This window comes from Elaeis guineensis, chromosome 4, assembly GCF_000442705.2.
Source record: "Elaeis guineensis isolate ETL-2024a chromosome 4, EG11, whole genome shotgun sequence".
Taxonomy (NCBI): Eukaryota; Viridiplantae; Streptophyta; class Magnoliopsida; order Arecales; family Arecaceae; genus Elaeis; species Elaeis guineensis.
In genome coordinates this window covers 15,835,615-15,907,703 of record NC_025996.2, presented here as the reverse complement: position 1 = coordinate 15,907,703, position 72,089 = coordinate 15,835,615, and the positions used below count along the sequence as shown (strand labels likewise).

General features: G+C 38.2%; 3 protein-coding genes and 1 pseudogene across 3 annotated transcripts; 2 read left to right on the top strand and 2 right to left on the bottom strand.

Moving 5' to 3' along the window:
* Window positions 1-13,198: 13,198 nt before the first annotated feature.
* Window positions 13,199-14,116, bottom strand: LOC140857259 (uncharacterized). Its single transcript, XM_073256024.1, has 2 exons — window positions 13,860-14,116; window positions 13,199-13,706 (listed from the first exon to the last, which is right to left on the bottom strand). Exons 1-2 carry the CDS (start codon window positions 14,114-14,116, stop codon window positions 13,199-13,201), a joined length of 765 nt encoding a protein of 254 aa, XP_073112125.1.
* Window positions 14,117-15,753: 1,637 nt separating this feature from the next.
* On the top strand, window positions 15,754-23,703 carry LOC105043688 (uncharacterized). The gene is made up of 5 exons (XM_010921347.3): window positions 15,754-16,012; window positions 16,199-16,337; window positions 21,750-21,976; window positions 22,675-22,932; window positions 23,245-23,703. The coding sequence occupies exons 1-5, from the start codon at window positions 15,779-15,781 to the stop codon at window positions 23,554-23,556; spliced, it is 1,170 nt and encodes a 389-aa protein (XP_010919649.1). The 5' UTR covers window positions 15,754-15,778; the 3' UTR covers window positions 23,557-23,703.
* Window positions 23,704-32,103: 8,400 nt separating this feature from the next.
* On the bottom strand, window positions 32,104-33,959 carry LOC105043689 (expansin-B18). Its single transcript, XM_010921348.4, has 4 exons — window positions 33,721-33,959; window positions 33,089-33,201; window positions 32,682-32,875; window positions 32,104-32,587 (listed from the first exon to the last, which is right to left on the bottom strand). Exons 1-4 carry the CDS (start codon window positions 33,878-33,880, stop codon window positions 32,263-32,265), a joined length of 792 nt encoding a protein of 263 aa, XP_010919650.1. The 5' UTR covers window positions 33,881-33,959; the 3' UTR covers window positions 32,104-32,262.
* A 7,667-nt stretch (window positions 33,960-41,626) lies between these two features.
* Window positions 41,627-63,438, top strand: LOC105043692 (uncharacterized; annotated as a pseudogene).
* Window positions 63,439-72,089: the final 8,651 nt, after the last annotated feature.

The following is a 72,089-nucleotide window of genomic DNA, read 5'->3' as shown; positions in this document are numbered from 1 at the left end:
CACTTTTTTATAGACTCTTCTTCGGAAGTTGCCCTCCAGTCTTTCGATTGCCCAAAATCATATTGATAACTTCCGCCATTGGTTGATTGTTGATTATTTTCTCAGGTTGTGGCTGAGATTGTCAGTCGGTAGGAGGTTGAGTTGCACGATCTCGTCGAAATTTTTTAAGATAGTCTTGTTGAATCAGGACTTTTATTTCATCTCTGAGTTGAATACATTATTCGATATCGTGATCATGATCATGATGAAATCGACAGTACTTCTTGTTGTTGTGACTTTTTGATGATACTTTCATTGGTGGAGGATGATGAAGGTACTTCTCTCTCTCAATCTCTATTAGGATCTACGTATGGAGAGCAGAAAGAGGAGTATAGGAGTCATACTTACTACCGTAATTATTTAGTTTTGGACTCCGTCGGTAGGGTGAAGCTCCCTTATTGATCGTTGGCTGATTTGGTTCAATCGGAGCTTCACTTTTCTTCTGTTTTTTTTCTAACCTTTTCTTTCTGTTTGACGTCGGTCAGAGGCACCTTCATCTGTGGAATATACTTATATGCGCGCTTCAAAAATTCAGCATAAGTTCGAAGAAGAGTTTTATCTTGGGAGTAAGTGAATCTGGATCCCTTCAGACCTCTTTTCATGGTCGAGATGATCATATTTTCGTTGAGGTCTCTGACCTCAAGTGTGGCTATGTTAAAATGGGTCACAAAGTCTCTTAGCGTCTCTGCTTCACCTTATTTGATAGAAAAGAGACTGTCTGATGTTTGCGGTATTTTTCAGCTGATGCTAAAGTGGACCACGAATGAATGTTTAAACTACTCAAAAAAATTTATGCTCTCCAGTTGGAATCCAGAATATCAGGCTCGAGCAGCCTTTCGAATGGTAGCCAAAAAATCAATGCATAGGAGGACATCGGTGGCCCCTTAGATCATCATGAGAGCCTTGTAGCTTTTCAGATAATCAATCGGATCGACGGAGCCATCATATGGCTCAATTTGTGGCATCTTGAATCAAGATGAGATCGGCTCATTCAAGATATGCTGAGAGAGAGGTTGAGAAATTTGGAAGCCAAAGTCATTGGAGGACCTTCGGCCATCCCCTTAGAGTCGGACGAGTTGGTGGTCAATCTTCTTAAATTTATGTTCGTAATCATCGAGTTATCGTTGCTGGAAAAATGCAGGGGTAGAGTTTCTTAAAAAACAAGAAGCAAGCTTCAACGCTCCCCAAGACAATAGAGCCATCATTGTGGGGAGGGTAAAGAGCATCCAATGCAAAGCGACCTTTCATTCCCTTGTTTCGTCGTGGCACACCCTTCCCACAAGCACCCCCCAGCAAAGGGGAGACCAGAAAATGCCTTTCATTTTTCCCCCTTCAGTGGCCCTTGCCACCTTCCTTAATAAGCCCTCGAGCCTCCTTTGCACCACCTTCCTCATAGAAGCCGCTGAGTTGACCTCAAAGGCTGAATTCTATGGTAGAGAAGGCTTTAATAAGAATTTCGCCATGAGAGATCTTATTAAGTATTGCAAAAGAAGGGGCCTACTAATAGAACTGGGCGGGGAGGCGATACTGGTTATCAGGTCAGAGAGACGCCAGGCCCGTAAGCTAGCCCCCTTAAAAACTTATGACTTATCAATAAGGATTTGTTACGCACGATATGCTGACGACTTACTACTGGGAATCGTGGGTGCTGTAGAGCTTCTCATAGAAATACAAAAATATATCACCTACTTCAATCAATTCGGCCTGAACCTTTGGGTAGGCTCTGCAGGATCAACAACCATAGCTGCACGGATTATGGTAGAATTCTCCAATATGGCCATTGAGGATCGAGAAGTGGAAGGTGAACACAGCCTCTTTCCCTTCTTGATGCTATCTTCATGGGAAGGAGAAGGAGATTGTCGTGAATGGTGGGCGGTGCGGTGAGAATGTCTAGAAGGTGGTGGCTCGACACGGTGAGAATGTTGAGACGATCGTCATTTCAAAGATGGAGAGAGAGATCGATGTGGAGCATGATGACTATACCTGGATGGCACTGAAGCGCTGCCTGCTCCTACGCTAGCGGTTGCTGCTGCTGTATTTGTTGTTGTTGGAGGCTGTGCACTATCTCCGTCAACACTTTCATTTACTGCATTAAAGCAGCGATTTGGATGTCCGTAGTGACTACAAGATGTGAAGAACTGGGTCTGCCATTTGAGATAGAGGAGGGGGTCTTCCCGACGAGAAGATTGCCTTACGGAGCCTGTGGAGTTATTTTGAGCTCTTATTTTTGTCATAATTTTTTTTTATTAATTTCACTTTTTCCTTCTTGACGTGCCAATCTGTTGTGGCCAATCCTCTATTGTGCCTAACTCCGACGAAGAGCAACCTGCAAAAGAAATCCATAGATCGAAATTGTATCTGACGGAGACCCTCCGATGCTTAAGTCAGTGAGGAGTGGTGAATAGCAGATAGAATATTCAAAGTGGTAGAGTGTTAGCCTAGAAGAACCTTATCAATGCTGTTCATTTACCTCCCTTTTATAGATGAGTTGTTAGTAACCGTTTGTAACAGTTAGGCATATGGGTCTCACTTATTTTGGTATTATGTGATCGTGGGATGGACAGTTAATGCCCATTAATGATCATGGTATATGGCCATTATGCACTTTCTATGCTGATGATTTCTAATATACCAACTTTATGTCGGTAGTCAGAGTGCGCTGACTGTATGTCGGTAATTGCTGAAATTCGAATGACCATCGGTTGGAGACTCTGGCATACCGACTGGCCATCGATTTTGAAGTCGGTAGAGTCACTATAGTTGAATTGTATCTGCCAAGAAAGTTGGTTGAGAGTTGCCGACTGTCAGTCGGCTTACCGATTGATGGTCGGCATTCTGTACCTATTACATCGATTAAAAGCCAGATAGTGTGTTATAATTGAACTGGAACTCATCCTGTAGTGTAATTTTGATGGTCCATCATTTGCAACTGACAGATGGCGAGTTGGCTGACTATGAATCGGAGAAGCAGATTGAATTACTCCAACAGTATATATGATTTTTCTTTCTGATTGTACTTGGATGGAGCAATCTCCTGAGGGGTAGTAGAACCTCTAAACAAATTTATTGCTGTAACATAAAGAAAGAATGATGGCGGGTAATAAGGAGAGATCAAAAATAAGGCAAGAAAACTTACTAGGATAATTAGTTTATGCCTTCCAAATGCATAAAAATTAATGTGGCGCAACTTTTTTCACCATTATGGTATTGGCATTGCTCATAGGAAATGATATTTGAAGCTAATTATTTATGTAAATAAGCTGATTAAGTACGTACGAAGTCTTTATGTTTGACATGCTTTTAATTTTTTCGTGCGCGCGTGTTCATGTGTTTTCGGATGGCTGGTACAACTTATTTATTTTTGACATGTTTTAAATTTACATGTGTATGAATGTATATGCATGTGTCTCTGGATATATGGCTTCATGGAATTATCATTAATTTATGGATGGAAGTCTGCCTTGAGTCTGCATCACGAGAGAATGGAATCCTGAAGCATGTTCTGTTTTTGTTTAAGGACTGAAATAGGTTCTGCCCTACTTTCCTTCTTATCCCTGCTTTAATATATTTTGCCTCCTCTCTCCTCTCTTTTTCTATTTCCTTTTTCTTCATTTAATGTGTACTGCTTGCGGTCACTTGTGTATTTCTCCTTTCATTTTGTCTAATGAAACCAATCAGGTGACGCCTAATCTTTCACTCAAAAGATAAAAATAAAAAAACAATGAGAGTGTTCACAAACAAATTCCATGGAACTTTTTGCATTCATCTAGTCATGCATGATTATTTTTGTCATTACTCAAATATGACAATTTAATTACTGGGTGGTTTCATATTTTTATTTTAAATCTTTTTGCTGCATATATACTATATATTGAAAACAAGTTAAAACTCTGTTCTTTCATAAGTTGTAATGAATTCAATAAATCAGTTCTAGAGTTACATAAACATATTATTCTAAATTCAGTAACCAAGACATATAATGTTGCAGCTGAAGATCTGAAGTCTCTGGAACGGTTTGTTAATACAATTATCTAGCTGCCTAATCTGACATAGTAATCAAAGTTATATGGATTATACTCAAACAGGTAATATCATAAATCATGTCATCTCTCCCAGAAAAAAAACTTATATGTCGTGGTTGTCTTCTTAAATGTAACGTATTTGACTATTAAATTGTTCACAAAATGTACGGATCATTTTATTGCTGCCACCTTCTACTCACTTAAAACGGCAAGTCATTCTGTTACTACAGATCTTTTACCTCATTATTGCCTTTGAAAGTGATATGGATCACAATGACATACTTAAAATTTGTCACTAGTTTTGATGCTTCCATTCTTATACTCCTGAAATGTATTTATTTGCTAGCATTGTATTTTCTTGTGTCCGTACATGGAACATAAGAACTTCTTTAACTTGTTAATTCGTTGTTCAAAAGAAATGCTTAGTTTTCAGAGAGACTACCAAGCAATTTGAGAAGTTTCAAGCTGTTAGGATTTGACGCCTCGAGATTCAGCCCACATTGAGCCCACAGCGAGGTTTGCGGTGAAAAATGGAGTCCAACAAGACCAAGATCACCTGAAACGGAGCTCGGATGGAGGAGATACGAGCTTTTGAAGTCGGCACGAGAATCGAGGTGGCGGAGGACCGTCGGCGACTGGCGGGGGCGGCCCAGGCCTGCAGCCCAGGCGGGCGCGCGGCCCAGGCGCGTGCAGGCCCGCGCGCAGGTGCGGCCCAGGCCCCCGCGCGCGGGCCGGCCCAGGCCCTGCTGGCCCTTTGCCCCGGTCCACCGTGGACCGGGTGGTCCACAACGGGGCCTGTGGACCGCGTGGGCATTTCCCACGCGTTTCTCACGGTCCACGGTACTATTCCGTGGATCGGAGCACAATCGGAGGGGCCAGGTGATTTCCGATGACGATCCGACGGTTCAGGAGGCTGATTTGGCTTGTTTAGGACTCTTAAACCTAATCTAATTAGGTTTAAACTCTGTTTAACCCTTTAAAAGGGCTCTGTGACGAACAGAGAGAGTGTGGTTGGGTTTTCTCGCCGCCGTACGAACTAGAGGAGAGAGAGAGAAGTGAGACTGCTATGAGAGAAGGAGCAGGAGGCTCCTGGACAGCGGTCGCCAGGCTCTTCAGGGGTTCAGGGGGGTCTCCAAGAGAGAGAGAGCTTTTGTGAGGGGAACTTCAGGTGAGAGAGAATTGGGTGTACAAGGGTTGAGGGTGAGGTCTCCTCTTGTAAATTTTTTTTTCATAGTGAAGTTTGCATGCCCCGTGGAGGCGAGCCCTTTTGTGGCTGATCCACGTATTTTGATTATTTTTTTTTTGTTTTGTTTCTTCTTTCTTCCTGCTGCATCGCGTGGTACTGAAAAGATCTTGGGAGGTGGTGTCCTGGCCAGACATCCACCCAACAAGTGGTATCAGAGCAAGGCGGTACAAGGATGCAGATTGCATCGGTGGTGAGCAAGACTGAAGATGGAGAAGATAGGAACAATCAAGATGGAGATCAATAAGTTCGATGGTAAGAGCAATTTCTTCTTATGGCAGGCAAGGGTGAAGGACGTGCTCATCCAACAGGGGTTGATCGATGCTCTCTTGTGCGATGAGAAGCCGACCACCATGGAGGTGCAGGATTGAAAACAGCTACAGATGCAGGCGGTGAGTACCATCCGTATGTACCTGACGGATGAGGTGGTGATCCATGTGCTGAGCGAGACTTTTCCGACGATACTGTGGTCGAAGCTCGAGGAGTTGTACATGGCGAAGTCTCTCACCAACACTCTTTTCCTCTGGAGGCAGTTTTACCAACTGCGGATGACTGAGGGACAGAGCGTGCAGGAGCATCTGAGCCACTTCCAGAAGATCCTCACCGACCTTCTCAGCATTGGCGAGAACGTTGAGGAGAAGACCAGGGCGCTGGTTTTGCTGGCGTCGCTTCCCCCTTCGTACGAGTCCTTGATGACTGCTCTTCTAGTGGAGAAGAGCACTATCAAGATGGACGAGATCACCGCGGCGATACTCCAGAACGAGGTTCTCAGGAGGGAGAACCCAGCTTCGAGCTCAGGTGGCGGTAGCTCAGCTTTGGTGGCTTCTGGAGGAGCAGGAGGCGGTAGACGGAGCGACAGGAGATCGCATCGAGGGCGGTCTAAGTCCAAGAGGGACTTGAGCAAAACCAGGTGTTACCGGTGTGAGGAGTTGTGGCATCTAGCTAGAGATTGCCCTCAACTCAAAAATCGGACGGTGGCTGCTGTAGCGACGGCCGGCAGCGATTCAGATGGAGATGTCCTGGAGATATCTGACGAGGTATCTACTTCTTCCCAGCAGTGGATATTAGATTCTGCATGCCCCTATCATGTGTGTTGCAGAGAGGAGCAGTTTGACTCCCTGGAGAACAGTGAGGGCACTGTATATCTGCCGGATGGATCGAGCTGTACGATCAGAGGCATTAGGATGGTCAGCTGGAGGACACATGACAGTGCAGTGAGGAGATTAGGGGAGGTCCGATATATATCCGATTTCAGGCAGAATCTTATCTCACTTAGCAGACTGGATTCGAGAGGCTACAGGACGGTAGCTGGTGGAGGAATCCTGAGGGTGCTACGCGGCAATAGGATTGTGCTGAAGGGGAAGAAGGAGAGCAGAGGACATTATTACCTGGTAGGGAGCTCAGTGCAAGGTGGAGCTTCGGGAGCCAGGTGGAGCCCAGAGCAAGGTGGAGCTCCAGGAGGCGAATCGGGCATGAGACAGGAGACTCGGGAGGATGAGAGGCGACGTCGCAAGGTGAGATTCCTATTGCCGCAGGATGATGCCCCGAGCAGGTCTCAGGTCAGGAGGAGCACAGCATACGACGGAGATGGGATCGAGCAGCCTGGCTCGACTCCCATGTTTGCCAATCCATGATCAGCAGGCGATTGCCCCAGGGCATGGGGGCGCGGAGATCCAGAAGCTCTCGAAGTTTGGAAGAGGTCGAATATCGAGTCGAGGTGGAGATTGTTAGGATTTGATGCCTTGAGATTCAGCCCACATTGAGCCCACAGCAAGGTTCGCGACGAAAAATGGAGTCCAACGAGATCAAGATCACCTGAAACGGAGCTCGGATGGAGGAGATACGAGCTTTTGAAGTCGGCACGAGAATCGAAGTGGCGGAGGACTGCCGGCGACCGGCGACGGGCGGCAGCGGCGCGGCCGCAGGCGGCGGCGCGCGGGATGCGCGACCCAGGCCCGCGCGGGACGCGCGACCCAGGCCCGCGGCCCAGGCGGGCGTGCGGCCCAGGCGCGCGCAGGCTCGCGCGCAGGCGTGGCCCAGGCTCGCGCGTGCGGGCCGGCCCAATCCCTGCCGGCCCTGCTGGCCCTTTGCCCCGGTCCACCGTGGACCGGGTGGTCCACGACGGGGCCTGTGGACCGCATGGGCGTTTCCTACGCATTTCTCGCGGTCCACGACACTATTCCGTGGACCGGAGTGCAATCGGAGGGCCCAGGTGATTTTCGGTGATGATCCAACGGTTCAGGAGGCTGATTTGGCTTGTTTAGGACTCTTAAACCTAATCTAATTAGGTTTAAACTCTGTTTAACCCTTTAAAAGGGCCCTGTGACGAACAGAGAGAGTGTGGTTGGGTTTTCTCGCTGCCGTACGAACCAGAGGAGAGAGAGAGGCATGAGGCTACTGTGAGAGAAGGAGCAGGAGGCTCCTGGACAGCGGTCGCCAGGCTCTTCAGGAGTTCAGAGGGGTCTCCAAGAGAGAGAGAGCTTTTGTGAGGGGAACTTCAGGTGAGAGAGAATTGGGTGTACAAGGGTTGAGGGTGAGGTCTCCTCTTGTAAAATTTCTTTTTCATAGTGAAGTTTGCATGCCCCGTGGAGGCGAGCCCTTTTGTGGCTGATCCACGTATTTTGATTGTTTTTCTTTTGTTTTATTTCTTCTTTCTTCCTGCTGCATCGCGTGGTACTGAAAAGATCTTGAGAGGTGGTGTCCTGGCCAGACATCCACTCAACACAAGCTTTGTCCCATCTATTTGCTTTGACTTTGTATATCCTTGCTTATCAATCATTCCTTTTAAGTATAAAGCAAACTTTCAAAAATCCTTTCTTCCAATTCTCTTGTACATGATAGTTTAGGTCTCTCTCTCTTGTCTTTACCCTTTGAAAGATATAATTAGTTTTCCCATCCAAAGGCATTGAATAACTTGTTGCAAGAATGATATCTTCTGGTTTAAGTTTCAGAATCTTTAGATTCATATTGCAGAATTGTTTAGTACCTTAATCTTAGGTGATGGTGAATTGATTCTTTGTAAGTTAAAGATTATATTCTAGCTAGTAACTGCAAAAGGTTAGGTAGATTTCTGACAGTAGGCTTTTTATTGTCATTAGAATTTCTTAAATATGTTTTTTAGAGGAATTTTTTGATTCATCAGGAAATTGAGATTGAAATATGAAGGAGAGGCCATTCTACAATAAGGGACTGAACCTGATCATGGAGGATAACAATGTAATGAACAGGGAGAACAAGACAAGAATACTGCAGGGATTGCCTTCAATCGGTTCTCAAGCTGCTAGTCTTAAGGAACTCAGTTATTTAGAGTAATGCTTAGCGAATGACAACTTTCTTTGTCGTTTTAAGAAGACATTTTGGGCTTGTAGCTTTATTAAAGACTTCTACAGCACACCAGTGTTACTGAGACCTGTATATGAATCAGAGGACAAAAGAAATATATAAGAGTAAATCTCACATTGCAATTTATTCTCAAAAGAAGAAATATCACAGTGGAAGCCGAATACTTGGAAACTATAAATCTCTTTCTCTTTTACACCTACTGCTTTCCTAACAGCTCTGGTCTCTAAATCTTCATGCTATTGGAAAAGGCCAATTTTTATCCGTCTTTAGTCTCGGTTTTATGGCTGCAAAAATTTCTACTCTTATTATGTATTAATTGAAGGTTGTTAGAGGTTTCTAACTGGTCTTGTAATATGGTTCTTCATTCTCTCTAATCTCATAATCCTGAAATACATTTCCTTTCTCCTTCACACAATTTTCTTGAATCTTGCCTGTTCCAGGATTCATGTAACTAAATACTCTTTCTAGGAAAAAAAAGCCGAGCAAACTGTTCCAACTTAAGGAAGGTTTAAATATGATGATATATGGATCATTTTGTCAGTTTTTGCTGTACTAAAACGTTGAGAGTTATTTCTTTTTTATTTTTATTTTTATTTTTTATTATTTTTTTAAAGGAAAGAATATGGATTCCACCTCCTTCATTCAGTGAAATGTTAGAGGCTAATTCCCTGGGCATTGGCGATCTGCAGCTAGGCATATTTACTCAAGCATGCAGGTGATTGCCTATAACGACAATGAGCAGATGATTACAGATTCTAATTAATCGTAGGCAAGTATAGTATTAAGAATGTACATTATCTATATCAAGAATATACAGAATATTAAGAATGTACAAGTGGAGAAGATCTCTTCATTGTATTTCACTATGATATGTACATCCATATATAGAGATGAAGAAGAGAGAAACAGGCAGGAAATTGGAGAGATCACGGTATCAATCACGTGATCCTCCCAATTCAAAAACATACCATAGTAATTATAAAATATTCTAGACAATATTCTAGACAATGGACATCCTAATATTCTGTAACATGCATTGTAAAAAATATTTTAGATAATGTACATTCCTAATATTCTGTATATTCCTGATATAGACAATGTACATTCCTAATAGTCCCCCTCAAGTTGGCGCATAGAGATTTCGAATGCCCAACTTGCATAGAATCTCTTGAAAATGATCACAGCCGAGAGCTTTGGTAAAGATATCTGCAAGCTGACAATGTGTAGGAACATATCGTGTAGCAATATCTTGAGATTGTAGTCGCTCTCTGACAAAATGACAATCAATTTCTATATGTTTGGTCCGCTCATGAAACACAGGATTTGCAGCAATGTGTAAAGCTGCTTGATTATCGCAATAAAGGAACATGGGACCATGATGTGAAACACTGAGGTCGGATAAGAGGGCTCGAAGCCATAGTAATTCACTGATAGTGTGTGCCATAGCCTGGTATTCGGCCTCTACAGAGGAACGAGACACTGTTGTCTGCTTCTTAGCACGCCAAAAAATCGGAGCATCTCCTAAGGAAACATAGAAACCTGTAGTAGAGCGCCTTATCATGGGACATCCTGCCCAGTCTGCATCACAATAAGCATATAACTGAAAGGTGTTGACACTTGGAAAAAATATGCCTTGACCTGGAGACCCTTTCAAATATCGCAAAATGCGGAAGACTGCGTCTAAGTGTGGTTGCCGAGGAGATTGCATAAACTGTGTCAGAACATGCACCGAGTATGCAATATCAGGCCTAGTGATGGTCAAATAAATGAGTCGTCCCAGCAATCGACGATATAGACCTGGATCATCAAGTAGTTTTCCATCATCCGCCGTGAGCTTGAGATGTTGCTGCATAGAAAATTTTGTGGGCTTGGTCCCAATCATTTCGGTCTCCTGGAGAATGTCAAGAGTATATTTTTATTGTGATACAAATATGCCCGAAGGTGATCGTGCCACTTCTAATCCAAGAAAATATTTTAAGTTGCCCAGGTCTTTAATGTGAAACTTGTCTTGCAAATATTGTTTCAGTGCCTGACATTTCGAAGGGTTATTCCCTGTAATAATCATATCATCCACATAAATAAGAATGGCAATGAAAGAGTCCTCATCCTGTTTGATGAATAGAGAGTGATCGGCTTTAGATTGAGTACAACCATATTGGAGCAAGGAGTGGGAGAACTTTCCAAACCACTGTCTTGACGCTTGCTTGAGTCCATAAAGAGACTTACGCAACCGACAAACACGTGTATCACTTGGTTTTAGAAATCCTGACGGAGGTGTCATGTATACTTCTTCATGAAGATCGCCATGAAGGAAAGCATTGTTGACGTCCAACTGATGTAACTGCCAATGTTTAGCGGAAGCAATAGCTAAGAGATACCGTACTGTAGTCAATTTAGCCATCGGAGCAAAAGTCTCGGTGTAGTCAAGGCCTTCTATTTGTGTATATCCCTTTACCACTAATCGAGCCTTGTATCGCTCAATAGAACCATTGGCCTTGTATTTAATTTTGTATACCCATCTCGATCCAATGGGTTTCTTTTCGAGTGGTAGATGCTCCAAAGTCCAAGTGCCATTTTGCTGGAGAGCAGTGAGCTCAGCCCCCATTGCTTCTCGCCACTTAGGATCCTTTACGGCTTGAGAAAAGGTTTTAGGTTCTTTATGAGAGGTAATAGCTGAAATAAAAGCTCGATGGGAAGCATTAAGCTTAGAATAAGTGAGGTAGCAAGAAATAAGATAAGGCTTACCTGAGATCACTGAATTGGCGGATGTGTCCGGAGGTCTCCCCACTCTTGGGGCATCGACAATATAGTCCTGTAATCGAACGGGTTGCTTCCTATCTCTGACGGGTCGTGAATTAGGTCCAATGGTCTTAAAAGGTGAAACCTGCTCAGGAGAGATAGTATCGATTGCATCAAGAGTCCTGTTCAAACTTGACATTTGGTTCGAATCAATGGAATTGGTTTGTGTTTGATCTGACTCATGAGAAGGAATAGGGTTTGAAATCTGTCCTTGGGTCTAACTCAAATTAGGTACATGAGGTAAATTATTGGTTGCCAAAGGAAATCCCACATCATAATCAGTCTGATTTGATTATGAAAAAGAAGGTATAATAGAAAAGGAAGGTAATGTTTGAGAATAAGGAAACGTCTTCTCATGAAAGATAACATCACGTGAAGTAAATATTTCATGAGTTTCAAGGTTATATACACGATAACCCTTTTGACCAAGAGGGTATCCAACGAACACACAAGCACGAGAATGAGGTTGAAATTTATCACTGGACGTCTCATGCACATAACAAAGGCTACCAAAAACTCTCAAATGATCATAGGTGGGTGGTTTATGAAATAAGAGTTCGTAGGGACTCTTGCCATTCAATTTTGGTGTAGGTGTTAAGTTAATTAAATAGGCAGCAGTCAAAACACATTCTCTCCAAAATGACACAGGTAAGTTGGTTTGAAATCTTAGAGCACGGGCAATATTTAATAGATGTCGATGTTTACGCTCAACCACCCCATTTTGTTCTAGTATCCCAATATAAGAAGTTTGTGATATAATCCCATGTTCTAGAAGATGTGATTTCAATGGTCCGGTTACAAACTCTTGAGCGTTATCACTACGTATATGTTTAATGTTGGCATCAAAATAATTTTTGACCATAGCATGAAAATTAACAAAGCATTGGTATGCCTCAGATTTTCTTTGTAATAGATAAACCCAAGTAGCCCTTGTGCAATCATCAACAACAGTGAGAAAGAAATGAGCTCCCATGTGTGATGAGGTGCGATATGGTCCCCATATATCAATATGAACTAAATTAAATGGTGAAGCAGATTTATTAATGCTCAAGGAAAAAGGCTTTCTTGTCTGTTTTGCACGATAGCAAATGTCACAACAATTATTTATGGAATCAAAAGAAGTATTTGAAAGAAAAGGAACAAGTTTCAAATGCTTGTAAGAGCAATGTCCTAACCGAGCATGTCAGAGATTAATCGAAATATTGACTTTATTTGTCCGTGTAGGACGTATTGCCAAGCCTTTGAAGTAGTAAAGATCATCTCGGAGTTCACCCAATCCAATCAGCTTCCTCGTGGTAGGGTCCTGTAGAGCACAAAATGTGGGAAAGAAAAGAACAGCACAATTAAGTTCTCGAGCAAGTTTGCTTACTGAAACAAGATTGCAAGTAAAATTAGGAGCATATAAAGTACGGTGCAAGGTAATATCATTGGTCAAAGTAACATCATCATATGAATGTACAGGCATATTGACTCCATTAGGTAAAGTAACTGGGAGTGCATTGTCAAGAGGTTCAATATCATGAAGAAAGGACTTACAAAAGGTTAAGTGTTCGGAAGCACCACTATCAAGGATCCAAGAATGATGAAAAGAATCAAGAGAGGCCTTACCAACAAAATTTACGGCACTTTGAGTCTTATCTTGTCCAAGAAAGAAAATAAGTTGCTGATATTGTATAGGAGAAAGACCCGGTATTGGAGAGATTCTGTCTGTATTCAATGGTGTAGTAGCATTCACGGCAACCCCTCCTTGGTGCTAACTACCGGTCTCGGCTCCATTGCCTCTACCCTTAACTCGATCTTTGGATTGCCATCCAGGTGGATACCCGATTAGCTCGAAGCATCTATCACGGGTATGTCCTGTCTTCTTGCAGTGGTCGCATCGAAAATATTTTTTATTTCTTTCCTTGGAGCCGATCTCTTTATTCGCCCTTTCTATCATGGGCTTAACAGCGAGAGCCGCGGCTTCAGGTTGAGAAATTCGAACAGCGGCGACTTCCTTCTGCTTTTCACTTCGAATCAATAAGGCATATGCCTTATTAACTGTTGGTAATGGCTCCATGGACAGCAGCTGATCTCGCAACGTGTCGTAGGAGTCCTTGAGACCAAAAAGAAACTGATGTAGTCTCTCTTCTTCTTTCTCAACTTGGATCTCTCTAGTGGCTCCACACGAACAAGTCAGCACCTTGGGATAAGCCGTAAGTTTCTCCCACAAACCACGAAGATGGGCATAATAAGCGGTAATAGTCATATCATTGCCTTGCCTGAAACTCCAGATTTGAGTCTTTAACTCATGAATGCGAGGAGCATTGCCTTGAGAATATCTTTCCTCAAGATCGACCCAAATATCTCGAGCACTTTCAAAAAAAGAGATGCTGTCATAGATTTCTGGTACAATAGAGTTGTAGATCCATTACATCATCATTGAATTGCACGTATCCCAGAGAAAATGATCCCGCGATCCATCTATAGGTCGTGCAAGTGTCCCATCAACGAACCGAATTTTTCGTTTGGCTCGAAGAGCAGTGATAATGGCCCTTCGCCATGCAGGATAGTTCGGTCCCTTGAGTAGAGATGTCACAAGGGCATTCCCAGGATTCTCTGAAGGTGAGATGAAATAGGGAGATGCCGGATCATGCGCAGTATTTAAGGTCGATGACGAACCATCCACCATAGATTCGATTGTGGTGCTCTGATCGATTTTATCGGACATGTTGATGAGGACAAGATGTAGCAACTATTTGCCTCCAGCTACGTGCAAGAGGACGCTCCAGCAACAACCTGCTGTAAGCGCTTAATCAAGGAAAAGACTTGGATCAATGGCGACCCTGCTCTGATACCATGTAAAAGAAAAGCCCGAGAGATGCAGGAAAAGGAGGAGAAACATAAAAAAAATCAAGTGGAGAAGATCTCTTCATTGTATTTCACTATGATATATACATCCATATATAGAGATGAAAAAGAGAGAAACAGGCAGGAAATTGGAGAGATCACGGTATCAATCACGTGATCCTCCCAATTCAAAAACATACCATAGTAATTATAAAATATTCTAGACAATATTCTAGACAATGGACATTCCTAATATTCTGTAACATGCCATTGTAAAAAATATTTTAGATAATGTACATTCCTAATATTCTGTATATTCCTGATATAGGCAATGTACATTCTTAATATATAGAGAAGTAGCATGTCCAAAAATGAAAAATTTATACAAGGAAATAAATAAGAAAGAAGATGGAATCTATGAGTAAGCACATGAAGAAAGAACTTATAAATCGTAAACTTAGATCTTTACGAAGAAAAGAAGAGTAAAAAGAGACAAGTTACAACTTCTTTGGAAAATTGAGTCTAGCAAAGATCCACCAGTGCCCGCTCAAAGCAACCTTAACAAGATAGCCCTACGTATGCATCTCAAACCTGTACAATCTAAAAACTAGACGTAACCCACGTAGAGAAAAGTGATGGAATTTACTGCTGAAAACCACTCGATAAGAGGACTAATTGTGGTGCGTATCACATTTCCATGCCCTCCATTGAATATTAATCTACTCTGTTTACCAAAAGCAAAGAATATTAATCTGCTCTCATCCGTTCCCTCTGAAAGTAGTTGCAGTTGCAAGTCGTCATTACTTGCTATCCAATACATTTCTTACTTTTCTACCAAAAAAAAATACATTTCCTACTTGATGAACTCAATCAAATACAATTCTGTAGAAATAGGAGTGTAAAAAATATTATGCACTCTAGAATAATATTCTTTGTAACCGTAAGCATCACAATCATGTTCCCTTAAAATCTCAATTCTATCAAATTTGCACAATAGATATTTCAGTATAAAAAATTATATCCTATATCATATATATTTTATTAAAAAATAATTTTTTATAATCAAATCGATTACGAAAAGAATTATGGTTGGACATACTTCAAAAATATTTATCAAAAAATGAATGATCGTATAAAAAATAAATAAATTTTAAAAATATTTAAATAATTTAAATAAATATTATATAATTATTTTTTTTATATATATTATAATTTTTTTCATGTCCGATTTAATTATAAAATTTTTTTCGAAAAACAGGATCATCTCGTTACCCACTGGACCACGTCCATCTTTTTTTTTTTTTTGGTTGAATGGATGACCCGTGGTGCACTATTTTAGTGATGTAAAATTTTTTTTTTCTTTTACCAAAAAAAAGTCTTTTTTTTCTTTTTTTTTTTTTTTTCTGGATAAAGTTTTATTCAGAATTTTGTCGAAGTCCGGAGCTTCGCGCTACTGCACTAGATGAGCAAGTAATATATGTTTGTTTTCTAGAAACGTCGAGTCATGTCGGATTGGTTGATGGAGACGATGAGCTCGCTCAGGGTCTTTATCAACCTGAAGAACCACTTTCGTTTTGGTCGTAATAGTAGGCTGCCGCCGCTGAAACCCACTCCACTTGGCTACAAGATTCGCCCAATCTTCTCCCCTCTGAAACCCACCATCCGGAACTTGAGAGCCTCGGCGGCAGCGGCGGAGATGGTGAAGGCGATTCGAGTCCACGAGCTCGGTGGCCCCGAGGCAAGCTCTCCTCTCCAAACCCTACCCTTCCTCTCCCGGTCTTTTTTGACTTTTTTTTTTTTTTGTTGAAATTATGTCGTGTTCTGCGGCTCATTCAGTGGAAAATTCTGCTTCTATATTCCGATCGGTGTGTGCGGATTTTTGATGTCTGACTTTTATTTTTCGTTTCTTTTGGTGGGTGAGAAGGTCTTGAAATGGGAGGATGTGGAGATTGGAGAACCCAAGGAGGGGGAGATCCGAGTGAAGAACAAAGCGATCGGTGTCAACTTCATCGACGTGTATTACCGCAAAGGAGTATACAAAGCAGAATTGCCTTTTACTCCAGGTAGATTTTCTTTTGCTCGTCTTTTTTGCAATTCCTGTGATGATAAATGATGGAAAGAGAAAATTTATGGGGCCATTACTGCTATGAATTGTCATGGCCTTTTGATGTGGTACAAGTTTGGCTATAAAGGATGTAGGTCAAGGTGATGTACTTTGAAATATGGTAATTGGTGTTTCAGAAAAAAAGGTGAAGATATCTGGTAATTGGTGTTTCAGAAAAGGTGATGATATCTAAGAAGAAAAGCTCATCCACATGATAATCCAAGGTCACAGAGAAGAGACTCAAGCAACGTTGATTTTGCAACAATGGTAGCTCGGCCCTTATATTCAATCTTGAGCAATCATGGCCTGTGTTTTGGAGCTCTAGGATATGATAGTGGAGAAGGGATGAGCATGGAAAAATAGATAACATGGGACCCAAAAACAATTGCAATACTAGAGTTGCTTGGTTGTGGTGGTTGTAATGTAAATTCTGGACAAGGAAACTTGGTCTCATCAAACTGGATGGGTCTTGATGTGCTTTTCATAGTCAAATCCAAGTATATATATCCATTATGAGTATTAGCTATGCCCAAGAAAAAAATATAGAGCTTCGAACATGATTCTAGTTTGTAAGACATGTAAGGATGGAGCACGAGGAAACAAGCACATCTAAAAACATTCAAAGAGGTATAACTTGGGTTATTTTTAAAGAGCTTCAAGAGAGCCTCTAGGTAGATGACATAATAAGAAATGGTGGTTTCAAATGCTAGGACCTAATAATCATTAGTTATAGAGGCACATGCTAAGAGAGCAAGGCTAGTCTCAATAATCTGTGAATAAACTATTTCTTTGTTTTAGGATAAGCTACTTGGTGGTTGATTAGTTTCAAGTAAATATGTGAGAGTTCAATATTCAACCCGTTTTCACTGATTTTTGACAAGCAATTGGATTTTTTTTTTTTTTAGGGTGGTTCTGTTTCATGCTTAAAAGAGTATAACCATATATGCTTAATCCTCAATAAAACAATTTTAGTAGCAATAATTGTAAAAGGAAGACTTGGAGAAGGTGCCCATAAATTGCTATGAATAAATTCAAGATGAGAAGTAACAAAGATGACAATCAAAAGAGTGATTGATGACTTTTACTTAATTTACATATTTTGCATATGCTTAAATATTTACTCGACATAGTTGGAAGCTACCAACAAGAAATACTTGAAATGTTCATGTTAAACGTGCATATTGGTATGCTCATGAATAAAAAAGCAAATGGAGATGTAGAGGAAGTCATTGAGGAAACATAATTGAGAAAGTCTAGACTATCTCTAGCTTCCTTGCAAATGTGTAGACTATCTCTAGTTTCTTGATCACCACTGAAATTGATTAGGTGAAACCAAAAAAAGTATTAGTCAATGGATAGATACAAGGATTTCGAAAACTTTAGAAACATGTAGAACATCGTTTAAGATAAAAGAACAATAAAAAGTATAAACAAAAGAAGACCTAAAATCAGTGATTGTCAAACTTGTAACATTGCCAATCAAAACCTGATCCATACTTGTATGGTTAGAAGCAATGTTGAGATTGCTTATGTCATTGGTGAGATGCTGAGAGGCGACATAATTTGGGTACCAAGTGGGATCAAAGAAGGTAGAGGATGCAGCCACATAAGCAGAGAGAGCGACATCATCTTTAAGATCAAGCAAACTTCAATAGGAATGCATAGCATTCTGATCACTTATGCTATAGATTTGCTAGGATGAGTTTGGAGTTGGTAGGATGGGAAGAAGAGGTTGTGTAGGATAGATGTAGCAGCCTCGACCATGACCTTACCGTCACATGCTCATGGCCTCCATGACCATGACATGTGGAGTGGATGAAGGGGTTGGAGCGGTAGGGTCAGAGTACTGGTTTTAGTGGTAATATTCACTGAATTGGAAGGAGAGGAACTGAGGAAGAGCCAACTAGTTGTTGCTTAAATAAGATTTGTAGCTTCCATGGAAGGCTGGTGAAGTCACTTACAGAGATGTGCTTGAGACGAGCAGTAATGAGAGATGCAAAGGAAGCATGATCAAGTTTTGAGACCATGAGGGAGAATGACAAAAGATGGGGCCTCAGACTAGAGACAGCAACTGTAGTGAGATTATCACAAGAGCGTTAGCTTTTTGATGGTGTTTAGTCATTGATAAAGAACCCTTCTTAAAATAATCGCAATAGGATAATCACTCTTTTATCTTAAACAAATTTCTATATGTTTCTCAAATTTCTAAAATCTTTTGTTCTGTCCATCTTTTATAATAATTTTTATTTCAAGTTTCATTCTACTTGTTGCCTTATCAAGGAACAATTCCTTTTACCAAACCAGGAACCATTGTTATGGGAACTCCTGAGTCTGGAGTGCACAAAAACTATAGATGACCTTTGCATTCTTCACTCTGCTTTCAATACGACTTTGCATCTTCATATGCTTTTCGTCATGAGTGTACTAGTGTGCATGTTTGACATGAACATCTTAGTCATCCATGTATCAGTGGCAATCTTATTCCTCATCAGCTGCTTCCACGTACGTCGAATATATTGTCAAGTTTATGTGAACCATCTCAGTTAAGTTAAAAATCAGTGATCATCTTTTAGATTGTTATCTTCTGTAACTTCTCCTCTTGAAGTTGTTCTCAATGATTTATAAAATCCTCCATTTTTTTTCTTTTGAGGACTATTGCTCGTACATTTGTTTTTTGCTGATCATTATGGTAGATATATGTGATTATACCCTTATTCATGAATTTGAACCACTTCAATTTTCCAAAAAATTCAGCTACTAGTTTAAAATTATTTTAGTATAAAACAAAACAAATATGTTCTTGTTCAAATTGATGACAGGGTGAATATCATGCTCATCAACCGTGAAGTTTCTTATTCTCAGAAAGAGCAGTATGGTCAGGTTGTGCAGAAGCAATGGTCAGTTTTTGGGATTGTTGTTACTCTCTAGCGTGTGCCTCTATACCCAATAGTTATTGGGTCTCAATGTTTTATTTTTAAATTGTTTACTCACAACACCTCCTCGTTTTGTATCTCCATGTAAACAGCTATTTAAGAACCCCCAAGTATACTTTTTTGAAGGTTTTTGTCCATGCTTGTGTGCTCTAGATCGAACCTTATATGTTTCATAAATTGGAAGCACCAAGGTTCATAGTTTTCTTGGTTATAGACTACCAACTGTACCTACATTTCTTGACACATTGAGTTTGATGAGGGCCCAGTGTTCTCTAGAACTGATATGACACTAAGATAAACAATAACCATGGAAATATAGTTGTTGTTGTGCCTATATCAGCTATTTTGCCATGCTTATTCCTATCCAATTGCTAGCAACAACACCTACTCAATCAGAGCAGCTGCTGCCACCACCACCTTCACTTGACTTAATTAAAAACCCATCATCTAAACCAAAGGATTACGTGCGCAAAGAAAATGCCACTTTGCTAACCTTTAAGGAGTATTCTTTTAAGCAGAATTCTCCAACATTTCAAGAAACTAAAGATTTGGAAGTATTAGGGGGAGGATAGTCAATGTTGTTTATTCTTTTTTGCTACAAGGAGGATAGGAAGGATGATCCAAAGCCAGTTCCCGAGGTATTAATTCACTGTTTACAAGGATCACCAAAGCGAAAAAAGATACATATGTTAAGTGATGATTTGATATATTTAAAAATCTAGAAAATTGGTACATAGATACAATGCACTTGACTCTACTTCTGGATTCAGTCATCTGTAATCTTCAACACTGCACATGCATGATGTTTATGCATATGTCTCTGAACTGCTTTTGAGATGATTCTGTATGCATGGGGAAGCTTATTTAATGTACTTTCCATGGCATGGGCATTCTTGTCATGTTCAAAACATGCTTTGGTCAGAAGCACTTTTCCTATTGCAGACTGGTGGACAAACCGTATGTTACTGCCTTTCTCATGAGCTAATTTCTACCATGACCTATGGAGAGAATTAGTTTCTCATGGCAAAAGGCATCTAGTTTAGGTCAGAGCCTTTCCCATTTTACACCTGCTAAATACACATACACTAACTCCTAGTACTTAAGAGATCCATGATTTATGTGATGCTGGATTTAATTTAGGTTGTTAAATCTTGTAGGGGGGGTGAACGTGGAATTAAGATCACTGAAAACAACTAAGAAAACTTCATATTTATGAACAGTTAAATTTACTCTGACAAGAAAAGAGCACATAAAATGGAACTCACGGTGAAATTAAGCATGCAACAGACTTGTGCTTAAAGAGGTATCGTAGTGCTAGCTTGAGTTTTCTTGGCTTGGGTATACAGATAGGACATATGGGTGTCGCAAAAAGGATTAGTTCCATGTGTCACATAGAGGACTTCATTTGAGGGTTACGTGGTCATTGAAATCACTGTGAAATATCTTTACATGCATGATACAGAATGTTGGGTTAATGGAAAGGGATGCAAGCATAATTTAGATGAGGCTGCTAATCTAGGTAAATTTAGAAGGTCAGAGTTAGAATGTTACAGAACTTGAGGGAGAACTGCCGGAGATGGCTTGGCTTTATCACTGTATATTTGGGAAGATTTGTTTATGGGCTCGTGATTGAGGTTGAAAGGCTAGAATGAGGGGGAACCAGAAGATAATGGTGTTATTTAAACATACATGAAGCTGCTATCCATTTTTACAGGTCTCTACCCAGATAGCATCTAAATTTTTGTTGTTTTCATTTATTATGTTTTGTGCACATGTTGGGGTGTGTGTGCGCGCGTGAGAGAGAGAACCTATACCAAATTTATGCGAAGAATGTTTATAAAAGTCTCCATTTATTGATTGCTTTGTTTTGTTCGATAATTGTTTGTGTTATGATTCATGTTGCAATTAGATTGGCCATCATGGTCTTGGGAAAATTTCCTCTTCCATCTTCTTCTTTCCTCAATTAGCTATAAAAGTACAACTTGCGTTTGAATTGCATATATTATTTGCAGCAAGCTAGCAAATTGTCCATGAGAGTTACTCCCTAAAAGGTTTTTCACTTAAACCAAATTGATTTTCTCCTAATTGTGTTAGGTAGGCAGGCATTTCTCTTAGAGATCCTTGGACTGATTCTGCTTCAATAAACTAATGATAGAGTTTTCTAAGATTTGATATGGTAAGAAATAAAAATGAATGCCAGACATTCTGCCATGTTCTTCATAATTTTGTCATCAAAGGATGGACACGTAATGTTGTTTATCTAAAATATAAAAAAATGACCTAGAAATTGCACTTATTACAAGTTACCATAACTTGGTGCAAGAGTTCAATAGGTAAGTATTGGTATGATATCATGATGGCTTCTTATTTGCCAGTGGTTGCTTTGTTTTCAGTCCCTCTTGGTTATGTTATTGTGATCTCACTGGTTAGATTTTCAGGAAGGGAAGCTGTGGGAGTGGTGACTGCTGTAGGCCCTGGGTTGACTGACAGAAAAGTAGGGGATATTGTTGCTTATGCTGGCAATCCAATGGGTTCTTATGCTGAAGAGCAGATTCTTCCTGCAAGTGTTGCAGTTCCTGTTCCACCTGCAGTTGATTATAAAATAGCGGCATCTGTTCTGCTGAAGGGCATGACTGCTTATGTTCTACTTCACCAATGCTTCAAGGTTGATTCTGTTCATTCTGAGTCTGTAGACATTTTGTAATCTCTTGCATAATTATTTGAGTAGCTCCATTTTCATTGCATGTGCCCTTCTAATGACCTACCATCTTCCTACAAATACATTGTGAGCCAACTTTAAGTGGAGTTATCTGGGGCTCTGCTGTTGCTGGCTCTATGTTCTTAAAAAGATACTACTACTAGCATGACCTTACCATATTTCCCTGCTTATAGAGGGACACAAAACATGTGCACAATAACCCAATACAATCATCATCATCATTTTGTGGATTCTCATAAGCTACATGGCAGTTTACATGCTTCCCCATGGGATACAATTTCAATGAATAGCACTACTAATGTTACTTCTCTAACTGACCACATTGACCTTTTACATGAAATGATATAACATATTCATTCAATTACACTTGTCCTTTATTTGATCTCCCAAAATATGCTACGGATCAATTTCTACTGTAAAGAGTGCTTGGGCTTGATTTGTACGGCACACAATCAATTAAAATCTGAATGGCACTGAATGGCTCTTGTGATGATTATACTTCTCTCCATCAATTTTACTGGTTTTTGTTTTAACCTTTACTGACGCTAACCTGCATAATGTTGATTATATTCTGATTTTAACCATTAGTGATTATATTTGTATACAAAGTAAACTAAAAGGTTCTGATTATATTTGGAATGCAGGTGGAAGCAGGACACACTGTTCTTGTTCATGCTGCAGCGGGTGGTGTTGGTTCCCTACTTTGCCAGTGGGCAAAGGCCCTAGGTGCCACCATCATCGGAACTGTTTCAAGTGAAGAAAAAGCATCTCAAGCGGCCGATGATGGATGTCACCATGTCATAATTTACACAAAAGAGGATTTTGTAGCCAAAGTCAATGAGATAACTTCTGGCAAAGGTGTTAATGTTGTCTATGATTCTGTTGGAAGAGATACATTCCAGGTAGATTGCGCGACTTTTGCTGAAATATTTCTCTTCACAGATATGGTCTGATGAATAATGATTGTATAAAAAGTAGAATCCACTTCATGCCTTTTCTATTTTTACCATCATGGATGATGATTCTCTATCAAAGTTAGGAGAACTGAAATGGCATGTGCTGTTCCGGTTGAGGATAAACTGTCTTGATAAGTAAATTACGTTTCATTTCAAGTAATCTTTCAATAAAATTATGTTTCTTCCTTTATGAGTGGTAAAAGGAAATACACATTGTGATAACAACTGGAACTCATTTGGGACTTCTCTTGTATGCAGGGATCGTTGGCATGCTTGATGTCACGAGGGTATATGGTCAGCTTTGGGCAGTCATCAGGAGGACCAGATCCAGTTCCACTGAGCGACCTTGCTCCGAAATCTCTGTTCCTGACTAGGCCTAGTCTCATGCATTATACTGCTACCCGTGACGAGCTTCTGCAAGCTGCTGGGGAGGTCTTTGCTAATATTGCATCTGGCGTGCTGCGGGTTCGCATCAACCATACCTACCCATTGTCTGACGCAGCACGTGTCCATGCTGACCTTGAAGCAAGGAAAACTTCTGGTTCGATAGTTCTGATACCAGATAGCTAGACGACATGTTACTTCATATCAAGTTGTTGGTGAATAGTTCTGTGAAAAATGTGAATTGCATGGATACTTTTGTTGTATATTGCTTTCAAAGTGAATCCTGTCCTCCACGAACACATGCAATAAAATAATGGTCCACAAGTTTGTCGATGAGAAGTGTTTGATGGCTTTTTTATTACAGGTTTTGAGAAATGGACTCGGACCAAGCGAAAAAAGCAATTATTTGGTTCTTCATCATTTTCCATGCTTAGGTCTGTAATGGATGAGGACGATACCAGAGAAGCTATTTCACGCAATTTCTTAATCCCGGTTGACAGATATGGGAATAGATAGCATTTCAAGACGGTGCAGATGCTCGCTGGGAGATTGCATCATGAAAGCTATTAGCAGATTTGTGAGTGTAGGTCAAAATGGAGTTTGACATCCTAGGTCAGTCCTAACTGCTGCATTGCTGATCCATTTTCATTGTGAAAAGTAGGATTGGAGGCAGAAAGTAGGGGAAACAACCTATCTACGGGAGCATCTTGTTTTGGGCTATCTAAGTCAATGCGGGGTTCAGGTGAACATCGAGGGGCTTAATCCGATTAATGTAATCATAAATTTATGGACGGGCTCGACAATCTGTTTGGTGAAAGTTAGATTTGTCAACGGATCAGATTCGGGTCGGAATCTGAATATTTAGATTCAGATTCGATCTTAGTTACTGGTGTCGGATCCGGATCCGAATATTCGACGGGTCTAGCCTTGAAGTATCAAATCCGGATCCTAATGGATTTCAGATATCCGGATCCGATTTCGAGATCCGAAACTCATATTCAAAGTCTCATAAAAAATACTTAAAAATTATATAATAACTTATAAAATATTTAAAAATTATACAATCATACGATCATACAAATAAAAATATAAAATTTATTCAAATTCAACAAGTAAAGCTCCAACTAAAATATCCAAAACATCCTCAATTTGCTCTACAGGTATGCTTACATTTCATTCAACTTCAACATTAAAATTTTCAATATTTCATATTTTTTAAAATTTAAAATAAATCACATAAAAAAAGATAGCTATAAATTAATCCACAGAATATTATCAATACATTCACAGCAATGAACATTTATCAACAAATTAATCCACATGATATTTACCGATGCTTACCTAGAAAATAGTAGATCAGCGAGGGCGCAGTGGATCAACTGTCTTAATGTCGGGGTCCGACGAGCGGCGGAGACGGAGAGGAAATCGAGATGGAGAAGGTCAGTGGTGGAGAGATCGGATCCCGGAAGTGGGCAGCTGTGGAGAGGGAGGGGCGGCTCGGATGGCTGCAGAGGCGATGTGAGGCAGAGGGAGGGGGCGCTCAGTGACAGAACTGCAAAATGGAGCGACAGAAGGGCAGAGGTGGAGAGGAGAGGAGGGAGGGCTCGGCACCATCAGAAAGCAGATCTCGATGGAGGGATCTCGATGAAGAGGGAGAGCGGGAGACTGAGAGATAGAGAGAGGGAGAGAGGGAGACTGAGAGATGGAGAGAGGGAGAGGATCTCCTTCGTCCACGACTTTGGTGTCGGGGTCCGACCACCGACGAGCAAATCTTATGGCGGAGAGGGAAAGAGGCCACTGAGAGCCGTAGAGCGGGTCCAGCGGGAGAGGAATCGGGAGCAGGAGAGGAGGGAGGGCTCGGCGCCGTCGGAAAGCAGATCTCGATGGAAGGATCTCGACGGAGAAGGAGAGCGGGAGACTGAGAGAGAGAGAGAGAGGGAGAGCGAGAAAGGATATCTTTCGTCCACCACGTTGGTGTCGAAGTCTGGCCACCGGTGAGCGTATCATGTGGTGGAGAGGGAGAAGTAGGACGTCCAGACTTCGGAGGAGCGGGAGAGGAGGGGAGGGAGAGGCCGGAGGCATCGTCAGGACTCGAGAGACCGAGAGACTAAGAGAGAGAGGGAGAGAGAGAGACTGAGAGAGGGATGGGGGTTTTATTATTTTAGGGCTTCAAAGCTTTTAGAAATTCTAAGCCGTTGGGTCTCTGATTTAACAGTTCAAAATAATTATATATATATATATATATATATATATATATATATATATATATATATATATCTAATATTATTCGGGTCTCGAGTCTTTCGGATCTGAATATTAAATATCCAGATCCTATCCGTTTATATGATGGTTTATCGGATCTGAATTTGGATTCGGATAAACGGGTCCAATACTAATACCAGATCCGGATCCATCGGGTAAATACCCACAGATCTCGGGCCTAGACCCGGCCCGTGGACAGCTCCAGTGGAAGTATCACAGTTGCTTGGCTCAAATTCTGACTGATCCAATGGGCAAGTATCAGGCTGGAAAGCTGCTGATAAGACCAGGTCGGCTGGTATAAATGTATGCGCAATGATACGCACAAAAAAAAAAGAAAAAAAATGAGGGAAATATAAAGGTTACGTTGATAGATAGAAGCAGAGAGATAACTTTGCCAATCATTCGGATAAAAATATCTTATTATATTTTTATATTTAAATAATAAATATTTAATATATTATTTTAATTTATGTTATTTTTAATCAAAATAAATATTTATATTAATCAATAATATATTATATGTATAAATAAAAATATTAATTTTATAATAATAATTAATATATTTTTATAGGATTAATAATTTATAGGACTCATAAATATATTTTTACAGAATTTATTAATTATTAATATATTAATATATATAGTAATATTTTATTTATAATATATTATATATGATTAATAAATATATTTTAATAAAATATATTATGAATAGTTTTGGTATTATATAATCAGTCATCTTGGATTCTCGTAGTATACCAAATAGATTACTTATGGATATTCGAGAATCTTTAATCATCAGATCATGACTACCAAATGTTGTAATCTTAGATCACTGGTGATTAAATTAATACAGGATTTAGATTACTGATGATCTTAGATTACTATGGTAATCTTATTTAGATCACCAAACACTATCTAAGGTTTGTTTGGATGTCTAAAATTCTACGAGATTTGTGAGTTGGGCCAAGATAAGCAGTTAAGTCAAGCTAGATTTGATTTATATTTACAAAAACTGAGAGAACTATTGGAGTGGATTAGCGTAAATCTCATAGGAAGAAAAAAAAAAACTTGCCAAGGCCTTTTTTTTTCTTTTTGTGGGATTCGAGCGGGCAGATTATATTGATTTTTTGGATTTTTATAAAAATAGTTCTAATCTAGTCTAATTTAACTGGTTGTCTTGACTAATCCATGATTTTTCATGAGATTTTAGGCCCAGATATTCAAACAAATTCTAATGATGAGGCAGCAAGGAAGAGCTTGGGGTCATCGGAGCCAAAGGGAAACTTATAATCCTCACCATCTCTCCCCTCCTTCCCTGCACCATGCGCCATCACCACCTCCCATGCCCGGAGACCCTGAAAAGGATTTTTGCATACATGCGTCTCATATTGGAAAAAGAAAAACAAAATCTCATTTGTTCTTGGGCTAGAGTAATATGGGTTAACTTCGCCCATCTGAGGACATTGCAAGAATTCGTTGGATGTTAAGACGCCTGCGATGATTAATCATAAACATCAACACATGTGAAAGGTTAACTATAAAATATCCATTTTTCTTCGATGATTTTATTTTTTATTTATTTTATTTATCTTCAAATCACTAAATATTTTTCTTAATGATTTATAATGAATATTAATCCACAATTGCTATATGTATTAAGAAATGCTTCATCTATGATAAGAAGTGCATTATATTAATCCTTTTCAAATGTTAATGTAATCTTAGAAGAAGATTAATTCTCCATGACTATATTTGGAAATTTAGATGGTACTATGAAGGATAAGAATGTTTTCCATTCAATTCGTCTCTTCAAGAAAGTTAGTGTACATTACCCTTTTAGCTACCAATCATTAAGCTTTTTCATTCAACCAAAATTAAGACCTTTTTTTAAAAACAATCTAGATCAATGGTGAAATGCCACCAACTGCCTTCACAGAAATGATTTAGAAATAAAAAAAAGAAAAAAAAAGCTTCCCAACAACTACCAACTCCACGCACGTAGCGCCCGGGCATGATGATTGGTGGCTGGTACACGGGCGCACCTGTCACCATGTACGAATGGATTAGTTTTGTGAACGGGGAATGAAGTGGTACCAAAGAAACATCCTTTAAAAATTATTTGTATTTTAAATTTATAAAAATAATTTTTATAATAAAAATTGGGACCATCTTCCAACCAAAACAGGCTACAACCATTATGCAACAGGCACGCGGGCTAACATCCGGAGGTCATATCTTGCGTGTTTTGTTTAAATTCTTTTATTAACATGATATATTTATTTAATCCAAAAAAAAAGCCATTAACCTTGCAAACTTTAAGACGCAATCTTCTTACGTCGGTTGTACGATGATCTTGTACGCCTCTCTCTGCATAAAACCAAACATAGCAACTATAACTGCAGTTGCAAACAAATAGCTTGATCACTTGGTTACGGGTACAGGTTGTATCTCCGGAAAAATGGTTGGCCTTTTTTTTCACATCTATCGTATTTTATACAGATCTTAGGACATTTTGAATGCTTTCTTTTATCTATATGTATAAGTTTGGTTGTAATCAAGAACTCATAGCTCGACACATGAGATATTATTCATTTTGACCTATGATCCATAGCTCGGAGGCTATATGGACTGTTTTTTGGGCCTCACAATTTCATCCCTTAAAGTGCCTCAGGTGGAAAAGATGGTCCTCTCCAATGACAAGAATATTGGAGTTACACCTGTTGCTTCATAGTAAAAAGATGGTTAGTATTTTTTAGGTGAACCTTGTTATTGCTAAAGTGACGAGCAGTTTGGCTTCAAAGAAAGAGATAGATCCTGGCTGAAGATCAGAAAATCAGATTCTTGCAGACTTCTTGAGGGTGATAGAGAAGGTGATACAGAGTAGGACATCAGATGCTCCTTGCAGTCTCATGATGGCTTTGAAACTCTCCAAAAGTGATCCAAAGGATCAACATAAAAATCGATTCATCAAAGATTTGCCGAGAGAAGAAAGATTGCCAATTTGAATCTCCATCAGTTTGTTTTTAAGATCTTAGATCTTTTATCTAAGATCTTCTTTCAAACTCATCTTTCTACTCGACACGTGAGGTATTGTCCTCTTTGGCCTATGGCCCATAGCTTAGGAATTATATGGGCCATTTTTTGACCTCATGGTTTTGCCCCTTAGAAGGTGCCTCACGTGGGAAGGATGGTCCCTTTCTATATAAGCTAGATTTCCTCTTGACTCCAATCAATGTGGGACTAATGATTTTTTCTTTTACACTATAACATAGCTCCCCGGTGATCCCCTTCCTCGTGTCTATGTACTCCCACATAGTTGTATTTAGGTGAAAGAAATTCCACAGTTCATTGAGGGTGATCTCCGATATTTAGGTGAAAGGAGCCCCATAGTCCATTGAAGGTGATCCTCTTCTTCTAGTACTAATATTGCAGTCAAGGACTCATGGCTCGACACGTGAAGTATTGTCTGTTTTGATCTACGACGTATAGCCCGGAGGCTATATGGGCCGTTTTTGGGTCTCACAGTTTTGTCCCTTAAAAGAAGCCTCACATGGAAAGGATGATTTTCTTCCTATATAAGTTAGATTTCCTCTTGACTCCAATCAATATAAAATTAATGATGTTTTTTCTTCTACACCACAACAAATCTCGTAGTGGCTATTGTGTGATCTAATAGTGCATACCACAAAAATAATGAACCATTCTTCCACACAAAAGATACAACCCAATCACTTGATTACTACATTGTTTTCTCTCTACTTTGCCCCTTGCCAGTGGGCAGATCCCCTTGGTACTGCCACGTACGGCCGTTGGAACATTCTCAAAGCAGTTCAAGCGGCAGAGGATGACCGCGCCATTTCACAATTTACACCAAGGTGGACTCTGGCTAGAATCAACAAGATAATACCAGGCAAATGCGTCGATATGTTCTTCAAGATTCTGTTGAAAAGATAAAATTAAGCTTATGATCGTTTCTGAAATATTCAATAGATGATGCATCCACATCCTTGACCAAGCCTTTATTTTTTGTGATAGAAAAGGAGACTCGCATCATTTTAGGTTCTCATATACATCACTATGGCAGCATTTTTCAGCTAGACTTCATAGCTTTCATGTCCTTCACATGCAGTGTTCCTTGTCATGTTTAATCATCTAATTAAGTGCACATGGTCTGCTTTGGGAAGTCATTATCGGGGAGACCAGATCCGTTTCCGTTAGGTAATCTTGCTGCAAAATCTTTATCCTTGAGCTGTCCGACTATAACATTACACCACTGCTTCGCGTGACGAGCTGCTGGAAGCTGCAAAGGAGGCTTTCGCTAATAATGTGACACCTGGGATGCTACGTGTTTGCATTAAGCACGCATGCTTCTTGTTTGATATTTGCATTTGACTCGGCAAATGAGGATGCATTAGGCCGGAGCGAGTAGTTGGGCAAAGACTAAATGATTGGGATTATCTGTGCTGGTTTTGTAGATTTACAGTAATGATTCCGGCACCTAAGCCTCTCTAATGATGTTTAATTGAAGTAATATACTGGTGGAACAGAAGGCTCGCTCCATGGTTTGTCTTCTCAAGAAGACCAATTGAGAAAAATGAGGTTCATGTGCTTGAGTCGTCATTTTGACAATTTACCGTAATCGTCTTGGAGGTGAAGTCCCAATTCAAGAGATTACAATGTTGGATCCAAGTGTTTTAAAGAAGCAAAAATCAAAATAATTTAAATATTTTTTATTTAATTGAGAAGATATGATAAGATAGTGGCCACCTACAATAAAAATAATTTTTGATGGTAAATTGCTTGTGACATTTCTTATTATATGCCGTTAAATTTTTTTTTTGATATTTTGATAAAATACCACTATCTTTCAATAAATATTTTTTTTATTAGCAGTATTTTAATTATTATAAATATCGCTATAAATTTTTATTTTATGACATATAACTTGAAGTGTCGAAAATCAGAATTGCTATTATGGTATTTAACTAATATACCAATAAATAATATCATAATTTATAAATTTTTAAAAATTATCACTCAATCTTAAATTATTAATTTTTATATAAAACTTAATGTAGTCGTACCAATCTCATACAATATATTATTATATATATATATTCTTAGTATTACTTATTAATGATATGAATGAATATTAATAAGTTAAATAAATTATATATTTTGTATGCTAAATTATAAGTTGTAGTTTGGTGGTTACTAGCTTGTCATTCAAACAACATATTATTGGTTCAAATTTTTTCTTTATTCTAATTTTAGAATATATAGTTTATTTTTAAAAAATTTTATTGATATATAAAAAATATCAATATTAAAATTTTGAAGGTATTTATATATGATAGAATTAAAATTTTAAAGGCAGTAATAAATGTACTAAAATAAAATTTTTATCAATATTTTTTTATAGTTTATTTTTTTAAAATTTTTATTGACATATAAAAATGTCGATATTGAAATTTTAAAGGCATTTACATATGATAGAATTAAAATTTTAAAGATACTTATAAATATCACTAAAATAAAATTTTTATCGATATTTTTTTAAAAATTTTGATAATTAATTACTGACAACATCTTAAGACGGCATATAAAAAAATATCATAAAATTACTATAAAAATACTGATAAAATATTTTCGATATTTTTTATGATCTGTAGCAAGACATTAAAATGCTGCTAATAGCCGGCTTAAAAAATAATGTTTAATATTCAAAGATCTTAGACCACTAGTCCATAAAATGCTTGTAATTGCACAAGTATAATGGAGCACACTGATGCTAGGGTACTTCCTCGTAATTAAACTTTGCTGATTGGTTTAGAATGAATATAAGAGCTCACTAACCAAAGTTCACCATCATAATCCGCCATATTATAGTAATGCGTGAAACCTATACGGCTAAAGCTTCATCAATCAGAATGAGTTGGTCCCAATTTCTTACCATAGTAGATGATGGATTACTTATGTCAGACTGATGGTCAGTTTGACAAGCGCACCTATCTTTGACCAATGAATAAATCAAATGACTAAAAAAAAAAAAATGTTCACTTGCATAGATATACATTGGTAGAGTAGAAGAGGTTTTTTCAAATATGATAGGAGAGTAAAAAGTAGATCATAGAAAAGATAAGTGTGGATCCTCTGCCATGCATCATGCGCACCGTCCATCGTATAAATGGGTATGCTGTGCGATGTATATCATGTACGATCGTGTGCAGCCATCTATTATGCGATAGATGGTATATGTGTATGATGCACCATAGCGTACGGTGCATCACGAGTACCGTAAAAAATTCGTGCTCAAAAGAGATATCTGATCCCGAAAGTCTCGTGCTTATTTATAGTTTTCTTAGCACTTCTTCAGCATACCTTTTCACATGCATGCATAAGGTTACATGCCCTTTCATCCATTTGATAACCATCAAATACCAGCATCCTTTGGTGATACACCTTTTCATATCATGCAAACGGAAACATAATCCATCACCATTCATTAATATTAGATCACACGCGATCATCAAGCTAGAAGCACACTAATAAAACCATACATGGGCATGCTTAGCTACCACATGCACCCTATATATAGTATGGTACGTGGAGAGACACAAATTCTCATAACTAGCTATAGTTAACAAAAGACCGATAGGTGGCTCCTGGCTTCCACCCCGCCGGAATCACGTTGTTGGCCACCAGCTTCTTGCCGGAGTATTGCGACGTCAACTGAATCGACAACGGCCCATGGAGCGTCGATCCAGAGTCGAGCCTCCATACCGCACCCCATGATTGTGCCATGGCACGCCACTCGGCAGAACCATCCTTGAGCTCCACAGCAGACAGGTCTCCGTCACCATCCTCGAACTCCACCACCACTGCCATGTAGTAGGGATTAGAACCAGAGTCCACATGGAAGGTGATCGTCTTGCCTGGATACTCGCATGCAACTCTGAAATATATACAAATTAACAAGGTTAATTTCAGTTCGGTTGGTGATATATAGATGTTACTAGGAATTGGTAGATCTAGTTTGGAATTTGCACCTTGAGTATTGGATTGGGAGGATTCCAGCGTTCCTTAGTTCATCAGCCATGCCCGGCTTGGCCATCGCCCCGAATGCGGTGCCGCTGAGATCGAAATGAGCGGATTCTTTTAAGCATACACCGCCGGGGCATTCGTCGGTGATCACGACCGTCACCGGCTTCCTTGAACATGCCTCGTGAGTGGTGCACATCACCTAAATGTGTTCAAGAAATGTCAATATTTAATAAAGAAATTGAAGTGTTGTTGGTCGTTATTTTGTGGAGTTAACAGGAGAGCAATTAATTGACACGCGAACTATAGTGACGTTAGAAAAAGACTTGGGCAGCCATAGAATTGTATTAAATGTACACCAAGTCAAGTGCACGCGAGAGAATTTGGAGTTAAGACTTTGGAATTAATTGCATACCTGATAGCAAGCACCACAGCCCTTGCCTGACTTGAAGAGAGAAGGACTTCCGGCGGCAATCATGGCAGAAAAGGGGGCTTGATCCACAGCATTGCGATATCCACAAGCTCCCCCTGTTAATTTGACAAGAGCATGCACCTTATCATTCTGATACAATGTAATTGCCGTAAATGCAAAAGATTAACAAATTTTAACCATCTGCTTGGTTGGAGAGACATTTAATTCATCCAATTGCTAATAAGGAAATGATATTTAATGTTTAATGCTTTCAGCCCTCTATTACCATATTGCATGCACAGCGTAGGACGATGCTTCTCCTTTTTACTCGTTGGTCAATTTATGTGCGTATATATACAAACATAATATTATGTGAAAACAGTGGCAAAAAAAATACTGTGTGAAAACAGTGCTCAATTAATTTTAAACATCAACTTCCAAAGATTAGACAAAACTTGGCCAACAAGCAATAAAACCAAAGACCAGGCCAGAATCAGTTTAGCTAAAAGGGTTCATAGAAATCCATGAACCAACACATGCAGCTAGGTAACCTAAAGCATGCATGAACGTATGCATCCATGCACATTTGTTAAACCATTTTTCCAAGTGCATGCACAGCGACACATTAACATTACCATCACTTCCGGCTCCATGGGCACTTCCATACCAAGTTGCTCCGGCCGGCGACCAGTCATGTCCGGCCATCGGCAAAGCAAAGTGTTTGGTATGGAAGCAGAAGCTCAAAGTAAAGAGGCAAGACAAGCTAAGAAAAGTAGCCAGGAGAGAAGTAGCCATTTCTCTATGCTCACTCTCCTGCGACTAGAGGTATTAGGGGACTTGGATATTAGCCGTTGCTGGTGGTTTGATAGCTTACTTGGAAGGTGCTCGGCCATTTATAGGCGAAGAATGTGGCATGTCACACGTTGCCACTTCAACCCCTTGCACCGAATTCAACCGTCACAAACTGTGCACCCACATGGGTTGCCTACTTCTGCCGAGCATTGGAAATATTTAAATGGATAGCAGTTTCTCTTATTTGGGTTTGCCTCTCCCTTGAAACTTGGAAAACCTACCATTGTGATTCCCTTGTGACCGTGGTGTTACCCCAGAAGAGTAAAACGTAAAGAACAAACTAGGAAAACTAATTTTTGGCTCCCCCATATCCATTAGCTCGTGTAGCACACCTTCTACCCGTGTTATGACAACAGTATTTAACTTATAGTAACATAATTTTTGACCATATTGTAATAAGCTAAATATACAAAGGTAAGGAAAACAGTATCCAGATCATAAAAAGGAAAAACAGTATTTAACTTATAGAATAACATAATTTGTGTCCTAAATTAGTCATTTAAGCATTTTTGAGGGGAAAAAAGGGTTGTCAGAGTGTCAAATCAAATAAAAGTAGTGATTCACAAAATAAATGACAAATTTGTCAGAAATACAAGAAAAAAAACCGATATTCAGAATTAACAAAAATAAAATATATAATATTAATAAGATAAAATATATAATATTAATGAACTAAAATAGATAATATTAATAAAATATTTATATATTAGTTATGCGATAATGAACAAGTGAGGGACAAGAAAAGCAAATGTCGGTCAAAAGAAGAAAAACGTACGTATACCACTACTAGTTTGTAATAAGATTTTTTGAACTAGTCATCAATTTTTTTGTGAAATGTGCATAATTTGTAAACAATTGGATGTTTCTTGATTATGCACTCACTAAAGGTAATTCAAAGAACTATTACGTCCATGAAAAAGAGCCAAGAATAATTTTGGATTTTTTCAATAAAATGAATAATGTTGTTACCGTCACAAACCTTTCAATAATTCAATGTTCTGTATCATATATGATAGAAAGGGATTGCATCTAAGACTAAAGGGGAGCCTTTCACTATAATTAAGTTTGTGCATCAATAAACGCCGCAACTCCTACATACCACATGGTCCAACCACCTTTCGTTGTACTTGAAAATTGAGTTTTGGCTCGTCTAGTAAACAGTCAATGTCAACTGCGGCAAAAAGTATTTAGTTGATCAAATTAACTCAAACCTGGGGCTAACCATCCCAGATGAAAATTTATTGCATCCTAAAGACAGTGATACGAATTCAGTGGATAAGCTATTTGTTTTTCTTGTGTCAATCACTGCCTGAAACACGGTATGTTTCAGGAAAAAATTTTTTTTTTTCTTCTCCCCCATATAATCATACTTCACCAGTTATTTTCCGACTACAAGAACCAGCAACATTCCCAAAATCCAGATTAAAGATTTGGAGCAAGTTATGTCGGTGTCGCATTTATCCCCAAAATTTGCTGGTCCAATTGGAGTGAGGGGAGAAGTCATAGTTTAAATTTCCCCCGCAATCAAGGACATCGATTTGTCGGGAGGTGAGCCCTACCTAATATTGTTTAGTGCAAGCTGAAGGATCTTTGAAGGATTGTGCCGTTGATGGTGGTTACTAATCGTTGCCTTTGACAGTTACGTTTCCCGGGAATTTCGCTTGATCAATGACCATCTCACCGGATATTTGATCTCTGCTCCTATTAACGACGTCAAGTCGAACAGTTTAACTCTTAATTAGAGGAAGGTGTGGCTTCACATGCTTTTTTGCATGGGGACAAGGATGCTTCACGTCATTCAAGATCACCTGACAAAGAACACTTACCTGCTAAATCTTTTGTGTCATTTGTTCCAAAATTAAGAGAGAGTTTTAAAACATAAAAGCATCAGCATCAAGAACTAGATAGCTTCACAGATGCCATAAGAAAACATGAAGTTTGTTGATTTATTAAACGAATTGTGCAATGGTAACCCCACCAATTTGCTCCAAAAAATCATTTAGCTATTCTCCAATTTAACCATCATTCTCCATTGTCTCTTCAGTATTCCATATCGATGACTCAACGATGCTCATGGTAAATTTAAGAAAAGGTAAAGGAAAGAAAGCAACATTGGGGCTTCATAATTCATCTTGTATTGTCTTGTTACATTGCTGCCTTCTCTTTCTTTGTTTTTTCCCCTTTTTCTTAGTCCACAGCTTTCCACCGGGTACTCTTTTTTATATTGACACATGTGAGACAGATAGCCAATACTTTATCTTAGAAATAAAAAATCTGAATAAATATAATGTGCAACGCCTCTTATGGTAGATCTATAATTCACTTTGGAGGGCATGCCCTTCTTTATAGAATGCTAATCTCACGCCACCATACCTCAACTTTTCTCTCGAAGTAACCTGATCCTCCTAATTAAACCACATACGAGCTATGTTGCAAGAATCTCGTATTATATCCTTTGCACAAAAGAATGATTAATCTTTCGCAATGTCAACAATTAGATAGTATTTTGCACAGCTCTCAAATCCCTCCATCCTCTTCCTTCCATCCGTCAATATAGATCATGAGATAGATGTTGTGCTTTGAAAGTTGTTCAAAATGTGATTCAATAGTTCACACTGCTAAAGAAGATCAATCGTTCTTTCATGCGAAAGATACAACCTGCATTTGTTTAAAGAACACAATTGCTGAGAAAAGCTGAGATCTTTCATAATAGAGTAGATTGACAACTACTTTGTATTACAAACCTTCCAATGAGATCCATGATGAGAATGAGACAAATTGTGAATGCTGAAACGATTTTTTTTCCATTTTTGTTTTGACTTAACTCATCTTTTCTACTTTCAATGACTTAAAATTTTTATTGTTTAAAATAGATTCTTGATCCAACGTAACTCCATTTGTATTATACTAGCAAGATCCAATTCAAACTGGATTATTTTTTAGCCGACCATATTGACCTTCAGCGAATACAATATCGCAGAATATCAATTGAATGTCTTAAGGTTAACCGCTCAAAGCTTTGTCAAATTTGGTGGTTGTCAGGATCCCTTTGTCTAGTGCTTGGCATGTGCAGAGGAGGGGCGAGAAAGATGGATTGCTGCTACCTACTTGGTTAAAACTTCATGTAGCAGGCGCTTAATATGTGCTCCCTTTTTCTTGGCGCTCTCTTGCTTTCGTCCGTGAAAAAAGACAACTTTGAATTAAGTTGTACCTATCAAAAGGGAAATGTTTATGAAACAAGAAAATGAGTGAAGGCAAAAAGCGAAAGAGGTATCCAATGGAAGAATGTTCAAGTCTGGCAGCAGTATTCTAATATACATAGATTTGCCGATATACACCAAAGAAACCTATCATCAATAACATCTCTTATGAGAGAATGTTCATCTCAGTTTGCAGGTTTCGAGTGCGAACAGGTTGCAGGGTGCAATGATGGGAATTGTTTGGAATAATCTTGCTGCTCATTACGTTCGAGTCCTGGTGATAACAGGATTCTTATCAGTTGCACCACCACCCTGCTGGTCACCAGTCTTCATCCACTGATGGATCATCTGAGTCCTTGTTCTGTCATGACCTAGTATTACACACACTCATAAAACTCCAAGAAACCAGCTTAGCATTTTTAACTTTACCTCTGGCTGATCCAAAACTAAATCATATTATATATGCTACAAGTTGTCAAGTAGTACAGCACAAAACTTTTTAAAAGGATTGCACAATGAAACATCGAAGGCCATCATCTTGAGAAGTTTTCCTGCAAACACGTCCATAAAAGAACAAGGGAATTATTGAATTGAATAATTAGATCATGATGATATCCATGCATATGAATTACCAGTTTGCTGTAAGATGTCTCCTATATCTTCCTTTTCAAGGTAAGCCAAATGCTGTATCTGTGGCACATTATCCTTGCAAGGGTATATTATTAAAATTTTTTCATGGCACCTGGTGTATGTGAATATATGAATTTTTTCACTATATGATTAACTCCTTGTGTTGATTGACGCTACACTTTCATACTTGTTAACCACGACTTCACGCTTGTAGTCTTCGATGAGCAGCGGGCTAAATGTATTCGTGGTGCCCTTCGGGCAAAACCAATTCATTTAGCGGATCCTTCCATGCTCTTTCATAGAGGACAGGATAGCGCTAGACATTCCCATCATAGCGGCCAAGAAGGCAAGGACGGAGCCCAGGTGATGGTTGGTCTAGTTAAATGTGTGAACAAGATCCAGCATTGGGAAACATCATCTGCAACAAACCATCTGTGGAAATTCTCCTGTGATAGGAATCAACCAGTAGCCAGTCCAAAATTAAAGAAGGGAATAAACTCTCCTAACACCACCAAGATTAATAAATTAATTCAATTGAAAATACCACAGCATCATGGCAACCCAAAACTGGAAATATGAAGCTTGAAGCTGCTCATTTGCTAATGCAGCTTGCTTGGATTGCTGCACGCATAACTTGCAAAGGCTTTGAAGCTGTTCTTTGATTCCCTGTCCTTGAATGTCCCGTTGCAACTTCTCAGTAAACCTGAAATAAATATTAAGCACCAGATGAAACAATAAAGATGGATATATAGGATGAAGAAGTTGCCATTGAACGCAAGGACGGATGCAAGTCTAGAAGAATTGGTATATGTCATCATGGATTTGAGTAATTTTAGCACTGGCAATTTGCCGGGGCTTGGTTTTATACACAAACATTGCTTGACAAATTTATATCCACAAACAGTTAATCATCACTTGGTTGGGCATTTATTAATCCAAGCTACAAAAATGTAAAAGCTCGAAGGTTATTCTATATTAAAATCAAGCCCATCAATAGGCATGGCCTTCGTTATTGGCATATGTTAGGCTATCATTTGAATCATTGACATTATATTCATATTAGGCAAATAATGCTGTGAAAAGATGAATGCTGGAGGAGTTGTGGACAGTGGGAGGAACAACTTACTTGGATGAAATAATTTACTGGCTGTGAGCTATAGCTGCCTCCAATAAATCATCAAGCTCAGAAAAACCTGAATAATATGAATTTGAAGATCGTGGAAACTGAAAAAGGAGAACAAACGATGCATGACGGTCCAACTAGAACATCAAATTCTCACACTAGTGGTCGATGGCAGAAGAAGAAACATGAACAGGAGTGGAGTTGGGAAAGTCTGGCCTCGCCTGGCGGGTCTGGTAGCTGGACATTGGATGTGGGCTATGTGAGGGATATTTGGCCCATCGGGCCAGGCCAGTCTAGATATTGAGGCTGGAATCAAAATTCAGGCTGTCCTGTCTGCGCCAAGTCAAAACTAGATAGGCCTAGTTTCCCTATTCTTTCCTTGTAGAGCCATGGGGGTATCTCACTCGCTTCAGAAAGCAAGTCCGAGATTATTTTTAAAAAACTGGAATTTTGTTTCTAAAGTGCTTTAAGGCCAATTATAATACCAAATAAAAGCTCCATTGCCATATGTCACCAAGCAATTGAATAACCAAAAGTTAGTCACACATCAGTTTCCATTATATATAGCAAGGAATTTGTGTTTTAAATTTTCTATATCATCTTTACAATTGCAACTATAGTTACTTAATTCATCAAATCATGAGGGAATCGTTCACAATATGGTCTGATGTAAAACAACACCTACTCCATCAGAGCAGCTGCTGGCCGCTGCCACCACCACCTCCTCTAGACCTAATTAAAAACCCGTCATCTAAACCAGAGGATTACGTGCGCAAAGAAATTAAATCCCACTTTGCTAGCCTTTAAGGAGTATTCTTTTAAGCAGAATTTTCCAACATTTCAAGAAACCAAAGATTTGAAAGTATCGGGGGGAGGATGGTCGATGTTGTTGATTCTTTTTTGCCACAAGTAGGATCGGAAGGATGATCCAAAGGCAGTTCTAGAGGTACAAATTCACTGTTTACAAGGATCACCAAAGGGAATTAAAACTGATACATATCTCAAGTGATAATATGACATATTTAAATCTAGAAAATTGGTGCATAGAAACAATGCACTAGACGCTACTCCTGGATTCAGTCATGTGCAATCTTCAACACTGCGCATGCATGATGTTTATGCATATATCTCTGAACTGCTTCTGAGATGATTCTGTGCGCGTGAGGAAGCTTATTTAATGTACTTTTCCATGACATGGGCATTCTTGTCATATTCAAAACATGCTATTTTTTTTTTTTTTTTTTTTAATATAAAGGAGACTAATGTGCATTAGCACAATAGTCACCAAACATGCTAATTTTTACCATGACCTATGCAGAGAATTAGTTTCTCATGGCGAGAGGCATCTAGTTTAGTCAGAACCTTTCCCATTTTACACCCGGTAAATCCAAACTCCTAGTACTCAAGAGATCCATGATTTATGTGATGCGGGATTTAGTTCAGGTTGGTCAATCTTGTGGGGATGGGGTGGGGAAGGAGGAGGGAGGGGTGTGAATGTAGAATTAAAATCACTCAAAACAACTAATAAAACTTCACATTTATGAACGTTTAAAGTTACTCTGACAAGAAAAGAGCATATAAAATGGAACTCATTGTGAAATTAAGCATGCACCAGAATTGTGCTTAAAGAGGTACCACCATTAGTGCTAGCTTGAGTTCTCTTGGCTTGGGTATACAGATAGGGCATATGGGTGTCTCAAAAAGGATTAGTTCAATGTGTCGCACAGAGGACTTCGTTTGTGGGTTACGTGGTCGTTTAAATCACTGTGAAATATCTTTACTTGCATGATACAGAATGTTGGGTTAATGGAAAGGGATGCAAGCATAATTGAGATGAGGCTGCTAATCTTGGTAGAATTAGAAGGGTAGAGTTAGAATGTTACAGAACTTGAGGGAGAACTGCCTGAGATGGCTTGGCTTTGTGCACCATAAATTTGGGAAGATTTGTTCAGGGGCTTGTGATTGAGGTTGAAAGGAGGGGAAACCAGAAGATACTCAATGGTGGCGTTTACACATACATGAAGTCGCTATCCATTTTAACAAGTATAGAGAGAGAGCTGGAGCGAGAGAGATAGAGAGTGAATTTGAGCGAACTTATACCAAATTTATGAGAAGTGTTTATAAATTCTCCATGTATTGATTGCTGTGTTTTGTTCGATAAATGGTTATATTATGATTCATGTTGTAAGTAGTCTGGCCATCGTGATCTTGAGAAAATTTCCTCTTCCGTCTTCTTCTTTCCTCAATTAGCTATAAAAGGACAAATTGTGTTTGAATTACATATATTATTTGCAGCAAGCTAGCAAATTGTCCATGAGAGTTAATCTCCCTGGATGGTTTTGCACTTAAATCAAATTGATTTTCTCCTAGCTGTGTTAGGCAGGCGGGCATTTCTCTAAGAGATCCTATGTACTGATTCTGCTTTAATAAACTAATGATAGAGTTTTCTAAGATGTGATATAGTAAGAATAAAAATTAATGCCAGACATTCTGCCATGTTCTTCATAATTTTGTCATTAAAGGATGCACACGTAAAGTTGATTATATAAAATATACATATATATATATTAAAAAAAACTTAAAATTTGCACTTATTACAATTTGCCATAACTTGGAACAAGAGTTCAATAGGTAAGTATTGGTAGATATCATGATGGCTTCTTATTTGCCGACGGTTGCTTTGTTTTCAGTCCTTTTGGTTGCATCATTGTGATCTCACTGGTTAGATTTTCAGGAATGGAAGCTGTGGGAGTGGTGACTGCTGTAGGCCCTGGGTTGACTGCCAGAGAAGTAGAGGATATTTCATGTTGCTCACGCTCGCAATCCAATGGGTTCTCCTGCTGAAGGGCAAATTCTTCCTGCAAGTGTTGCAGTTCCTGTTCCACCTGCAGTTGATCATAAAATAGTGGCATCTGTTCTGCTGAAGGCATGACCGGTTATGTTCTACTTCACCGATGCTTCAAGTAGAGTCATCCGGGGCTCTGCTGTTGCTAGGGCTGGAACTAGGCCGGGTCAGGTTGATTTCGGAGTGGGCTTTGCACTAAGCTCAAAACAGTTAAGACAGATTTGAGTCTAAATATAGAGTCTGTTTATCTTTTGGATTGGGTGCGAATATATTTTTGGCCCGGTTGAGGCCCAAGCCCGAATTCTGGCTTGATCAGCATGACCTTTGATAGAAAGGTTGAAACAGCCCAATCGGTCTCCAGAAAAGGAATCCGCACTACTGAAGCACCACAGCACCAGGCCTAAAAACTTCCATTACTTTTGAAACGATAGGTTTGAATAGAGGCCCATCGCTGTCATCATCCATCCCAATATCTAAAGGGACATTTACAGCATAGTCTTTCCTTTTCCCAAATCTAGTCTCACGTACATCTCCTGTTCCGGGAAAACAATCTCCAAATTTATGAAAAGAAACTGTCATCACTATATCAGTTGTGTAGAAGGCCTCTACACCATCTCCATGGTGGATGTCAATGTCCACGTAAAGAACACGCTGCCAGAAGTGTTAGTGAAATTTACCATCAAACAAAGTAGATAAACCAAGCAAGTGAAATGATAAACTGATAATAAAAAAAATCAATGTAAATAATTGGGTTGCGAATTTAAATAAATTCTGTCTGATTGAGAAAAATATTGAATCATATAATCCACAAGAAAAGAGTTTGCCATAGAGTTATTCAGCAATCAAAGTCTTCTCAACTTATTATACGAGCTATTTAGTATAATACAATATAAGCGTATGCTGCATATACACACGATTCATTAAACCAAATTGGAGTTGCATCTAATTTCTAACGGAGTTTTGGTGAGAAGGCAACAAGTGAGATGGAGTTCTTTTTATTTTTATAGATTCGGCCATCCCAATATTTGCCCAAATAAATAATTTGGGCTGACTAGTTGGGTCAAGCAAGGCTGGGCTTGGCTCGGGTCGGCTTGGGCCTAAAAACAAGCTCAGGCCTTAAATTTTAAAGAGCGATTCTCTGTGCACCGCGTGTGGTGAGAAATTCAGCACCGGTGATTGGTCACTGCAAGGTGTGTGTGGTGGGGGGGTCGGGGAGGAGATAAGAATTTCATAATTTTAAATTTTTTTTTGGACTTAAGCTTGGCCCAAAACAAAATATTTCAAATCGGACTCGGATAGGAATGTGCCAGCCCAATCTAACCCATTTCCAACCCTATCTATTGCTGCTCATGTCTTAACAAGATACTATTACTAGTATGACCCATAGTATATTTCTGTGCGATCTTAAGGGCACAAAACATTGCCCAATAGCCCAATACAATCATCATCATCATTTTGTGGATTCCATAAAGCTACATGACAGTTTATGTCTCTCTATGAAAATAGTTTTGACAAACTTTATTTCTCTAATAGGATGAAACTGATTAGATATTGATATATATATATTCATATCATATTTATTTTTTTCTGACGAATATAAATACAGACATGAAATTAGTCAGATGCAAAAGTTTATCATCTATATTTTTTTAAACGGATATGGATACAAATCGGATCTTGAAAGTATGGGTATAAAAATAGATATAAATTAGATAATTAAATTTTATGAGTACAGAATCAAAGATGTTGCTATATGGATAATAAATCGAGTTAATAATATGTTAATGCGGTTATATATTTTTTTTAAAAGTTAATGAGTGCTATACAATATTACATAAATACAGATAGAATCAATATTCAGATATAGATACGATATGGATATGGATATAAATATGAATATTAATTGGATGTTCAAATTTTTATCCATATCTAGATGTATTCAGATATAAAATAATATTATCCATGCCATTTTACCTTGGTCTCTAACCGACCATATTAACCTTTTACATGAAATGATATAACATATTCAGTCGATTATACTTTTCCTTTATTTGACTGCCAAAATATGTTATCGATCAATTTCTACAGTAAAAAGTGCTTGGACTTGATTTATACAGCATACAATCACTACAAAAAAATAATTTTTTTTAATAAAATTATTTACGATAAAAATATTTTTATCATCAATAATACTATTTACGATAAAAAAATATTTATCATAAATAATTTACTATTTACAATGAAAATAATTTTTGTTGCAAATAGTCATGTATCAGCGATAAATTTTTTTTTATCTTAAATACTTATTATTTACGATGAATATTTTCATCGTAAATAATATGTCATTTATTTTAATTTTAAATTTTTAAATATTAATGATAAAAATATTTTTATCATAAATAATTAAGTATTTATGATGGATAACTTTTTTCATTATCAATAAGTTTATTTGCAACGCAAATATTATCATCACTAATATTTAAAAAAATAAAAAATTAAAAAATTAAAAATTATAGATTATTTATGATAAAAAATTTTCATCATAAATAATTAAATTTATCATAAATACTTAATTATTTACAATAAAATATTTTTATCGCCAATATTTAAAAAATTAAAAATTTAAAAAAAATCAAAAATTATTTATATTTGTGATGAAAATTTTTGTCATAAATACAAATATTTCATGAAAAAAAATTTCATCATCAATACCTAATTATTTATGATGAAAATATTTTCATCATCAATATTTAAAAAATTAAAAATTTAAAAAAATCAAAAGTTACTTATTATTTATGATAAAAATTTTTCATCATAATAATTAAGTATTTACGATAAAAAAAATTTATATTTAAATACTTAATTATTTATGATGAAAATATTTTCATCATCAATATTTAATAAATTAAAATTTTAAAAAAATTATAAAATTTAATTTTTGATTTTGTGTAAGGCAACTACATCTATTTTTTGTAGTAGCTATATGCATCTTTTGTCCTTTTACATAGTAAAAAAGTAAATATGAGTTATGATCCAGACCGAACATTTTGTATGAAAAAATTATAAAAAAAATAGATGATATTCGCAGAGTAGAATGAATAGATCCTTTTGAATGAAATGAGCTATACGTTTATTTGCAATGTAAAATTCATCTGTTCATCGCTGTCACTGTTACTAGTGATATCAATAAATCTTTCTGATGGAGTTGTCTTAACCTGTATTAAAAGAGCCTCTTTTCATGTAGAAACATATAGTTAAGCAGTATATTCTAGCATTGCTTCTACGATCTCAAAAGATACCGCACTTTCTGCATCGATCGACGCTCAAATATATCTTTATAGGAGTTTCAATCATGAGAAGACAAACAATACGAGCACTCATCTTCCTAGCAATGCAAAATATAAATATGAGCTTGTACTTTATAATACAACTTATACTATCCGCAGATCTGTTTTGATTCTACTTAATTACTCTTTGATGCTCATATTTTTTTTTTTGAATTTTTCAAGTTTGATCCTCACATGCAATATATGAGCTTATAGACCTCTAACTTTCTATCCCTATCCTATTCTTCAAATCTCAATCTTGATGGATTTCTCTCGCGATCTCAGAATCATCGTGATATTCTCATACTCTGACTTTCAAATGAAGACTTCAAAAAGAAGATGAGCTCTTTGGAGATCGAAGAGCTCAAAACTATCGATCTCCTATAGTATGTATTCCATTACGGAAGTCAAAGAGCTATTCTTATAATAATTATTAGCGATATAAATTAAACTTTTCATCGTAATTATATTTTTTATATAATTTTTTGAAGAAAAAAATATTTTTGATAAAAAAATCATAAATTAACTATTTATATAAAATTTTTTAATTAATAAAAAATTAATTTTTTAATAAAAATATTTTAAAAAAATTTTTTAGAGAAAAAATTTTTTAGATTAAAAAAATTAATTTTATTTTTCATCATGAATATTTTTTTAATATCATTTTTATTAAATTTTTTAGATGGAAAATTTTCTTGATGGAAAAAATCTAAAATTAATTTTTTATGAAATTATTATTGGAAAGATTTTTTTAGACTGAAAAAATTTGAGTGAATTTTTTTTTTAATTATTAGCTACATAAATAGAATTTTCATCATAAATAGTCTTTAATTTTTTTTAAAAAATTTTTAAAATTTTTTTTTATGATGTAAATTTATTTTTTATCGGCAACTATGTTTTAAAAATATTATTTTAATCAATTTTTGTGAAGGAAAAAATTTGTTAATGGAAAAATTTTTTTTATTAGTGATAAAAAATATTTTCATTGGTAAAACCATTTTAAAAATAATTTTTTTTATTTTTTTGAAGAAAAAATTGTTAAAGAGAAAAAAAATTTTGGACATTATTTATTAGCGACGAGAATCATATTTTCATTGGTAATACCCTTATTAACGATGCATATTTTTATTTCTATCGTTAATAATTTATTTCATAAATTTTTTAGGTAAAATTTTTTTAGAGAAAAGAATTTTTTAGTGAAAAATTTTTGACGGACCTTATTGACAATAAAAATTATTTTTTCGTCATGAATAAGCATATTAGTAATGAAAATTTTTATCGTTAATAGTTATTTATTTATTATAGGTCAAGTCAATGTTGTATCCCTTCCGAGCTCTCTCCCTCTCTCCCTCTCCCCCCACAAAATCCTCTCTGAGCTCTCCCCCCCCTCTTCCTGTCGGTGACCACATCTCCATCGCCGTTCGGTGCAGACTTCCACTGTCGCGGAGATCCACTGTTGTGGGCTTCTACCATGGCTTTCCACCATCGCTGGCTTCCACCATCGCTTCTGTCAGATTCTCCGCTGCCACCATTGTCGTTCGCCAGAGGTAAGAGTGCTTCCCTCTCTCACTCTTTAATCATCGCGGGGGTGTGTGAGGCGGCGGCACCACAGGAGCGGGGGTCGTGGAGGGTTGATGAGGGCGGCGGGGGGAACCGACAGAGGGGGTGTGGGTGGGTGAGGGCAGCGACACCACGACAGCAGGGATCGCGGTGGGTTGGAGAGGACGGTGGCACTATGGGGGGTGGGTCACGTGGGGTGGGTGACGGCGGTGGTGCCGCGGGAGCAGGGGTCGTGAGGGCTGAGTCTGGGCAGCACGGGGTGGGTGACGACGGTGGTGCCACGGGAGCGAGGGTCGAGTCCGGGCGGCACAGGGTGGGTGACGGTGCCGGCACCACAAGAGCGGGGTTGCGGGGGTCGAGTGCGGGCGGCGGGGGTGGGTGATGGTGAGGCACTGTGGGAGCGGTGGTCGCTGGGGCCAAGTGCGGGCGGCGGGAGGTGGGTGACGACGACGGCACCGCGGGGGGTGGGTCAGGCCGCAAGTGGATGATGTTTAGAAAAAAATAATTTAAAAAAAAAATATTTAGGATAAAATATATTTAAGAAAAAAATAATTGTTACGAAAAAAATATTTAGGAGAAAAATATTTAAGAAAAAATATTTTTAGGTAAAAAATATTTTTAAAAAATAAAAAAAATATTTATTATATATATAAAAGTTAAAACGTGGATTGGGTCGGGGTTGGGAGAGAGGAGAGTTAATCGATTCGAACCCAATCGGATCGGCTCTGGACTGGGCCAAATGTTTGTCCGAGCCTAGCCTGATGGCCAAACGAGCCCTATTTTTTTGGCTAGAGCCCAACCTGAAAGGTTTGGGGTCGAATTTGAAGCCTGGCCTGATGGGCCTCCTAGCGGCCCAACCTACTTCCAGCCCTATCTTCGGGACTGCCTCCACGGTGCTGCTTTTAGTGAATTTGGAAGATGAGAGAGAGAGTGGAGAATATTCGATGTGGGATTGGATTTCATGTTATTATTTTATGTTAATATTATTTTACATGCTCAACTACTTATAGTTTATTTTATATTTATTACATAAATTTTTTAACATTATTACTGAAATTTATAAATTTTTTATTGTTCCACTAGCACAATGCATATTGCTTTGCTTATTACAATTTAATTATTTGTGTACTATTTTATATATTTTGTTTATTATAATTAAATATAAAAAATATTTTTATTTTAAAAAAAAATTACTGAAATTTTTGATAAAAAAATTTAATACAGAGTTACTCTTTTTTGATAAATTAGAAATCTATCTCTAAATGTATGTTCAGAGATGGTAGTTAAATTGAATTGAGTCGTAGATTTTCATTCAAGAGTCGATCTTGATCGAGATCGACTCTTGGATGTCCCGTATTCGAATTTTTTTTTAAAAAAATAATAATATTATTATTAATAGTTGATATTTTATTTCATTATGTGGTGGTCAGCAGTTATCTGTCCACTATTCTCTGGGTATATGTGGATAGGGTGCGTAGGCACCATATTTATGTAGTATACTTGAAAATCATGGAGAGATCTGTCGAAATTTTTATAATAATGAAACAAAATATGACTAATAACAATAATAAATTATTACTTTTTTGAAAGAGATAGAGCTATAACTGTTAGTAATGATTTGAAATGGATAGGATCATGTATTTTTGCTTCATTAAATTGGTGGAAGGAGATTTTCTGTATTACTATTCAGTTTTGTTCTTTAATACATGCTGTTTTGTATAAAATGATTCGTATCTGTATCCGATCGAGATTCGATCCAAATCTGGGTCGGAATTTGGTCTGAAATTTGGGTCTGAAATTCCGGTTCGGATGAATATACTAAAATTTTTTTGTTATTAATGATTTTCATGTTTGTTGTCAGATAGATATCAACAAAAGTTGGATGAATGTCAGAGATATTTTTTTACCTGAATATCGAAAAGTGTTCGAGATTTTATTGAGTTTGCATGGTATAAGGCTGACAGTACTAGTTGGATAAAATATCTATGTAAGAGATGTGTCAATATGGTATATCATCACATAACACTTTTGAGGAGCATCTGCTACGTTATAGTATGGACAAGCAGTATACTCGCTGGATATGATAGGAAGAATGATCTGATACTTATGGTTATCGCATAATTCATCCTTTTGACTCTGGATGCTTTAGGATGGTCTCAGGTTAACTGTCAACCGAGATTGCTTCATCCACATTATATTTCAATCTTTCAAATCTATCTCATGGATTATCCTGGCCAAGACTTTACTAAATTGAAATATGCGATACATCCACTCAATAATCTGGAGGATCAATCCCATCTTAATCCACATACAGACTTCACAAGTATTGACTGTACTCAGTAGCCTTCCATCACTGCATTAAAAATTTAGGTAGTTCGCATCAAAACACAGTGAGTTGCTTGTAAGTCACTATGGTGATCTCAAGTCTGAAGGATATTTATACTCATGTGTTTTGCGAACAGCTCTTGACAACAGAACGCTTAGCAGTGAGTCACTTGTTCAGTAACGATGTACTCTTACATCTCACCTATATACCATACTAGTGTCACCACACTCCTTAGTTAAGGAGATAATCAACCCATATGACATACAACGACCTTCACTCATAAACATATTATCCCGTAATGATGTATTATTTGGTCGCGAACTTGTTTAACTATAAGATAAATTCTCTCTTTATGTACACTAGCATAGTTTTAGGACTTCATCATAGTACAAGAGTTCAAAGAAGATGTCATTTGTAATGAAAAATATCAGAATAACTATTATTCAATAATCAATAATTCATATACAAAGATTAACTCAATCGTCACATGATTGATTTTAGGATACAATTCCAACAGTGGCTTGTATGCTAATTGTATATAATGTGTCACTTGGAAGTGCATGAAAGAACCATTTATTTTTATGTCACTAATAATTTCAGGTCCGAAAGTATCAGGTAATAAAATTGATGTATATCTACGATCGTTAATCGATGATCTGAAGGAGCTATGAAAAAATAGAGTACAGACATATGATTCTATAAGTCGAAAAAATTTTAAGTTGCATGCTTCGATTTTATGGATCATAAATAATTTTTCTGCATATAAAAATTTTTTGGATGGAGTACCAAAGATATCTGACATGTCAATATGCAAAAGGATGCATCCTCCTTACATTGAAAGCATGGATGAAAAATATGCTTCATGGGTCATCGGCAATTTCAACCTGATAATCACTCTTAGAGGATCCGTTACAACCAATACTTTGATGGTAAGTCCGACCGACGTCTGCCACCAAGGAGTTAAATGGAGCAGAAGTTTTAGAAAACTTAAAGTCATTGAAAATATCCAATTTAAAAAAATATCGAATACTCGCAAGTGAAGCATACTGAACCTGAGCTGAATTGGATGAAGTGAAGTATTTTTTTCGAACTACCATATTAGAATAGCTACTACTTCATCATAATCTGGATGTAATGTACATTGAGAAGAATATTTGTGATAATATCATTGGTATAGTATTGAACATTCCAAGAAAAATAAAAGATAGTATAAAAGCTCACCTTGATTTGTAGGAAATTGAAATCTGATCGGAGTTGCATTTAGTTCATAAAATGATAGATTTTTTATGCCACTACATGTTATTCGCTGTTTGACGAAAAAAGAAGAGTTTCTGTGGATGGTTCAAAATCGTAAATTTTCTGATGCTTACGTTTCAAAATATCGTGGTGTGTTGCAACAATGACGGCAATATCTCTAACATGAAAAGTCATGACTTCCATGTGATGATGCAATATTTCTTCCTGTGGTCATACATGGCTATTTGGGTGGTAAGTTCAATTGTATTGATTGAGTTGAAAGTGTTCTTCCGAAACTGTATTGTCGAAAATTAAAAATTAACTTACTTGAGAACTTTGAGAAGGATATCGTGCTCATTTTTTGTAAGTTAGAAAAAAAAATTTTATCATTATTTTTTGATGTTATGGTGTACCTGACTATTCATCTTTCAAAGGAAGCTCTTTTGGCCGGACTGATACATTATCGGTGGATGTACCCTATTAAAAGGTAAAAAAATTATATGCATTTTTCATATCAGTTATAAGATATAAATATATTTTTAAAATTTAAATTTATTTTTATTTATAGATTCTTATATACCTTAAAAAATTATATGCGCAATAAAGCACAGTTTGAAGGGTCTATAGCGAAAGCATACGTAGCTGCGGAGTATGTCACGTTCTGCTTGATGTATCTTGATAATATCGAAATAAGATTCAATCATATAGATCGTAATGCAGATCATGAATGGAGTGATAATAAACCGATACTATCCATATTTAAACAAACGATTCGATCCATTGGTGGAAGGAGATATGAATTTATGAATATGAATGAGCTATCCAAGGCACACTTTATATTTTAAATAATTATGAAGAAATTAAAGATTTTATTGAGTAAATAATATTTTAGCATACCGTTTAATATTTAAGTAATTTTTTATATCGATGTAAAATTAAAAATCATGACTTATTGCAGTGAGCACAAGAGTATACTATCCAGAGAGAATAATACAGATATGATGATCGATATAGAAAAAATTTGCAAAATAATTTGAAGATCTTGTAAGTTTTACTAGTAATACATTATTTTTAATAATTATAGAAATAATTATTTGAACTAACATAATTTTTTATATTATGGTATAGATGAAATATAAGTATTTAAATAAAGAAGAAGGTATGATCGATGAGTTGTATGATTTAGCATGTGGTCTCGATCAAAGGGTTAACTACTACGTATCCTGTATCATTAGAGGAATGTGATTTCACACAAGGGTGCTTGAGATGCAATGACGGATTCAAAATAGTGAGATTGCTACGATAGGATATGAAGGAGAAGAAGAGATTGAATATTATGGTGTACTGATAGATATTATAGAACTGAAGTATGGATCCAGTAATTCTGTATTCTTGTTTCAGTGTGAATGGTGGGATATTAGCAATAAAAAATTGGTATTCATATCGATCCATACTTTTTCAGTATAAACTTTGCACGAATATGGTACCAAAATGAGTCATATATATTAGCAACTCAAGCGAAAAAGTAATATATTTGAAGGATCTAAAGTATCAAAGTAATTGATATATCGTACAAAAATAACATAAGAGATGTATATAACATACCAACCCAACTAGAGATGGATAAAAAGTCAGATTTACATGAAGAGGAAGCTTTTCAGGAGGAAGAACAAACATTAGCCGAGTTTCTTATTGATGAAGAACTTGTAATAGCTCTTTTGAATAGGGCTGATCTGCCATCCAATGAAATTAAAGCTGAATTTGTATTTATTTGATGAGTCAGAGGGCGACATTAGTTCATAAATGACGATGAGATAGAAAATGATACATTAGTCGATTATTATGATTCGAAGGAGGACCTACACATCGAGGAAGATACAAATATTGATGAGTAGATCTATATTCTCTGTTGAATCTTCTCTTGCAATAATGGTATGTGATATAATTCTATTCATTAGAATGTAATTTATTTTTTGCTATTATTATTCAATATTATATTCATTTATATATGAAGAATTGCAGGTATGACATCAGGAGACAGACGACGACGTTTGCATTCGCAGCCTACCCCTGAGGCTGAGGCGTCTTCATCCATTTTCACTGTCGCACCAGTAGAGTCGCCAGAGCATCCTGCACTTGCAGGTCCCAGTGAAGCAGGTCGAGTGAGGCAAATCTGAGTGGTATTATTATACTTTTTATATAATAAAATTTAATTTTTTTATTTAGATAGCTATCATACTAATGATTTATTTATTGTTGTTTCAGGTCAGTCTCCACCGATGGTGAGGTGAGGATGAGATCCATCGAAGAACCTCGCTCTAGAGTGTTGGAGATGCGAGCATCCAAGACAGCATCTCCATATTGAGATACCATCCGACTACACTAGGCCCATTAGGAGATGGTGTGAGCTATGGCAGACCGAGCTCGGCATCATATGCCGCAGCTATGCCTTCGTGATGCTTTTCGATTGGCGTCACGTTATACGGACTCAGAGAGAGATTTTCTACACTCAGTTACAGATAAAATAAATTATACTGTGAATATTTAATTAGCATAATATTCTTCTAATATTTGTAATTGGCAGGGTGTATTTGATATTGTTGATTTTGAGGAGGATAGCGTGCGACAAGCTGTGGACGCTTATTTATTCTTGCATTTCAAGGAGTATCGCCATCGCATTCCTCAACACTGGTACCATGTGATGCAGGACCATGAGGTGGAGGTGCGCAACAGCGACCGTATGACAGCATCATTATGGATGATTGGACTCTCGTATGCTGGCATTACGAGGATCCGACATATCAGGTTACACATCCAAATTTTTTTTTTAGAGTTTAATGATTGAATCATTTATTCTTAAATTTAGTTTGTTACCTACTAATGTGACTGCTAACTATATAGAGACGATGTACCTAGAACACCGCAAATCGGACGAGATAGATCGTGTCACATTATGGAGGTTCGAGATCGTTCGCTCGTCATATGGTGCAGATGATAAGTAATTTTTAATTAGCATATTTTAACTTTCTAACTATTTAAAAAATTTTAATTAATTATTCTCAAATTACAGAGAGATGCAGAGAGTGGCGAGCTTCCTAGTAGGATTGATATCTACTAATGGACCCGTCAGCGACGGTCAGGAGAGTGGACGACGAGCAGCTAGGAGCTTTTAATAAGTTTTATCAATTATTTTTTATTTACAGTTTAATTTTCAGTATGAAATTAAAATAGCTATAACTTTAATTTTTAGGATCGTATGATAGGCATCAGATCCCAGCCTACCCCTGAGGACTCGACCGCATCCATAGATGATGAAATCTATGATCAGGTGCTTGGTACGAGATCTGTTATATTAGGGGTTTAAGGCATGGGATCAGTGCTCTCTCATCCTCACGCTCGTCCAGGACGACATCCATGCTATCTGCGATGCTCAGCTAGCAGAGATACAGAGATAACTACTGAGGATCGACAGCAGATTGAGCAGTGAGCTGATGAGTTAGCTGTCTGCGTCGACGAGAACCGCTGCTTCAGACCCAGATGATGAACGGATGGCACAGATGAAGTGGATGATGTAGATAATGAGACAGCAGCAGGCCAGTCTGAGCTCTTTCAAGCACTCTCCTTCTCCAGCCCGTTCTCCTTCTGCAGATGCCAATATTGACGACCTGTTTATGTTGCTTTTTATTTTTATTTCAGACCTCTTATAATTTTAATTTAATATAATAAAATAAAAAAAATATTTATAGATTTATTATGTAATTTTTTATTTTTATTTTATAGATTGTAAATAAAAAATATTAAAATATAAATTATAAATATATATTCATAAATTATTAAAAAAATTATGAGTAAATTTTTAGTGACGAAATTATTTTCGATAAAATTTTGATCACCAAAAAATCTATTAGCATGAAAACATTTGGTCGTAAATAATTTTTTTAATAAATTTAAAAATATTAAAATTTTATATTAAATTATTAGCAACGAAAATAGTTTCGTCGTAAATAATTAATTTTCGTCGGTAATTGTCATATTTACTATGAAACTTTTACGTCGCTAATATTTTTTTTATAAATATAAATTTTATAAAAATTTTTAATTAAATTAATAACGATGAAAATATTTTATCATAAATAATTGTTAAATTATTTTTTTATTAGCGACGTAATAATTTATCATAAATTATTTTTTTTACGATAAAAATTTTTCATCGCAAATAGTTTTCGAAAAAAAACTTTTTTAACGACGAAAATTTTTGAACGGTAATATTGATTATTGGCAATGAAAATTTTTTTTCTATCATAAAAATTATCAACGATGCCATTATTTATGACAAAATATTAGTGATGATAATTTCATCGCTAATAACTATTACCGACAAAATTTAGTATTAACGATAAATTTTTTCGTCACTAATATGTTGCAGTGAATTAATTAAAATTTGAATGGCTCTTGAGATGATTATAATTCTCTCCGTCAATTTTACGGGCTCTTATTTTAACCATTAGTGGCACTAACCTGCATAATGCTGATTAGTTCTGATTTTAACCATTAGTGATTATATCCGTATACTTAGTAAACTAAAAGGTTCTGATTATATTTGGAATGCCGGTGGAAGCAGGACACACTGTTCTTGTTCATGCTGCAGCGGGTGGTGTTGGTTCACTACTTTGCCAGTGGGCAAAGGCCCAGGTGCCACCATGGTTGGAACTGTTGCAAGTGAAGAAAAAGCATCTCAAGCGGCTGAGGATGGATGTCACCATGCCATAATTTACACAGACCATGAGATAAACTGGCAAAGGATGAGATAAATTCTGGCACCTATAGGAGTTAATGTTGTCGATGATTCTGTTGGAAAAGATACATTCCAGGTAGATCGCACAACCTTTGCTGAAATATTTCTCTTCACAGATAATGGTCTAATGAGTGATGACTGTATAAAGTAGATTCCACCTCATGCCTTTTCTATTTTTACTATCATGGATGATGATTCTCTATCAAAGTTTGAAGAACCGAAATGGCATGTGCTGTTCAGGTCAAGGACCTTTGCTGCAATATTTCTCTTCAATCTTCACAGATAATAGTCTAATGAGTAATGACTGTATAAAAAGTAGAGTCCACGTACTTCATGCCTTCTCTACTTTTACCATCATGGATGATGATTCTCTATCGAAGTAAGGAGAACCGAAATGTTATGTGCCGTTCCGGTCGAGGATAAACTGTCTCGATAAGTAAATTACTAATTCATTTCAAGTGCAATCTTTCAATAAAATTATGTTTCTTCCTTTATGACTAGTAAAAGGAAATGTACATTGTGAAAACAACTGGAAACTCATTGGGACTTGTCTTGTATGTAGGGATCGTTGGCATGCTTGATGTCACGGGGGTATATTGTCAGCTTTGGCAGTCATCAGGAAGACCAGATCCAGTTCCACTGAGTGACCTTGCTCCGAAACCTTTGTTCCTGACCAGGCCTAGTCTAATGCATTATACTGCCACCCGCGAAGAGCTTCTGCAAGCTGCTGGGAGGTCTGCTGTGAATTGCATGGATAATTTTTGTTATATATTGCTTTCAAAGTGAATTAATCCTGTCTTCCACGAACACATGCAATAAAATAATGGTCCAGACTTTTGTCAATGAGAAGTGTTTGATGGCTTTTTTATTGCAGGTTTTTGATTCTTCATCATTTTCCTTGCTTAGGTCTGTAATGGATGAGAACAATACGAGAGAAGCTATTTCATGCAATTTCTTAATCCCAGTTGGCAGATATAGGAAATATATAGCATTGCAAGACGGTGCAGATGGTCGTTGGGAGATTGTATCATGAAAGGTATTAGCAGATTTGTGGGTGTTGGAACTCAAAATGGAGTTTGACATCCTAGAGCAGTCCTAACGGCTGCCTTGCCGATCCAATTTCGTTGTGGAAATGTAGGAGTGGGGGAAGACGGGAGAGGAAACAACGCATCTTTCGAGAGCATCTTGTTTTGGGTTATCCAATTCAAGACAGTGTTCGATGAAAACGGGGGGACTTAATCTGAATGGACTCTAACAATCTGTTTGGTGGAAGTATCGCAGTTGCCTGGCTCAAATTCTTACTGATTCATTGTCAAGTATCAAGCTTGAAAGCTGCTGATAAAAACAGGTCGGTTGGTATAAAATAAAAAGGGAAATCTGAAGTTATGTTGATAGATGGATGGAAGCTTACAGATATATAATTATGTCGATCACTGGGGGAAAAAAAGAAATCATATACAAACAAACCAAGTTGACATTACTTGGTTAATGAAGGAAAATCTCTATGTGGTGGGGGCCTAGTTAGGTTAGGTTCTAGTAAAATAGTTCACAGAAAAGTTAAAACAAATGGGGTGCTACCTAAAGGCTGCTAAAACCGAGGGTTCCATTAACTTGGGTTTAATACGAACTGCCATTCAAATAGCGTCGTTAAGTTTTACTAAAACTTACGCAAAACGTGAAATAATTGGGTGCTATCAAAGAATTACACAATCAGGGGATTCTCTTTGGGGGAATAAGAACTTCTATTCATATAGGTCTTTTAAGTGTAACTAAAACAAGTTTGCAGAAATCGCAAGATGAATTTGTTCCATTAAAATTCAACTTTGGCGGCTTCCTGTAAAATCTGTTCTTAAAACGTGATTAGCCATTAAAGCCTGAAACATAAGTTCGAGGAAATACGGGTACATATTTCGCACAAACTTAGGTTTGCCGAATGGTTACCAAACAATAATGACGATATTAGTTATTAATGCACCAATTCAGCCATAGTAAAGTATAATGATACCAACAACTTGTTTATAATGTGCCTCATATGTTGACATGGATAGATAAATAATGCTTCTCGTTGGTACATATCTGAAAAAATGTGAAACAGTGAAATTGATAAAGATGAAAACAATGTTTCTTCTGCAATTCTTTCACATCAAAATTGTGAAACAATGTTTTTTCTTATAAAAAAAAAAAAAACCTGATCTGACAGCTGAGGTTGGAGAGGATTTGCACTGTTACTATGCGGAAATAGTCGTCATCTGAGAAGGGACTTTGGTCGAGCTCTTTACCAACCTATTTGGGCATGGCTGCCGTGAGTAGTGCACGCGGTGCTGCACCGCCCGTGGTGCACAAAGAATTTCGCTTGTAAGAATGTGTTTGATGCTAAGACACAAGATTAATCATAAACATCAGCACGTGTGAAAGGTTAATTATAAAGTATCCATTTTTCTAGGATGATTCCATATTTTTATTTATTTTATTCATCTTCAAATCACTAAATATGTTTTTTTTAATGATTTATAATGATATTCATCCATAATCACTATATGTATTAAGAAATACTTCATCTATAATAAGAAGTGCACTATATTAATCCTTTTCAAATGTTAATGTAATCTTAGAAGAAGATTAATTCTCCATGACTATATTTGGAAAATTTAGATGTACGATGATGAGAATATTTTCATTTAATTCGACTCTTCAAGAAAGTTATTGTACATTTTAATTGTGTTGCAGTTAAAGACTCATAACTCAGCATGTGAGATATTGTCCCTTTGATCTTTAACTGTCTTGAGCTATTGGGCCTTTAGTCGTGTTGGGTCTTACGGTTTTATTTGTTAAAAGATGTCTTACATAAAAAAATGGTCTCCTCCTATATAAATCAGAATTTTTTTTGACTGACAACTAATATGAGATTAATGATATCCTCCTTCTACACCACGACATAGTCCTCCAGTCAAGGAGAATATGTATTTCACATATTGGTATTCGGACAAAAGAATCTCACAGTCCATAGAGGATGATGTTCTCCTTCTAGCACCACTGTTGTAGTCAAAGATCAAAATGGACAATACCTTACATACCGAGCTACGAGTCCTTGACTGCAATAAGTTGAATATCCTTTTATCTACCAATAATTATGCTTTTCCATTCAACCAAAATTAAGAGTTTTTTTTTTTCAGAAAAATCTAGATCAATGGTGAAGTGCCACCAATTGTCTCACATAAATGATAGAATTTAGAAATGAAAAAAAGAAAAATGCGCCTGTCTACTCCACGCACGTAGCGCCTGTACACGGGCGCACTTCTCACCTACAGGACCCTGTATACCGATGGATTAGTTTTGTGAGCGGCGAACGAAGTGGTGCTGAAAGAAGTATCCTTTAAAAATTATTTGTGTTTAATATTTATAGAAATAATTTTTATAATCAAAATCAGAACCATCCTCCCCCAAAAAGAGCAACCATTGTGCAACTTGCATGTATGCTCACATCTAGAGGTCATATGTTGCGTGTTTTTGTTAGGATTTGACGCCTCGAGATTCAGCCCACATTGAGCCCACAGTGAGGTTCGCGGCGAAAAACGGAGTCCAACGAGATCAAGATCACCTGAATCGGAGCTCGGATGGAGAAGATACGAGCTTTCGAAGATAGCACGAAAACCGAGGCGGTGGAGGACCGCCGGCGACCGGCGGCGGGCGGCAGCGGCGCGGCCGCAGGCGGCGGCGCGCGGGACGCGCGTCCCAGGCCCGCTGGCCCGCGTGGGACGCGGGACCCAGGCCCGGGCGGGACGCGGGACCCAGGCCCGCGCGGGACGCGCGTCCCAGGCCCAGGCCCGCGCGGGACGCGCGACCCAGGCCCAGGCCCGTGCGGGATGCGCGACCCAGCAGCCTGCTGGCCCATCCCTGGTCCACCGTGGACCGGGTGGTCCACGGCGCGGCCTGTGGACCGCGTGGACGTTTCCCACTCGTTTCTCGCGGTCCACGGCCCTATTCCGTGGACCGGAGCGCGATCTAAGGGTCCAGAGAGCTCCCGGTGTTGATCGGACGGCTTGGGACGTGATTTGGCTTGATTAAGGATTCCTAATCACCCTCTAACCTATGTTTAAGGCTTTAAAAGGCCTGAGACACAGCAGAGAACGAGCGGGTTTTTCGGTTTCTCGCCGCCGTACGAACCGAGAGGAGAGAGAGAGGCGTGAGGCGCTGTGAGAGAAGGAGCAGGAGGCTCCTGGACAGCGGTCGCCAGGCTCTTCAGGGGTTCAGGGGGGTCTCCAAGAGAGAGAGAGCTTTTGTGAGGGGAACTTCATGTGAGAGAGAATTGGGTGTACAAGGGTTGAGGGTGAGGTCTCCTCTTGTAAAATTTTCTTTTCATAGTGAAGTTTGCATGTCCCGTGGAGGCGAGCCCTTTTGTGGCTGATCCACGTATTTTGATTGTTTTTCCTTTTGTTTTGTTTCTTCTTTCTTCCTGCTGCATCGCGTGGTACTGAAAGGATCTTGGGAGGTGGTGTCCTGGCCAGACATCCACCCAACAAGTGGTATCAGAGCAAGGCGGTACAAGGACGCAGATTGCAGTGGTGGTGAGCAAGACTGAAGATGGAGAAAACAGAAACAATCAGGATGGAGATCAACAAGTTTGATGGTAAGAGCAATTTCTCCTTGTGGCAGGCAAGGGTGAAGGACGTGCTCATCCAACAGGGGTTGATCGAAGCTCTCTTGTGCGATGAGAAACCGACCACCATGGAGGTGTGGGATTGGAAACGGCTACAGATGCAGGCGGTGAGTACCATCCGCATGTACCTGGCGGATGAGGTGGTGATCCATGTGCTGAGCGAGACTTCCCCGACGGTGCTGTGGTCGAAGCTCGAGGAGTTGTACATGGCGAAGTCTCTCACCAACACTCTTTTCCTCTGGAGGCAGTTTTACCAACTGCGGATGACTGAGAGACAGAGCGTGCAGGAGCATCTGAGCCACTTCCAGAAGATCCTCACCGACCTTCTCAGCGTTGGCGAGAACGTTGAGGAGAAGACCAGGGCGCTGGTTTTGCTGGCGTCGCTTCCTTCTTCGTACGAGTCCTTGGTGACTGCTCTTCTAGTGGGGAAGAGTACTATCAAGATGGACGAGGTCACCGCGGCGATACTCCAGAACGAGGTTCTCAGGAGGGAGAACCCAGCTTCGAGCTCAGGTGTCGATAGCTCAGCTTTGGTGGCTTCTGGAGGTGCAGGAGGCGGTAGACGGAGCGACAGGAGATCGCATCGAGGGCGGTCTAAGTCCAGGAGGGACTTGAGCAAAACCAGGTGTTACCGGTGTGAGGAGTTGGGGCATCTAGCCAGAGATTGCCCTCAACTGAAAAATCGGACGGTGGCTGCTGTAGCGACGGCCGGCAGCGATTCAGATGGAGATGTCCTGGAGATATCTGACGAGGTATCTACTTCTTCCCAGCAGTGGATATTAGATTCTGCATGCCCCTATCATGTGTGTTGCAGAGAGGAGCAGTTTGACTCCCTGGAGAACAGTGAGAGCACTGTATATCTGCCGAATGGATCGAGCTGTGCGATCAGAGGCATTGGGACGGTCAGCTGGAGGACACATGACGGTGCAGTGAGGAGATTGGGGGAGGTCCGATACATACCCGATTTCAGGCGGAATCTTATCTCACTTAGCAGACTGGATTCGAGAGGCTACAGGACGGTAGCTGGTGGAGGAATCCTGAGGGTGCTACGCGGCGATAGGATTGTGCTGGAGGGGAAGAAGGGGAGCAGAGGACATTATTACCTGGCAGGGAGCCCAGTGCGAGGTGGAGCATCGGGAGCCAGGTGGAGCCCAGAGCGAGGTGGAGCTCCAGGAGGCGGATCGGGCACGAGACAAGAGACTCGGGAGGACGAGAGGCGACGTCGCAAGGTAAGATTCCTATTGCCGCAGGATGATGCCCCGAGCAGGTCTCAGGTCAGGAGGAGCACAGCATACGACGGAGATGGGATCGAGCAGCCTGGCTCGACTCCCATGTTTGCCCATCCATGATCAGCAGGCGATTGCCCCAGGGCATGGGGGCGAGGAGATCCAGAAGCTCTCGGAGTTTGGAGGAGGCCGAATATCGAGTCGAGGTGGAGATTGTTAGGATTTGACGCCTCGAGATTCAGCCCACATTGAGCCCACAGTGAGGTTCGCGGCGAAAAACGGAGTCCAACGAGATCAAGATCACCTGAATCGGAGCTCGGATGGAGAAGATACGAGCTTTCGAAGATAGCACGAAAACCGAGGCGGTGGAGGACCGCCGGCGACCGGCGGCGGGCGGCAGCGGCGCGGCCGCAGGCGGCGGCGCGCGGGACGCGCGTCCCAGGCCCGCTGGCCCGCGTGGGACGCGGGACCCAGGCCCGGGCGGGACGCGGGACCCAGGCCCGCGCGGGACGCGCGTCCCAGGCCCAGGCCCGCGCGGGACGCGCGACCCAGGCCCAGGCCCGTGCGGGATGCGCGACCCAGCAGCCTGCTGGCCCATCCCTGGTCCACCGTGGACCGGGTGGTCCACGGCGCGGCCTGTGGACCGCGTGGACGTTTCCCACTCGTTTCTCGCGGTCCACGGCCCTATTCCGTGGACCGGAGCGCGATCTAAGGGTCCAGAGAGCTCCCGGTGTTGATCGGACGGCTTGGGACGTGATTTGGCTTGATTAAGGATTCCTAATCACCCTCTAACCTATGTTTAAGGCTTTAAAAGGCCTGAGACACAGCAGAGAACGAGCGGGTTTTTCGGTTTCTCGCCGCCGTACGAACCGAGAGGAGAGAGAGAGGCGTGAGGCGCTGTGAGAGAAGGAGCAGGAGGCTCCTGGACAGCGGTCGCCAGGCTCTTCAGGGGTTCAGGGGGGTCTCCAAGAGAGAGAGAGCTTTTGTGAGGGGAACTTCATGTGAGAGAGAATTGGGTGTACAAGGGTTGAGGGTGAGGTCTCCTCTTGTAAAATTTTCTTTTCATAGTGAAGTTTGCATGTCCCGTGGAGGCGAGCCCTTTTGTGGCTGATCCACGTATTTTGATTGTTTTTCCTTTTGTTTTGTTTCTTCTTTCTTCCTGCTGCATCGCGTGGTACTGAAAGGATCTTGGGAGGTGGTGTCCTGGCCAGACATCCACCCAACAGTTTTCTTTAAATTCTTCTATTAACCTGCTTTATTTATTAATCAAAAAAAAAAAAGACATGAAACTTGCAACTTTAGGATGTAATCTTCTTATGTTAGTTTTCTGATGACCTTGTACACCTTTCTCTCTAAATAAAACTAAACACAACAACTAAAACAGCAGTTGCAGACTAATTAGCTCGATCATTTTACTATGGTTCAGGTTGTATCTTTCCCATGAAAAAATAATTAATCTTTTCAGCATGGCATCAACCATTATATCATGTTTTGCACGGATCTCAAAATATTCTGAATATTTTCTTTCATCTAGTTGCATAAATCTCATAGCAGCTATATATTGCACGTTCAAATAGTGCACATCGCGAAAACGATGAATCACCTTTTCTTTTCATGCGAAAGATACAATCCTAACCCTTTGATTACTAAGTTACTGTCTCCCTACTTTGCCAGCGAGCAAATCCCCTTGGCACCACGGTCATTCAAACATTCTCAAAGCAGTTCAAGCAGCAGAGGATGGCCGCCATTTAACAATTTGCACCAAGGTGGACTCTGGCTAGAATCAACAAGATAATACCAGGCCAATGCGTCATTATGTTCTTCAAGATTCTGTTGAAAAAAATACTTTGCGAATTACCACGGAAAAAAAAAAAGAGAAAAAGTTACATTTCGAGGAAAAGCTGACGGCCGTTTCTGAAATATTTACTACGGCCGCATCCACATCCTTACCCAAGCTTTTTTTTTTTTTTTAGGACAGGAGACTGGCGTCATTTTAGGTCCTCACATCACGCAACACTTTTCAGTTAGACTAGACTTTATAGCTTTCATGTCCTTCACATGCAATGTTCCTTGTCGCGTTTGATCATATAAAATTAAGTGCACATGGTCCGCTTTGGGACGTCATTATCAGGGAGACCACATCCGTTTCCATTAGGTAAGCTTGCTGCAAAATCTTTATCCTTGAGCTGTCCGACTATAACATTACACTACTGCTTCGCGTGACGAGCTGCGGGAAGCTGCAAAGGAGGCTTTCGCTAATAACGTGGCATCTGGGGTGCTACGTGTTTGCATTAAGTACACATGCTTCTTGTGTTATTGGTTATTTTGATGTCCTCAATCTATTGACTTGGCAATTGAGGATGCATTAAGCGAGCCCATGCAGTTGGGGAAAGACTAAATGATTGTGATTGTATGTGCTGGTTTTGTAGATTTACATTACCAGAACGTAAGCCTACTAATGATGTTTCATTAATTGAAATTATATATTGGTGTAACAGAAGGCTCGCTCAATGGTTTATCTTTTCAAGAAGACCAATTGAGAAAAATGAGGTTCATGTGTTTGAGTCGTCATTTTGACAATTTACCGTACTCGTCTTGGTGGTGAAGCTCCAATTCAAGAGATTATAAAGTTGGTTCCAAGCGTTTTAAAGCAGCAAAGATCAAAATAATTTTAATATATTTTATTTAATTGAAAAAATCTGATAAGATAGTAGCTCAAAAATACTACAATAAAAATAACCATTAGTTAAAAATACCGCTATAGAATAGAAAGAATGCTGCAAATATCTTTCCTGATATTTTTGTGGTATTTCTTATGTACCGTCAAAAGATGGTACTGTCAATAATTAATTATTAATATTTTCAAAAAATATCAATAAAAATTTTTATTTTAACGACATATGTAAGTGCTTTTAAAGTTTCAATTCTACATATATAAGTATCTTTAAAATTTTAACGCCGATATTTTTTATATGCTAGCATTTTTTTCTATACCATCTTAAGATAGTGTCGGCAATTAATTATCAGTATTATCAAAAAAATAACAATAAAATTTTTTATTTTAATAAATGTGTCACGTCCCGAACCCAACACCCGGGTCGGATACGTGATGGCCGCACACTCCTTAGAGCAAGCCCTAAAGAATATGCAAGGCCAAATTAAATCATTACAATCTTATCAACCATAATATTTAATTTCAACAATAATTCATAAAACTTGCATAATTACAATTAACATTCCTTCAATCCTCTGATCAAGTATCAACGGTACTCTATCTATGCATCCGCTCACTCACAAATCCATACCATAGCCAACCATGGACATCTTGTAACTCTGAGAAGAAAAAGAAAGATGAAGGGGTGTGAGCTTTACAGCCCAGTAAGAATTCCCATATCACACTGATATAGTAATATAGTCTGAAAATAAGGATAAGCAATAAAATATAAAATCTCATGTTCAATGTCCAGAATAATGCAAACATTCATAAATTTTCTGTTTTGTCAAAATAGATGCATCATCATATGTTAACAGGTGAAACACTTTTGTTCAACAATTGTTTCATGCCTTATCTTTCATTTCTCTTTTCATAATCACATGACTTTTAACATTTTCTTTCTGGCTCTGGACTATCCAAGTCTATACCTCAGTCATCATCCGGATCGAATCCACTTTAAAAAGTCTTTCAAGACTGTCCCAGGATGAGCTCCTGGCCGGCTGTCCCACATACCAAAGCCCGTGAGAGGCTGTCCCAGGCATAAGCTCCTTGCGGGCTGTCCCAGGCATGAGCTCCTGGCCGGCTGATCCACCTGTAAGCCAGTGGGGGCTGTCCCAGGCATAAGCTCCTGGCGGGCTGTCCCAGGCATAAGCTCCTGGCCGGCTGTTCCACATGACAAGGCTAGTCCATACCATATATCTCTTTCTTTTCATTTAATCATTATGTGTTGATTTCATCAATCAATTATGTCTTGCATTATGATCAATTCAGATATGTCATATCCATATAATCATGCCATCAATCTCTGATACATATATATTGACATAACATACTCATTGCTCAAAATCAAATAACAGTATCTCAGGTATAATAAATTCATCGATCTCAAATCCGACGATGCAAAACCAACGATGCAAGACCAACAGTAAAATAGCATATACATAATAGTGATCATGTACAGGGATCTTACCTTTACCGGTGACTGATCCAAACACAGAAATCAATGTTCTTCTTTGATTTATGAATTTCTCTAACAAGATATTCCACTCGATATCATATGCAGACAATCATCTCTTCATAACCCTGATCAATATAAAAATCACATATATGGAGAAAATTACCGATAATCGATCTGATAACACAAATCTAGGATCTCTCTTAGGATTAACCAAAATTAGGATTTACCTAAGTATCTGGATCCTCCACTGATCCATAAGACTTCTAGAGAGAGAAAATCCATGAAGAGAGAGAAAATTCTAGAGAGAGAAAGTAGAGAGAGAAAGTGGAGAGAGAAACTTTCGTATCCTTCCGATGAGGCACTCATGATCGAGATCATCAGAGGTCCTATCAGGGTAACTCAATATGAATCAAGTGTTACAAATTTTGAATAGGATCGAACTGGGATCAGATTTACTGCACGAATTTCGGAGCAACCTCAGATCATCTTATTTTCATCTTCAACTTTATTCTAGGATTCATGATGCAATCAGAGAGAAAGAAAAGATCCTAGAGAGACAAAATCCGTAAAGAGAGAGAAAAGTCTAGAGAGAGAATCTAGAGAGAGAAAATGTAGAGAGAGAAGGTAGAGAGAGGAGAGAGAAAAGAGAGAGAAAGAAGAGAGAAAGGAGAGAGAGGAAAATTCTCTCCTTCTTCTTCTTTTTTATTTTATTTTATTTTATTTTTATTTTTATTTTTTTTTCTCTTTCTCTTTTTCCTTTTTTTTTCTTTTCTTTTTCTTTTTCCTTTTTCTTTTCTTTTTCTTTTTCCTTTTTCTTTTCTTTTTCTTTTCTTCTTCTTCTTCCTTTCTTCTTTTCTTCCCGCGGCCTCCCTTGGCTGAAACAGGGGAGGACCGTGAGGTCCCCCCCCTCGATGGCTCGGGCTCCGACGGCTTGGTCGGAGATCCGGCAACAGGTGGAGGCGGCGGTGAGCAATGGACGGCCGGCGGCGAGGTTCGGCCGGCAAAAAATCAAAAAGAGATCGGAAAAACAGGGGATTTCTTGTTCATGAATTTTCCGGCGAAGACGGTGGCCGACGGCGAGGCTTTGGGCCAGGGGAGAAAGGGAAGAGGGAGAGGAAGAAGGGGAGGGGCTTACCTCGAGCTCCGGCAGCCGAGAAGAACTCCGGCAATCTTTTTCTTTTCCATCTAAGAACCCGCGGATCCTTTTGAAAAAAAATCCCTCAATCTCTCAAAATCCCGTGATAAAAACCTAAAGGAAGGGGAAAGGGGATTTTATAGAGGAGGAATCCGGTTTTTACTCGGATTCCCCACTCCTTTTCATGGTGGGAAGAAGACTCTCAACGGGAGTCTTCTTCCTCCCGATTCCTCTGTTTTTTTTTTTTTTCCTGGGTCGTTACATTCTCCCCTCCTTAAAATAATTTCGTCCTCGAAATTAGGTTATGTCGTTTGAGATATCTATTTCAAAGTATACATTCTTCATGTCATTCTCAAGCTTACAATAATGTCTTTTATTTCTCATGATCTTGTTATAACAAAAATTATTTGAAATCTCAAACTCATCCCTTCTTATTGATTTCTCAACTTTTTGAAGAACTGTAACATTTTGGACTTGTATTAATATACTACCATTATTGGTCTAATACATTTCACTCGAAATTCATAATTATCTCATACTACCCCTGATAAATAAAGATCAAACATCGAGCACTCTTTACAATCATCGATTTCTTTCTTCACTTGATTTTCCAACAAATTTTATATATAGACTCTCATCTTAAGAAAAATCTCAATCTTCTATATCAGTTCGAGTAACAATATTAAATTTAAAAAAAATATGAGATCTATGTCAGGACATTCTAAATTTGAACTAATATCAGAACTATCAAGCTATTAATAAACTTGAGATATCTAGACTTTCTTGGCATTATCTATAATGAAGCAACCTACTAACAAAAATTATCCGACTATGATCAGATAAAAAAATTATTTTTTATTAACAACTAATGTATTCCATAATATCTTCAGAATCAAAGAATTAATATTTCTAATCAATTTAACCCACCATGCTTTTGCTGCGCACTTTGATCTTAATTTATCAATTTATATAATTATATCAAAGATAAAAATATCTTTATATGTTAGATCAATCCAGAATAGATCCAACCTTCAAATTTCATATAAGACTTAGGGCAAAATTTTAAGTTTCTTTATCTTTACTACCTTTGAGTATAGCATATAAAAATTAAATCTTGATCCACTTTCTATGTTTGAAATCATTGCATAAGTTTCATCACTCTTCAAGAATCCAACATATCTAGAATCAGTTGGAGTTAACCTTAGATTTATCTTACAATCATTTAGATAATTTTTAAATCAATCTTCCTTTTTAAAAGAATTCATTCTAACTTGACAAACTAGAAGAACTCAAGCCAGCATCCTTAAGTAGAATCAACTTGATTATTTCTTATAGAACTTCCTTCATCACAACCCTTAATATTAATCAATAAATCTATACAAAATCTTGTCCCTTGTATAAGTCATTCAAAATTTAACATTAGCAAGATGTCTTAATTTAATTTAAAAATTTGAACTTTGACTTGAATAATTAATACACTTCACCATCTTCAATAATCATAAAAAAAAAATCTAATCCAAAGATAGTAATATGAATTATTAAGGATTTTATCATAACCTGTATATCATACTCTGACAAAATAAATTTTCTTCTTTAATTTAACAACAATATCAAAATACTTTTGATCTACTTAGAAAAATAAACTTTTGACTTGAAATTCAATGCAACTTGAAAGATCAAGGAATCATATTCAGAATATGATATTTTGAGTAACCAAAGATTTCACCAAGATGTGTATCTCATATTCTCATAATAAAATTAAAATATATTTTTCTTTTTCATCTAAGATTGAGTTTCATATATGATCCTCTTATAGGTTCAATGCTCAAAAATATTTCTCTCTCATATGATGAAATTTCTTCTTAAACCATACCCTAATTAGCTTTCTTTTGATAAATCTAAAATTCATAATGCATCAGATAATTGTCATCGAAATTAGAAAAAGTATCATGATCTTAAATCATATAAGTTTAACATTCCCAAAATCATCAAGTATACTCAACATAACATATCAATACCTCCCGCTTCCTTCCATGGTCAACTCTTCTTATATTCAGGCCACCCTACTAATTGAAATCCAAGATATAACTCGTCAATTCTATTATAGATATCATATGCCACTTATGCATAAATTTTATCTTAATATCAATTGATTCGAAATCTAAATATTGAATCTTCTCTTTCATATCTATCGTGTTCCTCATGATCATAAACTAAGTTCAGATATCACTAGAATTACAATTCTGAATAATTATAACCTTAAACTCAAATACCACTTAAATCATATTTTCTAGTGATCATAACCTAAACTCTAATATCATTCTATCATACCTTTAATGATCAAAATCTTAAACTCCGATATTATCAATCATACTCTAGTGATTATAACCCCAAAGTTTTGATATCATTTATATGACAATTTCTAGTGACCTTAAACTTGGGTTCTAGTACTGTTCTGTCATATCCTAATCACTTGTATCATTATCTCCGAATAAACGTAACCTAAGCTCTAAGCTCAAATGCCACTCCGTCACATCCTACTGATCTTTACATAAAGTTTTAATATCTCTTCATAATCTCTAGTGATCTTAAACCTAAGCTCTGATATTATTCTATCTCATCCTAATCATTTATATCGTAATCTCCAATGATCATAACCTAAGCTCTAATATCACTCTATAATATTCTAATCACTTATATCATAATCCCTAATGATCATAACCTATGCTCTGATACCATTCTGTCACGCCCCGAACCCAACACCCGGGTCGGATACGTGATGGCCGCACACTCCTTAGAGCAAGCCCTAAAGAATATGCAAGGCCAAATTAAATCATTACAATCTTATCAACCATAATATTTAATTTCAACAATAATTCATAAAACTTGCATAATTACAATTAACATTCCTTCAATCCTCTGATCAAGTATCAACGGTACTCTATCTATGCATCCGCTCACTCACAAATCCATACCATAGCCAACCATGGACATCTTGTAACTCTGAGAAGAAAAAGAAAGATGAAGGGGTGTGAGCTTTACAGCCCAGTAAGAATTCCCATATCACACTGATATAGTAATATAGTCTGAAAATAAGGATAAGCAATAAAATATAAAATCTCATGTTCAATGTCCAGAATAATGCAAACATTCATAAATTTTCTGTTTTGTCAAAATAGATGCATCATCATATGTTAACAGGTGAAACACTTTTGTTCAACAATTGTTTCATGCCTTATCTTTCATTTCTCTTTTCATAATCACATGACTTTTAACATTTTCTTTCTGGCTCTGGACTATCCAAGTCTATACCTCAGTCATCATCCGGATCGAATCCACTTTAAAAAGTCTTTCAAGACTGTCCCAGGATGAGCTCCTGGCCGGCTGTCCCACGTACCAAAGCCCGTGAGAGGCTGTCCCAGGCATAAGCTCCTGGCGGGCTGTCCCAGGCATGAGCTCCTGGCCGGCTGATCCACCTGTAAGCCAGTGGGGGCTGTCCCAGGCATAAGCTCCTGGCGGGCTGTCCCAGGCATAAGCTCCTGGCCGGCTGTTCCACATGACAAGGCTAGTCCATACCATATATCTCTTTCTTTTCATTTAATCATTATGTGTTGATTTCATCAATCAATTATGTCTTGCATTATGATCAATTCAGATATGTCATATCCATATAATCATGCCATCAATCTCTGATACATATATATTGACATAACATACTCATTGCTCAAAATCAAATAACAGTATCTCAGGTATAATAAATTCATCGATCTCAAATCCGACGATGCAAAACCAACGATGCAAGACCAACAGTAAAATAGCATATACATAATAGTGATCATGTACAGGGATTCTTACCTTTACCGGTGACTGATCCAAACACAGAAATCAATGTTCTTCTTTGATTTATGAATTTCTCTAACAAGATATTCCACTCGATATCATATGCAGACAATCATCTCTTCATAACCCTGATCAATATAAAAATCACATATATGGAGAAAATTACCGATAATCGATCTGATAACACAAATCTAGGATCTCTCTTAGGATTAACCAAAATTAGGATTTACCTAAGTATCTGGATCCTCCACTGATCCATAAGACTTCTAGAGAGAGAAAATTCATGAAGAGAGAGAAAATTCTAGAGAGAGAAAGTAGAGAGAGAAAGTGGAGAGAGAAACTTTCGTATCCTTCCGATGAGGCACTCATGATCGAGATCATCAGAGGTCCTATCAGGGTAACTCAATATGAATCAAGTGTTACAAATTTTGAATAGGATCGAACTGGGATCAGATTTACTGCACGAATTTCGGAGCAACCTCAGATCATCTTATTTTCATCTTCAACTTTATTCTAGGATTCATGATGCAATCAGAGAGAAAGAAAAGATCCTAGAGAGACAAAATCCGTAAAGAGAGAGAAAAGTCTAGAGAGAGAATCTAGAGAGAGAAAATGTAGAGAGAGAAGGTAGAGAGAGGAGAGAGAAAAGAGAGAGAAAGAAGAGAGAAAGGAGAGAGAGGAAAATTCTCTCCTTCTTCTTCTTTTTTATTTTATTTTATTTTATTTTTATTTTTATTTTTTTTTCTCTTTCTCTTTTTCCTTTTTTTTCTTTTCTTTTTCTTTTTCCTTTTTCTTTTCTTTTTCTTTTTCCTTTTTCTTTTCTTTTTCTTTTCTTCTTCTTCTTCCTTTCTTCTTTTCTTCCCGCGGCCTCCCTTGGCTGAAACAGGGGAGGACCGTGAGGTCCCCCCCCTCGATGGCTCGGGCTCCGACGGCTTGGTCGGAGATCCGGCAACAGGTGGAGGCGGCGGTGAGCAATGGACGGCCGGCGGCGAGGTTCGGCCGGCAAAAAATCAAAAAGAGATCGGAAAAACAGGGGATTTCTTGTTCATGAATTTTCCGGCGAAGACGGTGGCCGACGGCGAGGCTTTGGGCCAGGGGAGAAAGGGAAGAGGGAGAGGAAGAAGGGGAGGGGCTTACCTCGAGCTCCGGCAGCCGAGAAGAACTCCGGCAATCTTTTTCTTTTCCATCTAAGAACCCGCGGATCCTTTTGAAAAAAAATCCCTCAATCTCTCAAAATCCCGTGATAAAAACCTAAAGGAAGGGGAAAGGGGATTTTATAGAGGAGGAATCCGGTTTTTACTCGGATTCCCCACTCCTTTTCACGGTGGGAAGAAGACTCTCAACGGGAGTCTTCTTCCTCCCGATTCCTCTGTTTTTTTTTTTTTTTTTTTTTTTTTTTTTTTTTTTCTGGGTCGTTACAAAATGACAAGCTCTTAACCACCAAACTAGAACTTGTATTATTAACATATTAAAATAGTTTATTTAATTTATTGATATATATTCATATCATTAAATAAATAATGCTAAGAATATATATATAATAACATATTTTATGAGATCGGTATAACTAAATCAAACTCTATATAAAAATTCATAATTTAAGATTTAGTGATAATTTTTTAAAATCCTGTAAATTATGATATTACTTACCGATATATTAGTTAAATGCCATAATAGCAATTTTAGTTTTGGATACTTCAAGTTATACACGGTAAAATATATATTTTTAACAATATTTATAATAACATACCACTAATAAAAAAATATTTATTGAAAGATAGCAGCGTTTTTACCAAAATGCAGCCAAAAAAAAAATTTAGTGGCATATAATGAAAGATACCATAAATAATTTGCCATCAAAAATTATTTTTACTGTAGTGGAACTTAAAAAATACTATACTAATATTCAAAGATCATGAACTATAGTATGATGCTTTAGCACTTCTTGACGACTGAACTCTGTTGATTGGTTCAGAATGAATATAAGAGCTCGCTAACCGCCTTCGCCATTATAATCCACCACCATATTGTAGTAACGAGTGAAACACATATATAGCTAAAGGTTTATCCGTCAGAATGCA

What these genes read in the sequence shown, in the direction of transcription:
- LOC140857259 (XM_073256024.1), bottom strand. Translation starts at nt 14,116, where the DNA reads ATGGTGGATGGTTCGTCATCGACCTTAAATACTGCGCATGATCCGGCA. An exon ending in ACGTGCAATTCAATGATGAT is followed by an intron (nt 13,707 to 13,859) that starts GTAATGGATCTA and finishes CTGGAGTTTCAG; the next exon opens with GCAAGGCAATGATATGACTA.
- LOC105043688 (XM_010921347.3), top strand. Translation starts at nt 15,779, where the DNA reads ATGTCGGATTGGTTGATGGAGACGATGAGCTCGCTCAGGGTCTTTATC. An exon ending in AGAATTGCCTTTTACTCCAG is followed by an intron (nt 16,338 to 21,749) that starts GTAGATTTTCTT and finishes TTAGATTTTCAG; the next exon opens with GAAGGGAAGCTGTGGGAGTG. An exon ending in TACTTCACCAATGCTTCAAG is followed by an intron (nt 21,977 to 22,674) that starts GTTGATTCTGTT and finishes TTTGGAATGCAG; the next exon opens with GTGGAAGCAGGACACACTGT.
- LOC105043689 (XM_010921348.4), bottom strand. Translation starts at nt 33,880, where the DNA reads ATGGCTACTTCTCTCCTGGCTACTTTTCTTAGCTTGTCTTGCCTCTTT. An exon ending in GCTGTGGTGCTTGCTATCAG is followed by an intron (nt 32,876 to 33,088) that starts GTATGCAATTAA and finishes GAACACATTTAG; the next exon opens with GTGATGTGCACCACTCACGA. An exon ending in CTCCCAATCCAATACTCAAG is followed by an intron (nt 32,588 to 32,681) that starts GTGCAAATTCCA and finishes TATATATTTCAG; the next exon opens with AGTTGCATGCGAGTATCCAG.